Source organism: Dama dama, chromosome 7 (assembly GCF_033118175.1).
Source record: "Dama dama isolate Ldn47 chromosome 7, ASM3311817v1, whole genome shotgun sequence".
Taxonomy (NCBI): Eukaryota; Metazoa; Chordata; class Mammalia; order Artiodactyla; family Cervidae; genus Dama; species Dama dama.
Window position 1 is genome coordinate 29,970,795 of NC_083687.1, and position 67,433 is coordinate 30,038,227.

A 67,433-nucleotide genomic window follows, 5' to 3' on the forward strand; every position below is an offset into this window, starting at 1 on the left:
TAAGACAGTCTTAAAAACAGAAGTGGAAGGTTTATACTACCAGACCTTAAGACTGGCTGCAAAGCTGCAGACATTAAGGACTGTGGCCCTGGAGTAAGAACAGACAGAAGAGAGCCCAGGAATAGACTTGGTCACTTTACTTTCAATAAAGGGACTCACACATTTCAATGGTGGGGAGAGAGGAAGAGTCTTTGTTTTTTTTTTTTTTTAGGAAGAGTCTTTGAAATGAATGGTTCCAGGGCAACTGGTTATCTGTAAGAGGAAAAAAGGGATCTTGACCCCTACCTCACTCCATACACAGAAATTAATCTGAGATATGTCATAGGCTTAAATTTGAAAGCTAAGATTCTTAGATTCAAAGATTCTAAATTTAAAATTAAAGTTTCTGGAAGAATGCATCGGAGAATATTTTCATGACCTTGAAGTAGGCAAAAAAATGTCTTAGGCAGGATATAAAAACACTAACTACAAGAGAAAAAGTTGATAAGTTGAAAAGCAGAAGGGGGTCCTTTGTATAGCTACCAAAGCCAGGACTGCTTCAGTGAGGCTCTGGGAGCTAACGATGTATTCGTGGCTGAGCACAGGAAGCCCCCACCCAGAGCTGCAGGCAAAGCCAAAGAGCTCTTCAGAGACGGACTGAGCAACAGAAATGTCACCTGGCAACGCTGATGCTGCTCCTGATGGGCTCCCAGAAATGGTCGGAGTTAAAGTCTGAGGATTACTGGGCAAAGCCCCAGGTGTTGAAGAAACTGTAGAGAAACTCACAGAGACAGTGGGAAGACCAGCAGAGATATCCCCAGAGACAGTAGAGAGGCCAGCAGAGACAGTGGGGAGACCTGCAGAGACATCCCCAGAGACAGTGGGGAGACCAGCAGAGACAGTAGAGAGACCTGCAGAGACAATAGGGAGACTAGCAGAGACAGTAGGGAGACCTGCAGAGACAGTGGGGAGACCAGCAGAGACATCCCCAGAGACAGTGGGGAGACCAGCAGAGACAGTAGAGAGACCTGCAGAGACAGTGGGGAGACCTGCAGATACAGTGGGGAGACCTGCAGAGACAGTAGGGAGACCTGCAGAGACAATAGGGAGACTAGCAGAGACAGTAGGGAGACCTGCAGAGACAGTGGGGAGACCAGCAGAGACATCCCCAGAGACAGTGGGGAGACCAGCAGAGACAGTAGAGAGACCTGCAGAGACAGTGGGGAGACCTGCAGATACAGTGGGGAGACCTGCAGAGACAGTAGGGAGACCAGCAGAGACATCCCTGGAGACAGTGGGGAGACCAGCAGAGACCGTAGGGAGACCAGCAGAGACATCCCCAGAGACAGTGGGGAGACCAGCAGAGACAGTGGGGAGACCAGCAGAGACATCCCCGGAGACAGTGGGGAGACCAGCAGAGACAGTGGGGAGACCAGCAGAGATGGTAGGGAGACCAGCAGAGACATCCCCAGAGGCAGTGGGGAGACCTGCAGAGACATCCCCAGAGACAGTGGGGAGACCTGCAGAGACGGTGGGGAGACCTCCAGAGTTAGCTGTCCCCGATGGGATCAGCAGAGCTGTTGGCAGAAGAAAGATGAGAAGATGGAGTTAGAAGAGCTGGCCCTCTCCCTGGATCCTGAGTCCACATCTTGCCCCCTACACCCGCCGTGCTCACCGTAGCCAGTGAAGGCCTGCAGGCCCAGAAGCAGCACCAGTGCGGCAGCCATGGTGCCCGCTGAGATGCACTTCCAGGACCGTCTCCCTGGCTCTTTAAAGGCTTTAAGGCCCTATTAGAAGACTCAGGAGAGCCAGGTGTGCCAGGGCCTCCATCAACACCAGGATCTTCATTCCCAGGGAGAGGCCACCCAACTGTCCCCAGGGGATTAACCTGTCCCAACTTGATCCCAGGAAGCACTGGGTGAGGGGGAGAGTGAGTAAGAGCCTGAGGATTCTCCTTCCAGGCTCTCAGGCTCTTTCCGGTTTGGGATCTAACCCCCAGGTCAGAGTCAGTCCCCAGTCCAGACCTTCTCTGAAGGGGAGAGACCCAGGTCTCCTATCCCAAGGTCCTCGTGCTCCTAGAAATATGACCATGGCGGGGGGTGGGGTGAGGTATATGGGTCCCTAGGGGACGCAGTGGGTGGAGAATGACTGATGCTGCCCGGGGACCTCATCTGACTCTTCGGAGAGTCCAGGGCAGGGCAGGAGGGTGAACACCTGAACCATCCCTCCTTCACAGTGGCTGCAGCCCATAGAACTTTCCATTCCTTTGGCAGAGAAGGGGTGAGGAGAGGAGAGGGGCACCAGGCAAGACAACCATCTGTTCAAGGGCAGTGGGATGAGCAAGTTCAGAACCCAGCTCTGAATCCACTGCGCTGGAATCCGCCACTTCCAAGCTGTGCACTCTCGGGCGAGTCATGTAACCTATCAAAGTCTTTGCCCCTAAAACTGGGGTAAGGCAGTGTCTACTTCAGAGGGCCATAATAAGGATTAAAGCAAATAATGTTTCTAAGGTGCCCAGCACACAGCAGCCTTAGCTATGATGACATGGAAAGAGGAGCGCCCGCTGGGAAAGGCAGAGGCACGCTCCCACTCTCCTCTTAGGAGCACTCAGATACCCCGAAGCACCTCTCTGTGTTCCCTGTTCCTCCCTGCCGCTCCTGCCTCCTATGTCTGCTGATCCTTTTGTCCATGAATTCCTCCCTATCTGGGTTCCCTGCGGTCCAGTACACGTCTGAGAGCCCCTGGGTTGCCCGTTATTTACATTTATGGTATAGACAGTGTCTCCTTCCATCTCTCCATCTTACTGGTCCTAGTTTTGGCTTTTCTCCCTGACTCTGCCCTGTACCCTCTCTGTCTCCATCCCTCTGCTCAGGGGCCCACTGGTTTTGGGGGGAAGGGAGATAAGACACATAGGGAGGCAACTAAGATGATAAAAGGGCATGTGCCCGTGTGTATTCTAGAGGGTTTACACGACTAGTTTGTCAGTCTGTTGAGCTTATCCCTGTGTCTGGCTAATGACAGCCTGGTCTGTGTCTAATCTCTCTGCTACTGACTTACTGTGTGACCTTAATAAGTCATTTACCCTCTCTGAGCCTTAGTTTCCTATTTTTTTTTTAAAGAAAGAGGGTAGGGACTTCCCTTGTGGTCCAGGGGCTAAGACCACACCCCCATTGCAGGGGGCCTGGAGTTTGATCCCTAGTCAGGGAACTAGATCCCATATGCCGTGACTAAGACTCGGTGCAGTCAAATAAAATAAATAAAGAAGAAAGAAAGAAGGTAAATTAGACAGGCTCCAAATTCCCTCTACATCCTGTCCTTGTGTTTGCCATTCTGAGTGACGTGGGAAAGGGCTTTGGCTGGGAGAATGAAGGGATTTGTTTTGCGTGAGCACATGAGGCAGGACGTGGTGGGGATATTTGATGAAACTGCGTCTCCACCCAAGTAGCTAGGATATGTTAGACTAAAACAAAAATATTCAAAGGTGAAAGTTCCCCCTCACCCAGAAAGTCACTGCGGCTGAGGGAGCAGGACACTTGGGTTTGGGGAGAACTCCGTGTAATCTGCCCCTCCCTTTCGGGCCCACATTCCTAAACCCTTGGGTGGCATGGCCGATAGAAATTAATCACAGTTAATAATTAATCCCTAAAGAGCAATGAGAAGCCCAGGCATGGGTGAGGCCCAGACACCAGCACAAAGGGACGCCTCCCCAACTTCCCTCCCTGGGGCACCCACTCCCTCTCAAGCCTTGGGTGGGGGAGAAGTGGGACACGGGATTGAGGAAAGGGGACCGCCCTCCCTTTCCCCAACAGCCCAGTGAATGGCCCTCTCCTGGGTCCTCAGAGCCTTATTGAAAGAACTGGAAAATCCAGTTGCCCAGCCCCCCTCCCATCGCCCCACGCGCACCATTGCTGGGACTGAGTAGGGAGCAGGAAGGCAGGCCCAGTGAGGAGAGGCCAGCAGGCCTGCAGACATCTCTTCCACCATCTGAGAAGCGAGGGGATAGAGCCGTGATGGGGACTGGGCTGCCCCTCGTCCTCCTCCTGACCCTCGTCGGCAGCTCACAGGGGGCAGGTGAGTCTGGAGCGCTACACACCTGGTTCCCCAAGACAAGAAGAGGCCGAGGAGGTGAGAGAGAGATGGAGGTACCCTAGTCCTGAGGTCCTGAGGGCTCAGGGCTGAACTGCAGCAAGAGGGTCTGGAAGGGCATCGTCTGGAAGGGCCGAAAGACCTCGGGTTGGGGGTGGGGCAGGAGGGGCACCCGCACCCCTGAGGGAGCCTGTTCCTGGCAACTGGGTCCTCAGCTGTGCATCTGGATCCCTAGGGCCGGGAATGACTTTGCAACTGAAGTTGAAGAACTCCCTTCTGGCAAATTCCTCCTACAATTCCAGCTTCCTGGACTTTCTCCAGAAGGTAGTCCTTTGGGAGGGAAACAGAGGGGGCTGTGTGAACTTGGAGTGCGTTTCTGAGTCGGTTTGGGCAGCTGGCCGCCCTCAGGTGCGAGTGACAGCCATCTTACACCTCACCCTCTGGCCCTCTGCCTCCCTCAGTTCTGCCTCCTCCTCCACCTCCCCCTGGGGACCAACGTCACCCTGCATCAAGCAGGGTCCTCACAGCACGTCACCTGCAGAGTCTGAGAGCAGTCGAAGCCTGTGCCCTTCTCAGCTGGGGCATCCGGTCCCCGGGGAGCAGGCACCACGCCCCGACCCTGCCTTCTAGCAGGCCCTCACCCTGTTAAGTGGCAGTAAATATGCTGAATTCAGTGACCTGACTTTGTGGGTTCATGAGCAGAGGGGCTGGCAGGAAAAGGGAACTGGATACTCAAGTCTCTGACTCTCCCTTGTTAAGCAAAGGGTTTCCCTGGTGGATGCACCAGGAAACTTTGGCATTCTCCTAACACCATGCCAAAGGCCTACTTGGGGACACACACACACACGCGCACGTGCGCACGCACACGTGCACGTGCACTTCAAGTTGAGTTCCTCAGAGCACCTGGGAATAAACCTTTACTGAATTCCTGCTTTGTTCCAGGCAAGAGGCTTTCCCATGTCAACACCTGAAGCAGGTTCCCATATAGCATAATAGATCTCATTATACCATTTTACCGATGAGGAAATCGAGGCTTAAAAGACCGTAAGTCACTTACTTGAGGTCCATTAGCAATGGAGACATCTGACACCAGGCAAATGCCTTGGCTTAAGCAAGATTTTAATTTCCTCTCCCTTTGCTTATGCTTTGGGGCTGGGGGCTCAGGAACCTCAGGCAGGGATGTGGGCAGAACACGCCCAGTCAGGGTAGCAGGTGGGGTGGGGGACTTTTGACGTGAGAGACGAGGGGTTCAGCCTGTGAGAGGATGGCCAGCCTGGCAGAATAGGAGGGGAGACAGCATGGGTGCCTATGGGAACATGTAATCCCACAGGCCCACGCTTATGTCCTAGATGAGTTCCTTATTCTCCTAGAACTGCCTTTTTTTTTTTCCTGCTCTGGGTATTAGGTGAGGCATGTGGGATCTAGTTCCCTGGTCAGGGATCAAACCCAGGCCCCCAGATCAGAAGCTCGAAGTCTGGTGCTTGCTTTGGCAGCACATATACTAAAATTGGAACAATACAGAGAACATTAGCATGGCCCCTGTGCAAGGATGACACGCAAATTCGTGAAGCTTTCCTTATTTTTATTCATGTTGAGGTTTGACAGAAAACAACAAAATTCTGTAAAGTAATTATCCTTCAATTAAAAAAAGATTTTAAGAGCCATTAAAAAAAAGAAGCTCAAAGTCTGTTAAGACTGGACCACCAGCAAAGTCCCAATCTCCATTGCTTTACCAGCAAAATGAGGATAATGGTAGTACCTGCTTCCTTGAATTGTCCTGAGGATTCCATGGATAGGCTACTGAGGACACTTGCCATGGTACCTGTCAGATAAGTGGGTCTGGATGGTAGGAACTTTTATTAGGGTGGAAACCTGGCCCTGTATAAAAGTCTTAGACCCCTGGGGCTCTGCCTTCTCCTGCTTTTCCTTTTTTTTTTTTTGGCTGCATGGCATGTAGGAGCCCAGTCCCCAGATCAGGCGGTCGAACCTGGACCCCTTGCAGTGGAAACACAGAGTCCCAACCACTGGACCACCCGGGAAGTCCCACCTCCTGCTGTTCTTAAGGCAGGTACTCATCTTACTCCACACTCAAGATGCTCTTGACTTCTTACTGGCTGACTCTAAATGCAAGCATGCAGCCCAGACTTGACCATGAAGGGCTATTGGTATGATTGCTTCCTGCTCTCCACAGTACCTGTCCTACCAACCTGCTCCAACCCCGCACAGCACCACCACCACATGAAACTAGAGACTGGCTCCTTTGGAGCAAGGGAAAGGTAACAGCTCCAAATGGAGTATCCCTGAAGATAAGAAAGCATAACAAAACAAAATTTCTTTCGTTTCCTTGACAACTGTCCTGGGACTATTACCACTGGAGGAGGAGAGGTAGCTGGGGGCTCTGTAGGACCCCAGTATTTCATGACTGACCTCTAGGCTGCACCAGTGGGCAGATGGGTCAGGTGAATAGACCCCAAACAAGTTGAGGGATTAAATGTCTGGATCTCCAAAAGGATGGAGGAGCAGACAGTGCACTGTTTTTGTTGCTTAATTTTTATTTATTTTACATGTGTATTTTTCTGACTATCTCTGCTAGAATCAAAGTAAGAAAAAGTGTAAGTGTAGTCACTCAGTCGTGTCAGACTCTTTGCGACCCATGGACTGTAGCCCACCAGGGCTCCTCTGTGCATGGAATTCTCTAGGCAAGAACACTGAAGTGGGTTGCTATCCCCTTCTCCAGGGAATCTTCCCGGCTCAGGGATCGAACCTGGGTCTCCTGCACTGCAGGCAGATTCTTTACCATCTGAGCCACAAGGGAAGCCTAAATCAAAGTACAAAAGAGCAAAGATTTTTGTTTCTCTCATTGATAAACCCAAGGGTTCAGAATAGAGCCCTGCATGTAATAGGTGCTCAAGAAAAAGGAAGGTGCTCACTCCCTCCTTTTCTTTCCCCTCTGGTGGGATGTGGTATACTGGTGGGAGCATTCCTTAGACCCAGAGTTGGGAAGAGTGTATTAAGATGGCAGGAAAGTAAGAACAAAAGGGATATGGACTCCTCCATTGCAGAGTCCTGCACTGCTTCTGCCCAGCAAAAGAAACACCTATCTCATCTAAGCCATTATCTTTGTTGCTTTTTAAAAATAACTCTTATTTTTTATTTTTTAATTGAAGTATAGCTGATTCATAATATTAGTTTCAGATGTACAACATAGTGATTCAATATTTTTATAGATTAGCCACCACTATCTCTGAAGCTTGGTTAGAGCAGGCAGATAACTGGCACCTAACTTACTGGGCTGAACTCCAGTAATTCCAGCTGATACTGTGGGCTAATTCCTTTTATTCCCTGAGCAAGTCTCTTGAAATCTAAAATGGAGCAAACACCCGCCTCATGAGGTTCTCAGGAGGAATAAATGGCACCACAGAGGATCCAGCCAGGCCAAGCACACAGTAGGTTCTCAGGGCTGCTGGACAGAATGTCACTTGGGTGGCAGGCCCCTGAATTCCACCAATGGGACAAGGTGTGTAAGGTGGCTAGGAGGGCGTCTGTGTGTTTCTGTGTACCCCTGTCTGAGGCTGGGCGGCGTGTCCCTAGCACTGTGGTCTCAGGTACACAGAAGCAGGAGGAACTCAATCCCCAGTCCAGCCTGCAGCTCCCCAGGCCTGTGGGAAGTCCCCCATCCCCTCAGCACCCCTGGAGAGAAGGCCAAGAAGCAGGGAAGCTCCCTTTTGGTGAAAAGCAGAGAAAGAGCCTACAGAAGTCGGGCCACTGTCAGTAAGTGCAGGAAATAAGTGGAACCCGGGTCACTGTGCTCAGGCCCTACTCGAGAGCATCTTGTCCATCCAATGAGGGAGGCCCTTCCCAGCACCCACACTCCCCCCATGGCCCAGAGCACTAGGAGGCTGCCCCCTTTTCCCAGACCAGAGTGTCAGGAACAATCAAGAGGCGGGAAAGTCATGGCTAAGGGAAAGGATAAAAGGACCACAGCAGACATGTTTGGGATTTTAAGTTTATCTGAGTGTCCTCCTTCCCAAACTTCCAGGTGGGACTTCAGAGGAGGGGGGCTAGGGCAAAAATGTGAGCATCTCAAGGTCACCCAGTCATCTGACAAGCCAGTATGTTTCCTCACTGACAAAACGAAGGGGCTGGACCACATAACACCCCGATGCTGCCCGGTCTGTCCTCAGAGGTCTCAAAGGTGGGTCTGGGAGGGAGGAAAGTCACGGGGATGGTGAGCCCCCAGGGCTTGGAGACGCATCCATCAGCTGCCGGAGGTGAGAGGCCGCCTTGTCCAGTTTTGACAATTCCAACTGGAGGGAAGAAAGCTGAGCGAGGAGAGAAGTGGGTGAGAATGGAGGTGGGGGGTCACCCCGCCCTGCATGCCCCTAGCCCTCATTCCTTCAGGGAGTCCGGCGCCCTGAGTGGCCTCCCCCAGCCTCACCCTCTGCTGCCTCTGAGTCTCTGCCTCTCCCTCTGACGGGGGCCGGGCTAGGAGGCCATCAAGCTGCTTCTGCAACTTGTGTCTTCGGGCAGCCAGCCGAGGTAGGTGGGTCTGGGGGTCCACCAGGCCCTGTGCAAGAACAGAGGAAGAAGGCTCAGCCCTCTGCCATTCACCCAACACCCCCTCCCACTCACCCACCACCATTCCAAGACCCCTCCTCACTTTTAGAGAACCCACCCCTTGCCCGCCTCCCGACATCCTTTCAGCCCCTCCCTGCCCCTTCCAGTCTCCTTTGCTTACCTGCAGCTCCATATACGCCTGACTGGTGTCACTGAGGGGGGCCTGGACCCAGCCCGAGGGGGCTGCTGCACCAGGGGGTAGAAGGCCCACCGCCCCACAGTGGCCCAGGGTGCCCAGCGGCTCCAGGAAGGCCTCAAAGAGGCCCTGCTCGCCCGGCTCTGAGCTCTGCAGCAGCACTGGGGAGGAACGGGAGTTTGTCAGGTGGAGGGCCCAGGTCCTCCTCCCACACCTCCTAACTCGGGGCCCTGCCCTCCAAGCTCCCCCTCTTCCCCATCAGACCCTCCTGTCTGCAGGGACTCAGGAGCCTGGGGCCCGCCTCACCTCGGGGCCGGGCCTTGGTCAGCTGGTAGGTGGCGCGCAGAGCCCTGAGCGCCTGCACGGACTCCTGAACCCGGGAGAAGCGCCGCTCCAGCTCAGGCTGGTGCCAGTGCTCCTGGAGGTGTGCAACCAGGGTGGGTAAGCGGGCCCCCCCGAGACTCGGTCTCAACTCTCCCGGCTCTGACCTCCATCCGCCCACCCACCCCCATCTGCTTAGAGCAATGACCTGCTCTCCACCACACACACAATTCACCACCTCAAGGAACGGAACATGGCAAAAACTAGGGCATCATCTAAGAAGGTCTTAGATGATCCATAGACAATGTTTAGATCCATGGACAATGACAAACAACCAAAAATACATAGTAATTTAAAAGGTATTATTCAAAGCTCACAGAACCAAGAAAGCAAAAAAGAAACTTGGTTAAACTTGAAAATGATTTTTGGGTGAGTTTGTGGCATTTGAAAGCTTAAAACTACACTAAGATTTTTGGGATATCCTATTACTAAGATCTAATCCTCATCACAACCGTGACACGTACTATTACTGTCCTCAGTTTAAAGATGGAGGAAACTGACACATGGTCACACAGCTAGTGTCAGTCTGGTGACAGTATCCTGCTCTTAACCACTTGCTAACACTGCCCCTGACACCCTAGAGTTATTCCAGCCCTGCAGGAACAATCCATCTTCCTCAAGACTCCATGGCGAAGTACAGACCAGCACTGTCAATGACCCCACAGCAGCAAGCCCTTCTAGAAGACTTGCCCCCGAGTCTTTACCAGTAATCCCACCCCAAGACTCCATGGGCATGACTCACCAAGCTGCGGGCACTCGGGTAGGGGACAACACAGACGCTGGGGGCAGGAGGACCACCAGGCCTCAAGGGCAGCCTCTGCCAGAGTTCTTCAGCCAGGAAGGGCATCAACGGGGCGAGGAGGCGGAGACCGACATCAGCGCAGAAGAACAGGACCTGAGGCGGCTCCGGGGGGCGGGGAGAATGTGATAGCACAGGCTTCACGGCCTCCTAGGGAGGAAGCCAATGGTCAGGGGGCAGCCACGGCCACCTCCCTCTTCCACACACTCGCCGCCCTGCCAGTGGGGATGCTGTGGGTAAACGGGAACACCCAGCATCTCTGAGACCATGAGCTGTCCCCAGACACAGTAGGGAGCATGTGACAAGGGGAAATCTAGGGCAGAGATTCAGGGGTGGGTGAGGAATAAAACTGTCAGGGATGTTTGTAGTTAGAATGAAAAGCATTGAGTTTTGTGTTTTTTTTAACCACAGAGACAGAAATTTTTTTTTTTAAGTTGAGAAACAGAAATCTAGGAAGGGGTCCTCAGCCAACAGTGTCAGGATCACCTGGGACAAGAAATGAACACTTTTGCCACCTACCCCCCGGCCTGCCTGACTGAGCCGCTCTAGAGGTGGGACCTGACACTCCACGGTAAACAAGCCCTCCTTTTGAGAGAACCCCTGGGTCTAAAGACCGGTACTCTTGCTCCCTGTCTGCTCCCAGCCTGCCTAGGGTCCAAACGCAGCAATTACAGGAACTGAAAACAATCTCCATCTACAATGCGAAGAGCTGACTCACTAGAAAAGACCCTGATGCTGGGAAAGATTGAAGACGAAAGGAGAAGTGAAGGAAAGTCAGTCGAAGGGGGCGGCAAAGGATGAGACGGTTAGATAGCATCACCAACTCAATGGACATGAACTTGAGCACACTCTGGGAGATAGTGAAGGACAGGGTAGCCTGACTGCTGCAGTCCATGGGATCACAAAGAGATGGATACAACTTAGCATGTGAACAACAAGCCTCCCAACCCTGTGTTGTCAGACTCAGTCTTCTAGAAGTGTCCCCTCCTCCTCCCCGCTCCTCAGCTGACAGGCAAGGAACAGTGCCCAGGCCAGTCCCAGGGAAGAGGGGAACTGGGATTTCTCAATCTCACCTCTCTTCCTATCCTGAAGGAGGAGTTAAAAATCCAGTTCAGAGCTCTCTGCCAGGGGACAGGAAACAGGGCTGCAGGGGGACTACCCCCGGCTCACTCACCAAGTAGACATCGCAGAGGTTGTGCAGCCAGAAGTGGTGCAGGGCGTGGGTGACGAGCGAGAGCTCACGGGTGAGGAAGCCCCGCTCACAGTCCTGGGCCGTGCGGGCCAGGCAGCTGAGGATCCAGGCGTCCATGCGGGAGGCAGGGGACAGCTGCAGCAGAAGGGGCTTCAGGGTGGGACGGCTCAATTCCCACCCCTCTGCCTCCTTTCCTTCCAGATGCCTCCTCCAAGACTCAGATGTCGGACTACCCAGCTCCCAAGCATCTCCTCTTTATCTCTTACCTCCTCTGCAGGTTGGGGTATGAATTCCTCCCCAAGAGCATTCAGGATAAAGCGCAGAGCATTCCAGATCTTATTGCAGAAGTGTCGGAAGCTCAGGACCTCAGAGACGGACAGGTGCAAGTCGCCCCCTGGGAGGGAGTGGAGGAAAGGAGTGTGCTCCATTCCCCGGTGGCAGCTACAGGGGAGCCCTTGGCCCACACAGAGGCTGCTGCCCGCTGCCCTCGCCCAGGCTTACCCAGGGCCCCGTGGGAGCACAGGGTGAATCTCAGAGCGTCTGTCCCGCACTCGGGGATCCCATGAGGGAAGTCCTTTCTCTGCAGCAAGAGAGAGAAGAGGGGTAGCAGCTGCCTATGAGGCTGCAGGGCCAGAAGGCAGGTTGCAGAGGGAACTGGTGGCCATGAGCTAGAGGCTGGAACAGGTCAGACTCACCTGCGCCGTGGCCGCAATCGCCAGCTCTGCGGGGTCCAAGTTTCCATCCCTCAGCTTTTCCTGCAGTACCTGGGGTGGGTGAGTAATTCACTGGGCTCAGTGGAAGCCCCTTCCCCTACCAGGGCCCCTCCCACTGGCCCTCCCAGCTCCAGCCCTCCACCAGCCCCTCCCTTCAGCTCCCCTTCCTTTATCTGGAAAACCCCATCCTGACCTGCAGCTCCACCCCACTGATGATGTCCCGTGGGTCCAGCACATTCCCCAGGGACTTGCTCATCTTCCGGCCCTGCCTGTCCCGGACCATAGAGTGAAGCAGGACCTGGGGGCACGGAGAGGGTCAGAAGTGGGGCCTGCAGAACTTTCCTCTGGAGGGCCCCTGGCTGTCCTTCAGGGATTAGGGGTTAGGTTGGAAAGTGAATCAGGATCAAGGAACTGGGAACCCAGAAAACCCCATACAAGGGGTTAGAATGGAAGACAAGGCTTGGAGGAGACTGGAGAAGGAGGAGTCTCAGAGAAGGGCAGGGCACCAAAGGGTCATTACCTTGCTGAAGGGGAGCTGCCCTGTGAGCTGGGTCCCCAACATGACCATGCGGCCCACCCAGAACAGCAGGAGGTCACTGCCCGTTTCCAAAAGTGACAGGGGGTAGAAATGAGCCAGGTCTGGGGTCTAGGAGGAAAGAGATAAACAGTGAGAGGCTCAAGTCTGGGGCCTCCAGCTCTTCATAAGACCCTCTGAGGGGCCCTGGGGGTCATTTCTTCATTCCCACCTTCACTCTCTTCCTCTCAACCCACCTCACCTCTCGGGGCCAGCCCAGGGCAGAAAAGGGGAAGAGAGCCGAGGAGAACCACGTGTCTAGGACATCAGGGTCTGGGAGACAGAATGGGAACAATTGGAACCTCAGCGTCAGGACCTCAGCCCACTGCTGCCAACCTCTCCAGCCCAACCCTCACTCATAGAGACCAGGGCTCTGCCCCATTCCCAGCTTCCCCGACCCCACCTTGTCCACCTCAGTACCTGTTCCCTCCCCTGCCCACCTCTGGTGGAGTACCCACCCCTCTCCAAGGTCAGCTCCACCCCTGGTCTCCCTGTTAATTCTGCAGCTACTTCTCTGGCCTCGGCCTCTGTCCGCCCAACCACCCAGCAGTCCTCTGTATCACCCTGCGGAAGTAAGGAGTAGAGGACAGGTGTGGGACAGGGAGGTGGGGTGTTCATGGTCTCTGCTGGGCTGAGAAAGGCTGGCGCCCTCTGGTGGTGAGATGAAGAAATGCCAGCTCAGAAGCTCAGCTCACACAACAGAGGTTCATAGATCAGAAGCACAGCAGGGGCAGGGAGCTGGGACCTGCGCTGGAGGCCCTCTGACTCCTGCGCTGAGGCTCTTCTGGCCAAATCCAGCCCTCCCTTCCGCTTTCTCCTACCGACCTTTGCGTGCTCCTCTACAACCAGGTAGGCTGGAATCCGATGGCCCCACCACAGCTGCCGGGAGACACACCAGTCCCTGCCAAGAGGATTCGAGTGATTTCTTCCTTTTTCCTATGAGTGATTTCTTAGCATGACCAGTGGGCCCTTGTCCGCCTCCCCTGAGAGCTCCCCTGCTTACCCAATGTGGGAAAACCAGTGCTGCCAGTTCTTCTGGTGGAAGGAGGGACTGAGCTCCAGGGCCCCGGACTCCACGGCCTGGAGGAGGAAGGACCTTTAGAGGGTGGTTCCCTACCTGCACCCCCGATCCCCATGAATGGGACCAGTGGTCTCTGAGGTGGTTCTGAAACTCAGAAAGAACCTTCCAAGCCTCCTGAGAAGAGTCTGGACTTGAGTGAAGATGCAAGCCAGCCCTTTCTGGGCACCCTGCCTCCACCCCCACAGCTCTCCCCTCAACGAGCACAGCTAGAGAGGGGCCCCAGCCTCCCTGTTTCTTCATTCCCACCCAGGCAGGCCCCAGCTTCCCCACACTGCAGCCTCACCTTGGCGGCTTGCTCCCCCATTTCCCGGGAGCGGACAAACCACTGGCTCTTCAGTAGGTATTCTACCACGTCCCCGGAACGGCTGAAAGGGACACAGGACCCGACTCTGTGGCAGGCCCTCAGTGCCCAGGATACGGCAGCCAACAGCACAGACACAGAGCTCGTATTCCAGCATGAGGGGTGCACATTCCATCCTGCAGTCACTCTTAAGCTTCGCCCATCCCCTTCTGGGGGCGGTCAAAGGAAAGGAGTGAAAACGGGCTTACCTGCAAATGGGCAGCACCATGGGGTGGTTCTGGAGGCCCCGGAACAGGCCCCGCTCCCTCAGTGCGGACAGAATCTTTTCCCGGGCCACAAATCGGTGAAGACCCTGCGGAAAAGTAGTAGTAGTAAAACTTAAAGGCTGCTAGAAAAATAAGAGTGTGGGGGAGGGGAGATGGGGCAGAGGGTGCCCTCAAAGGATGGGTTATCACTGGGTATCACCTGCAGCCAGTCCTCACAAAGGGTGGTCATGGTCCCATCCTCTGCAATGACACTCCGGGGGCTCAAGCCGTGTCGGGCCCCCAGCTCAGCATCGGCAGGGCTGTGCGCTGGAGTCACCTTCACCGCCCCTAGGGGAGCAGGACTGCCATTAGCACTGGACCCTGACCAGTGCTTTTCCAGATGTGTCACAATCGCCCACACTACCCCATCCCTCCCTCTCATCCCCCACGATCCACGAGACTACCCTTCCCCTACTTTCTGCCTCTTCCTGGTTCTCTCCCCTCCCCTCACCCCCAGAAGCCCTGACTTCCTGTCTCTCCCCTGCCCCCACTTACCTGTGCCCACGTGTGGCTGAACAGTGCAGTCTGTGATAAGGGGGAGAAGCTGCCCCGTCAAGGGATGACAGAGTTGTCGCCCATGTAGATGCTGAAGGGAAGGGACAGGGATCAAGGACAGACACAAGTGTCAGGTGGAAGGGTCTAGGCTGGGCATGAGAACCCTGGAAATATGAGGGTGAAAACCAGAAGGTAAAGACCTAGAGCAGGGCTCAGTAAACATTTTCTTAAGGGGCCAGAGTGTAAGAATTTTAACCTTTACAGGACAGGAGGTAAATTCAGTCTCTACAACTCCACTCCGCCGCCATGGCAGAGTTAGATAGCATATGATGGAGCTGCAAACGATACATAGAGAATGAGGGTGGCTCACACAGGAACAGGAGATCTGGCCCACGGGCCACTGTCTGCCAGCCCCTGAGCTGAAGTGGAACATCAGGAAGAGAAGGGAGCTGACTCAGAGCAACTGAAGAGCCGAGATGAGGGAAATTTCAGGAAAAGGAAGAGGGAGCAGAGAGGAGGAGCTGTCCTAAAAGGAAGGGAAGAGAAAGTATAGGGGTGGAAGGCCAGGCCGCAGGGAGCACTTATTACCGTGTACCGGGAGTCATCAGGATGGACCGCCACAGCCACGTCTCCAGGCAGCGTCTCTGGCCTCGTGGTTCCCACCACAACCTCTGCACCTGAAGACAAAATTCAAGCACTTTAAGGTGGTCCTCGCCCTCACCTTGTACTCTTGACACAGCTAAAGTCAGGAGAACTGGAAAAGGTGGGAGGCAAGGATGGTCAAGGTAGAGAAGGCCCCCAGGAGTAACTAGAGAAAACTGGGACCAATGTCTATAGGACCCTGGAGTTTCTGCTAAGCTAATGACCAGAGGCCTAAGGGGATGTCTGGTGCTACAGAATTCCTCAACAGTCTACTTGGGAGACAAGAGTAGAATGTTAATAAATACAACTAGAATCTTTGCTAGGTGCCCTGATCATAAATGCTGTACCTTCTTGGAGGCAGCACCAGTCCCTTCTATAAGAAACCTCTGACTATTCCAGCTCATCCATCTTCCCTTCTCCAAACTCCTGGGAATACCTACTGTTCAAACCACACTTCAGAACTGATCCTTTGTCTCTTTTGGGGGTAGCAGCCTGTTGTGGAATTACACTAAGCTCCCTCAGGGCAGTGACTGCATGCACTTTTCTTACATGGCCCAGGATACCCAGGGTGAGTATCACCAGGACGCAATACTTCCAAGGTTCCCTATGCCCCTCCAACCAAGTCACATGGAAGACAGGCTGGTGGGTTGCCTCCATCAGCCCAAAGTGGGCTCAAGAAAACAGGGGAAGCAGAGGTTAAGTGGGTGACCCCTCCGAGGACTACCCTCACCAGGCTCTCCATCCACGGGGAAGGCCACGGAAAAGAGGAGGCCGAAAGACACGGGGGTGGGGCAGCCAGGCAACTGAAGCTCCGTGCGGCCAGGGAGGGGCCGACTTTCCACCTGGGGGCGTGGAAAAGGCAGGGTCAGAGAGCAGCCTCTGCAAGGCTCATAACTGGTTTCCCACCTCCACTCATACACAGCCCCGGCCTCCCTGCCATCCATCAAAAAGCCACTCAGAGGACCTGGGAGCCACTTCCTTCCCCTCACCTAATCCTTGTGCAGTCACAGTTAAAGAACATATTCACTGGACTTCCCGGGGTTAAGGGTTAAGAACCCACCTGCCAGTGCAGGGGACATGTGTTTGATCCCTGGTGCGGGAAGATTCCACACGTTGCAGGGCAACTAAGCCCATGCACCACAACTATGAAGCCCTCACTCTAGAATCTGTGCTCTGCAACAAGAGAAGCCTGTGCACCGCAACTAGAGAGTAGTCCCCACTCGACACAACTAGAGAAAGCCCACACACAGCAATGAAGACCCAGCACAGCAAAAAATAAATAAGAAAATATTCACTGAGTACTTAAACCACACACAGGTATTATGCCAACCTCCTAGGAGTTCTCACAATACCCCCGTGATGCAGGCATTTCCATCACCCCTGAATTTTACAGACTGACAGGCTAACAGCCTGTCAGGAGCCACATCGCTGGGAGGTGGCCAGATTCAGATGTGACTCCAGGCAGTCTGACTCCAGAGTCCAAGCTCTCCCCTGGGCTCAGAGCTCTCGCAAACCCGCCTCTCCTTCTCTGCCTCACCTCAATATCCGAGATGGCGGAGTGCAAGGCACACGACCAGTTGACCAGCTGCCGGCTCCGGTACAACAACCCAGCCTTGTAGAGCCGCACGAAAGCTTCTGTCACGGCCACTGAGGAGCTCTAGAATGACCTGAGTGTCCACATCCAACAGCCTCTTCTCAGCCCACCCCCCAACCAGGGACCCTGGCATCCCCCTGGCCACCCTAACATACACAGCAACCCGCCTCCCCACACAGAACTCTGAACACCTCCCTGACACCTACAGGGACCACAGCATGGAACACTCACGGTATCCATAGTAAAGCACTCTCGGTCCCAGTCCAGGGAGGCCCCCAGCGCTCTGAGCTGCTCACAGATCTCGCCACCTTTCCTGTGCCCAGAGAGATTTGGGTCAGCAAACATGTCCCAGATATCAACTATGTCCTGGGCCCAGTGAAGCCCCAGCAGTGCTGGATGCTGGAGTGAGTTCAACACTGATCTAGCCTCGAGAAGCTAAAGGAGACACACAGACCCAGTAAGGGGCTTTCCATGATATTGAAAGAAACATAACATTTCTAGTAAAAGGGGAAGGGGCAGCCGATTTGTGGGAAACACAAAGAAGCATTACAGAGAAGACAGCATGTGATAACAGACCTGGAAGAAAAAAGGTAATTTCAAGAGGATGCAAAGTGGGAACAGGTGAGGAGAGATGATGAAATCCAAGCAAAGGAAAATGGGATAAATGGAAGAAAAAACATATATATATATGCTGCTGCTGCTGCTAAGTCACTTCAGTCGTGTCCGACTCTGTGCAACCCCACAGACAGCAGCCCACCAGGCTCCGCCGTCGCTGGGATTCTCCAGGCAAGAATACTGGAGTGGGCTGCCATTTCCTTCTCCACACATGCATATAAATATATGGGGGAGCACATGCATACTTAGTTACTCAGTCATGTCCAACTCTTTGACACCCCGTGGACTGCAACCTACAGGGCTCCTCTGCCCATGCAAATTTCCAGGCAAGAATACTGGAGTCGGTTGCCATTTCCTACTCCAGGGGATATTTCCTAACCAGGGACTGAACCCGTGTCTCCTGTGGCTCCTGCATTGGCAGGCAGATTCTTTACCACTGAGCCACCTGGGGAGCCCATATATGTGTGTGTGTGTGTGTGTGTGTGTGTGTGTGTATACACTTACACATAAATATATGCATTTTAACATATACAATACACAACACATGCACACACACCAAACTTGGAGACCCCACCAAATGCTAAGGGACTTCAGAGCTTACACTCCCACAGGAAGTTAGAGCTGAATGGGAAAAGCCCTGGCTACATGTTAGGAGAGAGGAGCTGGGAAGCCAGGATCCAAACCTGCTGTCTCAGCCCCTCCTGGCCTTGCCCTCCATACTCACTCCTCCTTCCACTTCCACACCTCCCTAAGGAAGTCTTCCCTGCTCAGCTCATGTCTCCTCACTCCTCGCTCCTTCCACAGCTGTTTCTCCACCACAGCCTACAGTAAGATGAGGGGACAGAGAATCAGGTCACTTTGGGGGAAGAAATCTCTCACTCAAGAAAAGGGACGACTGGCAAAAGACATACTTGGGTCGCAATCCCTGCATGATCTGAGCCAGGGACCCACAGCACCCGATCCCCACGCATCCGGTGCCTGCGAAAGAAAAACCCTCATGGGAATCCATGGCCTTACATGTTCATTTAGCCTCATCCCTTCCCAATTTCTCTTTCTCCTCCAAGAACTCAAGCAGCCCCATTCCCCTCTCACCAGCGCACGAGAGCATCCTGTATGGCCACGGTCAGCGCATGCCCAATGTGCAGGGAGCCTGTGACATTAGGGGGTGGGATACACATGGAAAAGGTCTCCCCTGTGGCCTGCGGCAGCCTGGCCTAGAAGGAAAGAAAAGTCAAAGGGCAAGAGAGGACTGGATGTTCCCTGGGGAATAGCACCCTCTGGTGTCTCCAAAGCAGAAATAACTATAGGAAAAAGTCCCGCCCTGGAGAAACACCTGAGACACCACGGGGAGAAGACAAGCTCTCCCTGCTTTTTGGCAGGCTCTGCAATGTGGTTGGCTGTGAGCTCCAGACTCATGCCCGCCAATCTTACAGGCCATCCTGTCCTGGGGACCATTTAGCACTCCTCCCTGCCAGGTACTAACCTGATATTCTGGTTTGAAGAAGCCCTCTCGCACCCACCAAGGGTACCAGGCAGCCTCAACGTACTGGGGGCTGTATGCAGGAGGCAGGGGCCGGGAGACATCTATGGAGGCAGAGGAGAGCCCCACTAACTCTTGACTTCTGTTCCCAGGTTGCATTTCAGCAGACCGAATGGGCAACCAAAATGTGAGGGAAAAGGCCTTCAAGTTTCCTAGTTACCTTTCTTTTCTCCATGTTCCGTGGGGATTTCATACAACACTCTCTCCTTAGGGGTCCAGGCCTTACTGGATTCTGCAGGTGACTGCAGAGAGGAGGAACCAGAAGGTGGGCTGCAATTTCAGGATACCCCAGGCATCTGGAATCCAGCCAGTCTCTCCTCCAGCGCTCTCCCAAGATGTCTCAGAGAACCAAGCACCAGCTGTCGGGACTCCTAACCTTGGTCTTGGGGGCTATCCCAGCCTCTAGCGATGCCTGCTTCTCTCGCAGACGCTTCTGTTTGGCTTCACGGTTCCTCCGGGAGATGGCTGATCCATCGGGCTCTGACTGGGTGGAAAGGGGACGGGACCTGCGGAGGCCCCGTGAGGGCCTCAAGCCCCAAAGCGGTGGTCGAAAAGAGGTCAGAGGCAAATGAGGCATCGGGAGTGCTAGGCAAGGGGCCAAAGTCTGTTCCAGCTACAGCACATTGGGAGGGTATGGTGGTGAGGGAGGGTCACACTTCCCAAAGTCACACCCTCCTCCCCCCGCCCCTCCCCGACTCCCTCCAGCACTGGTTGATAAAATATCTAGCCCAACCCTCACAACCCTCCCTCTGTGAGGACTAGAGTAGACAGGGTCTTGTCATTATCAGCGCTCTTCCGGGACAGGGTAAGTCTCAGGCCCTCAACCTATTCAGCTGCGACGTGGGGGGTGACCGTGGACACAGAGGAGGGTAAAGGACTCAGGAATTCTGGCAGATGATGGACATCAGAGCCAGCAAGAAGTCCCACCTGGACCACTACTTGTCCGCCTGCTCAAAGGCCATTTGCACTGTCCCCAGCCCGCGCGCTGATCCGCCTTCCCGCCCGACCCACCGCGTGGGTCCTAAGCCTCCAGCACTTCCCACTCCCCGATCGCCGGCCCGCTGGGCGCTCACCCGGTGAGCCCGCCGCTATCCCAGGGCGCCCCGCGCCGGGGAGCGTAAGGGGGCGGCGGCAGGTGCTGGGGAACCAGCGATCCGGGCCCGAACGTGACCCGTGAGCCGCGCGGCGCTGGGAGGCGGAGCCCCGCCCGGGCGCATGCGCACTAGCTGGCCTCGGCCACACCTCCTCCCTCTCGCGGGCCAATGGCTGTCGACGCGGAGATGAGCGCTCCCGGCGCGGAGAGAGGAGGATTCCCATGGAAGTGGCGGGGGTCGTGTGGTTCACTTTCACAATTTTATTAAACTAGAAGAGTCCCGACGTGTGAATTAAAAAAAAAAAACACCTGAGTTCTGAGGCCGCGCCAGCCCACGCAGCCCGCCTTCCCGGGTGCGCCCCGCCCAGGTCCAGTCCCGCACTCTCAGGAGTTGTGCTTCTGCCGCTTCCAGAAGCGCTTGACGTCGCTGTGCCCGGCCGGGGTCACCACCATGAGCCGCTTGGCCGAGTTCTCAAACACCAGGACGCCCAGCTCCCGCGCGTGGGCCAGCAGCAGCTCAAAGTCCACTTGTGACAGGAACTGGTTATACAGGACTCCTGGGGTCCGCAGGTCAGGGGCAGCGGGGAGAAAGAGAGAAGGTAAGAATGGGAGGCGGGAGCCCCTTGATGGTAGCCTTAGGGAACCAGGGGTCTCGGCTTGCCACCCGCATTTAAATCCTAACACTAGTATGACCCAGCCATATTCAGAGAGGCAGTATAATACAATAAGAAAACCCATTGCTTACCAAAACCAAGGAAATTATCCCTATGAATTATCCCTCAAATCCTAAAAGATGATGCTGTGAAAGCGCTGCACTCAATATGCCAGCAAATCTGGAAAACTCAGCAGTGGCCACAGGACTGGAAAAGGTCAGTTTTCATTCCAATGCCAAAGAATGTTCAAACTACAGCACAATAGCACTCATCTCTCATGCTAGCAAAGTAATGCTCAAAGTCTTCCAAGCCAAGCTTCAACAATACCTGAACTGTGAACTTCCAGATGTTCAAGCTGGATTTAGAAAAGGCAGAGGAATCAGAGATCAAATTGCCAACATCTGTTGGATCATCGATAAAGCAAGAGAGTTCCAGAAAAACATCTACTTCTGCTTTATTGACTATGCCAAAGCCTTTGACTGTGTGAATCACAACAAACTGTGGAAAATTCTGAAAGAGATGGGAATACCAGACCACCTGACCTGCCTCTTGAGATATCTGTATGCAGGTCAAGAAGCAACAGTTGGAACTGGACGTGGAACAACAGACTGGTTCCAGATCGGGAAAGGAGTATGTGAAGGCTGTATATAGTCACCCTGCTTATTTAACATATCAGAGTACATCATGAGAAATGCTGGGCTGGATGAAGCACAAGCTGGAATCAGGATTGCTGGGATAAATAATAACCTCAGATACACAGATGACACCACCCTTATGGCAGAAAACGAAGAACTAAAGAGCCTCTTGATGAAAGTGAAAGAAGAGAGTGAAAACGCTGGTTGGAAACTCAACATTCAGAAAATTAAGATCATGGCATCTGGTCCCATCACTTCATGGCAAATAGATGGGGAAACAATGGAAACAGTGCCAGACTTTACTTTTGGGGGCTCTAAAATCACTGCAGATGGTGACTGCAGCCATGAAATTAAAAGATGCTTGCTCCTTGCAAGAAAAGCTATGACTAACCTAGACAGCATATTAAAAAGCAAAGACATTATTTTGCCAACAAAGGTCCATCTAGTCAAGGCTATTTTTTTTCCAGTAGTCATGTATGGATGTGAGAGTTGGACTATAAAGAAGGCTGAGCGCCGAAGAATTGATGCTTTTGAACTGTGGTATTGGAGAAGACTCTTGAGAGTCCCTTGGACTGCAAGGAGAACAGACCAGTCAATCTTAAAGGAAATAAGTCCTGAATATTCATTGGAAGGACTGATGCTGAAGCTGAAACTCCAATACTTTGGCCACCTGATGGGAAGAACTGACTCATTGGAAAAGACCCTGATGCTGGGAAAGACTGAAGGCGGGAGAAGGGGATGACAGAGGATGAGATGGGTGGATGGCATCACCAACTCGATGGACATGAGTTTGAGTAAGCTCCAGGAGTTGGTGATGGACAGGGAAGCCTGGTGTGCTGCAGTTCATGGGGTGACAAAAAGAGTCGGACACGACTGAGCGACTAAACTGAACTGAATCCCTTCCAATTTCCCTCTTCTAGTTGAATCCAAATCACACTCATTTGAGAATTTATTTACTGCCATCAACTCATCCCGAAATAAAACATGCATGGGTTTACTAGCCCATGCAGAAAACAAAAAATAAAATGTATGAACAGCTTTTTCAGCTCACCAAGACTGAATTGTCCTTCTTCTGGCCAATGACCAAAAACACCCACCAGAAGCCACTCACCTTCGGTGAACCGGAGCCTGTCCCTTTCCAGCTCCCAGAGCCGAATCTGGTCCGTGATGGTGGGAGGCAGCACTGGTGTCTGCAGGGGCAAGGGATGGCCCTTGTAAGATTCAGAAGCACTGCTCTAGGCAGCCCCAGCCCTCCACTCATTCCCCAGATTTGGATGTCCATTTCTCTTTTCCATCACTTCATCACCAGGTACCAAGGGCTCTCAGCCTCCTGCAGCTGTTTGTCCCTCCAGCCTCCTGTTTGTACCTGTTTAAGCATCACCGGGTGGGCCCTTGTCCTTAGGAAATGGATGATCTAGGAAAACAGACAAGAATTGGGATCAATGACAATAAATAAATTCTCAAGTGAGTGCAATTCTCATTGCACAGAATTCTCAAATAAGAAAGCAGGAAAGCTACCTGTCTCCTAATGTCACTGAACATCAACTGATTGTTTAAAAATTCATAGGCATATGCCTATCAATTCAACATATCCCAGATTAGCTGTTGTCCTCAGGTGTTGCTCCCATTGGTGATGTCTGCTGCTCCTTCTTTGGCATATTTGCCCTTTCCATAGTTTTTTGTTTTTTTCTTTAAAGTAATAGCAACTATTATTTTTGAGCACGAACTGCATGGCAGGCTCTGAACTAAATGCTTTACCTGTATTTCATTGACTTCTTTCAACAACCCTATGAAGTGAAGGTCGCTCAGTCATGTCCAACTCTTTGTGACCCCATGGACTGTGCAGTCCATGGAATTCTCTAAACCAGAATACTGGAGTGGGTAGCCTTTCCCTTCTCCAGGGGATCTTCCCAACCCAGGAATCGAACCCAGGTCTCCCACATTGCAGGCGGACTCTTTACCAGCTGAACCACAAGGGAAGTCCAGGAATACTGGAGTAGGTAGCCTATCCCTTTTCCAGTGGATCTTCCCAACCCAGGAATCGCACCGTGGTCTCCTGCATTGTAGGCAAATTCTTTACCAACTGAGCTATCGGAGAAGCGCTGATAGCTGAAGTGAGAACTGTCAGAAGCCCTGAAGCAAGAACTGTCATTATTTCCGTTTTCCAGATGAGGAAACTGAGGCTCAAAGAAGAGAAACAACTAGGCCATCTGTGCAGCTAGGAAGTGGTGGTGCTGAGACACAAATCCAGAGTTATAGCTCCTCCTTACATGTGTCTTTTCTGCAGGAAGGTCTACCTCTCCCCACACTGAGAGCCTTGACTTCTCATGACCTGACACTCACACACAGACAACTCACCACCACCTTCCGTAACAGACCCCATGCTAGATTTCCAGAAGGTGACCACCCCTGACCCCACAACCCAAGTACAGCCTTTCTTTCCACCCACACCTTCCCCAAGCAAGGGATACCTGTTGGGCTGTGATGCCACTGGCAATGGCCTGCTGCACACTCTCCCGGGTCACCTGTGCCACCACCATGTTGGGGAAGCGATAGAGCATCTCAGAGAAAAGGGCAATGAGGGCGATCTGCAGCTCCGACTCTGACCAGAAGATAAGAGGAGAGGATTAGGAGGCTTCCCACATCTAGGCTCCCCTGAGCCTCAGAGAGCTCTGTAAACCACCAAGTCACAAGTGTATGTGACCAGAAACTGGCAGTCCCTCCTGCTGCTTTCCCCTTCTTCCTCCCCTCCCCACCAGCCTGCTCTCCCAGGGGCCCTCTGTCCAGCCTCACCCGTGTAGGCATACAGTCGGTAATTGGTTTCCACAACAATGAAGCCTGGCTGATGTGCGGTGCCCCCGGCCCCAGAAACACCTGATGAGAGATTGATGGCCAGGCGTGTGGGGTAGTAACGCCGAGATTTTCTCTGAAAAGGAGAAGGGAAAGGCCACAGGCCCTCTCTCAGGCATCACTGCCCTACATCTTCCTCCTGAAACATCAGATTCCTCCCAGTGCCCAGGACCTCAGCTCCCAACTTCTCTCCCTCAAGGGAGAGAAGTATTCAGTCCTGGCAACTGCTTCCTGTGACTGCCTCCCGAGACCCCACTCTCCTTTAAAGGCCAAGGCACCATCCCACCCCACCTCTTCGGTAGAGGCCATGTGTCTGGGTGCTCATACCTTCCTCTGGAAAACAAGCCCAAACTCACGCAGATGTTGCAGGAAGTTCAACAGAGAATCACTCATACCTTCCACAGAGTAATCCTGGGGAAAAGGAGTGGCCAGATGGGGTCCAAAACACATCCCATTCTCCCTTTCCCAATCCCATACACTCACTCCCTCTTTTCCCATCTCTGCTTGTTCTTTGTTTATTCTTATCCTCCACTGTATTGCCCCATTACCTCATTTCCCCTTCCCACCTCTTTACTCTCTTCCCATCTCGGCCACTCAAGCCCTCTGCTTACCTTGCCTAGAGTGGAGAAGCTGAGCTGGAAAAGGAAGGAGAGAATCTCCACTAGGTCCATGCCCCGACTCTAGGGAGGAATGGGCAGAGACAAAGGGGGAGGGGTGAGAGGGAGGAAATGACAGAAAATCAGAGAACAGAGTCTGCAGGTAGCCGTCCCTCAGTGGGTCTGGGGAAGAGTAGAGCGTGCTGGTGGGCACCCCTGACCTGCTCACCTGGGCTGTCTGCAGATATTGCAACATAAAGTACCAGAGCTGGGCTGGGGTGTCCAGCAACAGGAACTGGAAGCCAGCAGAGGTAATGCAGGGTGGCTCTCCAGGTTCAGCACTGGAGACAGAGAGGGCTCATGGCAGAGGTGTGCAGAGGAAGGCCACCGTCCCACCTGTGTGCCCACGTTTGTTTTTTTTGGTTTATCTCTTGCCATACTCTGCTCTACTCTCCTTTTGAAAATATTTATTTGGCCATGCCAGGTCCTAGTTGTAGCATGTAGATCTTCCATCTTTGTTGAGGCAAGCAGTATCTTTAGTTGTGACATGCAAACTCTTGGTTGCAGCATGTGGGATCTAGTTCCCTGACCAGGGATCGAACCCGGGCCCCCTGCATTGGGAGCATGGAGACTTAGCCACTGGACCACCGGGGAAGTCCCTCAGCCCTCCTTTTTCAGTCAACCCCCTCCTATCCTGACCCAAGATGGACTCAATTTAGCAGGGACTGAAGAACGTGGCAAAACAGAGCCATTGTACCTCTGGCTTCCTCACCTCTTCATGAGCCCAGCCTGGCTGAGGAGCTGAGCCAAGTCCTGGCTGACGGCTGCGCTGGGGGATCCCACCATGAAGTGAAGGACCACCTAACGAACGGAAGAGAACACAGTCGGATGCCTTAAAGGCTGTGGGAAGCAGGAACACAAGCAGAGACACCCACGGGGTCCCAAGTCCTCACCTCCCATCGCTCCTCGGCGTACTTGTCAAGTGAGGGGACGTCCCGGGCATGCTTGTCTGGTCCCAGCTGACTTGTGTCATCAGACCAGGCCTTGCCCCTATGCCAGGATGGCCAACAGTAAGGAACCCTACCTGTATTCCCCACCCATGCTTCTGCCCTTATTCCTCCCTCATCCCCAGGGACCGTGAGTGGGAGACATTTCCTACAGCATGTAGCTCCATCTGGTCCAACTTACTCATAAAGGAGCTTCCAAAAGTAGAGCTCGCAAGGTTGCAGAAAGGCCCCTCAGGACCTCCCCGGCTAGCAATTCAATCACTATGTCCCCTACCTAATTTAGGAAAAGACGGAAGTGACATACCCACCCAGAAGGGCAATGCGGAGGTTTTGGCGGAAGATGGGGTTGAGGATGAGGCCCTGGAGACCACCAGGGAGCAGCTGGGTGTGCCAGATACGAAGGCCGCTCAGCAACCCTGTGCTTTCCTCCTGAGCTCTGGAACAGAAGCAGAGAGGTAAGGGAGATGACTTGAGAACAGAAAGGAGACTCACAAAGGCATCAGTTTCTGCCTTTTCTAAACTGGTGGTCCTCGGGACGCTGTTTCACAGAGATCAGTGTCTTAAGACAAATGTCTTTACTGTAACACCTACCAGAACCTTGTTACAGACATCACAACTCTCTAAGAGGCAAAATACAGTAATGAGAATTTCCCAAATGTGTTTAATTACAAGTTGTTGGTGTCCCCATTAATATTTCCTAGAAGTGTTCCAAGAACAGCAGTTTGGGAAGCCTGGCTGTTGAGAAATTTGTTTCTGGCTAAAAATGCAGGAGAGACTCACTTGCTGAATTCCTTCTTCACCCACAGGGCTACAGCAGCTTGTGGCAAAGGCTGCTCCAGAAAGAGCATCCGCATCACCCAGTTCTTAGCCAAAGATGGGAGCTCCCTGTAAGCGGGCAGAGGGACAATGTTAATATCAGAAACTGTCTTAGAACTGCATCCCTGCCCTCCATGGCCTCTCAAACATCTCACATTCACCCTCCACCCTTTTACCTGTCTTGCTGCCACCACATCCTCCATCTGGTTTGGCCTGATACCCTTTACTCTCCAAGCCCACCAGGGCTAAGCTTCTACCCACAATAACTTATTTCAGTCTGCAGGCCCCATTACATTTCCCCACCATGGACCCTACCATGAAGGGGGTCCTCACCTGAAGACAGCCAGGCAGGTGGCAGGGTGCCCATACAATCGATCTAATACTCCAGGGCTCAGGCCTCCTAGGAATTCCTGCAAATTCCTGCATTGTAGGTGTACTCGATTCAGTCCACCCCTGGAAGGGGTGCTCTCCATCACCTGAGAGATGCAAGTGTTAGTGTACCCCCACAAGCCATACCAGTGTCGCCCCTCACCTTTCTAATTCTGATTCTCGATCCACTGGCCCCCACGAAAACTCATCTATGGTTTCCTTTTTCATGTCACTCACCTCCTCTTGTTTCTCCCAATCCTGACCAACCTCCCCTCTTTTCCTGCCTTCTCACCTCACTTCTGGCCTAAACGCCAGTCTTCTCTCAATTTCTAGATGACAGAATTGTCAATTGTCCTATATTTGCAAAAACATTTGATATTTCAATGACTTGTCTCATCTTTACCTAAGCAGTGACAAAGATACTTGTTTGAGCCCAACCCTCTTTCCGTTCTGCCTCTCTTGGTCTGATCAGCCTATAAGTTCCAAATTTGCTTGTTCTTCCCATCTACTTCTCGGCCCCACCTCCTGCTGAGCACGGCAGTAACTATTTTTCCCCTCCATGTCTCCCAAATCCAATTCCACTTCCTTCCTCTTCCCTCCCCGAAGACCAACTCACCTCATTCACCCTGATCTACACCGCACGATCTCCCAACTTGTCCCCTACTTTCCTCCCAGTCCTCCCTCTCACTCAACTCTCTCCCTCGTATCTCCGCCACCCCTTCTCTCCTCGCACCCTTACCGTAACTCAGTGTCGATCCCCTCCTCGTGCACTCCGAGTCACAAGCCGTCGCTTAAACGGAGCCAGTGGCTCCCGGGAAGAGGAAAAAGGATGGCGGAAGTTGACAGGGAAAAAATGGGAGAGAGACGAAGAATTTCACCGACTGGAGTCCAGAGTGGGGGATTCAGAAGAGGAGGGAAGGAGTGGAGAAGTGGGGAGGATAAGAATCGGCGCTGCACTCGCCCACGGCAGGGCATGCTGGGAACTGGAGTCTTGTCCTTCCTCATCCGGGAGCAAGCCGAGCTACGTCTGACTACAACTCCCAAAAGGCACCGCGAGGAAGCCTAGCGGAGAGAGGCTGGCTTGTACTTAAGAGAGCCGGGAGCTCCAGAAGTCTGGCTGCTTCGTTCCGCCTCCCTTTACACCCACTCGGCTAACGGCGAGTCTAACTGACTGAACTGGAGTGGGGACTCTGGGAGTAGAAATACCCCGAGGGCTTCCTTGCGGAGGTGCAGAAACTGCTTGGTGGTGAGGCGCTTACTTGTGCAGACGCAGGAAACTGCGTTCCTTGAGCTCAGTTCCTTCCCGTAAAATTGGAATAATGCACTTTGCAGAACATTTTCTCGAATTAGGACTTAATTCAATGCATTGCGCCTTCCTCGGTACCTAAAGTGAAGTCGCTCAGTCGTGTCTGACTCTTTGCAACCCCATGGACTGGGGCCTGCCAGGCTCCACCATCCATGGGATTTTTCCAGTCAAGAATACTGGAGTGGGTTGCTGTTTCCTTCTCCAGGGGATCTTTCCGACCCAAGGATCGAACCTGGGTCTCCCGCACTGCAGGTAAACTCTTTACCGCCTGAGCCACCAGGGAAGCCCAAGTCCTCCACAAATGTTGTCATGGTCTGCATGATTCCACCCACCTACCCAGTTCAGTTCTGTCGCTCAGTCGTATCGACTCTTTGCGACCCCATGGACTGCAGCCAGGCTTCCCTGTCCGTTACCAACTCCTGGAGCTTACTCAAACTCATGTCCATTGAGTCGGTAATGCCATCCAGCCATCCTGTCCTCTGTCGTCCCCTTCTCCTCTCTCCTTAAATCTTTCCCAGCATCAGGGTCTTTTCCAATGAATCAGTTCTTTGCATCAGGTGGCCAAAGTATTGGAGTTTCAGCGCTTCCCGTGTAATTAGAAGATCCTAAAAATAAATGCAGTTTTTAAAAGGAAAAATTGTTTGGCCTGATTTGATTTATGAAACTATTACGGGGTGAGGGAACTCCTTCAGTAAAAGCTAGAGCTACACGTTCCCCCAAATTCCTGTAAGGCAAGTTTTATTGGGAAGATCACCTGGAGAAGGGAACGGCTATCAAGTCCAGTATTGTGGCCTGGAGAATTCCATGGACTGTATAGTTCATGGGGTCGCAAAGAGTCAGACACCACTGAGTGACTTTCACTTTCACGTCCAAGCTTTGTTATTCCCACTTTGCAGACTAGAAAACGGAAACTCACTGAGATTAAGAAATCTGTGATTGCAACCAGACAGCTAGAAAGTGCTGGAACTGGGATCTGAAGTACATTTGCAAGTGACAAGGAATCAAAATGGTAAGACTAAGCCTTTGTTACACTTTGTAGCCAGCCCATGCATGTTCTGTTGTTCCGTTTCCTTAGCAATGTTTAAAATCCTCAAAGAGTGACACAAAACTGGCAAAGCTTCTTTATAACAGATGTTAAGTAAGGTTAAAGGACAAATTATAATCTTTTTGGGGGGCGCTCCATGATCACTGCAGATGGTGACTGCAGCCATGAAATTAAAAGACGTTTGCTCCTTGGAAGGAAATTTACGACCAACCTAGACAGCATATTAAAAAGCAGAGACATAAAAAAAAAAAAAAAAGCAGAGACATTACTTTGCCAACAAAGGTCCGTCTAGTCAAGGCTATGGTTTTTCCAGTAGTCATGTATGGATGTGAGAGTTGGACTATAAAGAAAGCTAAGCACTGAAGAATTGATGCTATTGAACTGTGGTGTTGGAGAAGATTCTTGAGAGCCCCTTGGACTGCAAGGAGATCTAACCAGTCCATCCTAAAGGAGATCAGTCCTGGGTGTTCATTGGATGGACTGATGTTGAGGCTGAAACTCCAATACTTTGGCCACCTGATGCAAAGAACTGACTCATTTGAAAAGACCCTGATGCTGGGAAAGATTGAGGGCAGGAGGAGAAGGGGATGACAGAGGATGAGATGGGTGGATGGCATCACCGATTCAATGGACACGAGTTTGGGTAAACTCTGGGAGTTGGTGATGGACAGGGAGGCCTGGCATGCTGCAGTTCATGGGGCTGCAGAGTCGGACAGACTGAGCGACTGAACTGAATTGAACTGATAATCTGGGAAGAAATGGTTGATTAAATAGCCAAAATACAAGGAGCACTTATCGCTCAAAAGCAGTAAGAAAAAGAAACAATATAATAGAAATACTAAGAAATAACAGGCAGTAAACGGAATAAACACAAGTGCCTTGTAACCAAATGAAGAAACTCTCAAAGTGATTCTTTGCAACCCCATGGACTATATGGTCCATGGAATTCTCCAGGCCAGAATACTGGAGTGGGTAGCCTTCCCTTCTCCAGGGGATCTTCCCAACCCAGGGATCAAACCCAGGTCTCCCACATTGCAGGCGGATTCTTTGCCAGCTGAGCCACAAGTGAAGTCCAAGAAACTCTCACCTTCATTCTTAATTGAAAGTGAAAGTGAAATCATTCAGTCTTAGCAATGCTATGGACTGTAGCCCCTCAGGGTCTTCCGTCCATGGGATTTTCCAGGCAAGAATACTGGAGTAGGTTGCCATTTCCTTTTCCAGGGGATCTTCCCAACCCAGGGATTGAACTCAGGTCTCCCTCATTGCAGGCAGACTCTTTACTGTCTGAGCCACCAGGGAATTCACTCTTAATTAAGGAAAAGTAAATTAAATAAATAATGTCCAGTTAGCAATGACAGTAATAATGACAACCTCATTGTTGGCTTCAGTATACATGAGCACTTGACCATATTCATAATACTTTCGTGGAAAGTTGACATAGGCATGCCCTTCTAAGGGTAATTTGGTGGTATGTACCAATGGTTTTAATGATTACCCTTTGACCTAGCAACTCCCCATTAGGCAGGTAGCATACTGAAATTCTCCCACATGGGTAGAGATATATACATGCAAAGATATTTACTGAACTGTATTTGTTGTTGTAGCCTGAAAACATTGGAGACAGCCCAAATGTTTATCACTGGGAGCTGGTCAGATAAAATGTGGGTCATTGAAATACAGAATACCAGGCAACACTTGCAGAGGAGGTCACTGCCTCCTGGTCTGAACTGTGGACCACTTATCATGATAGGGAGAAAAGGAAATTACAAAGTGGCACACCTAGTCCAATGCCATCTTTTAAGTAAGCATTTATGTTTGTGTAAAACTGAAATAGGCCATATGCTTCATTTTGATCAGAGCAAGCATGGGGAGCTGGGTGGACTAGATCACAGTTCCCTACAATGTAGGGAAAACTAAGTCTGCACTGTCCGTAACAGGAGCTGCTAGTCACCTGTGGCTATTTAAATTAACTAAAATAAAATTTTTAATTCAGTTTCTCAGTCACATTAGCTGCATTTCAAATAATAGCTGTATGTAGCTACTTCTGCTGCTGCTGCTGCTAAGTCGCTTCAGTCATGTCTGACTCTGTGCAACCCCATAGATGGCAGCCCACCAGACTCCCCCGTCCCTGGGATTCTCAAGGCAAGAACACTGGAGTGGGTTGCCATTTCCTTTTCCAATGCATGAAAGTGAAAAGTGAAAGTGAAGTCGCTCAGTCGTGTCTGACCCTTAGTGACCCCATGGACTGCAGCCTACCAGGCTCCTCCATCCACGGGATTTTCCAGGCAAGAGTACTGGAGTGGGTTGCCATTGCCTTCTCTGGCATGTAGCTAGCAACTACCTATTAGATGTTGCGTGTTGTAGACCATGATCACATAGTTCTCTTGGAGAGCCCTGCTTTAAGGGATGCAAGGGGTCTGATGTCTGGCTGAGCACAGGCTGAGTTCCTAGAACTGGCCTTCAGGAAGAAAATCAGCCTGGGCTCCTAGGAGCTGAGATTATGGAAAGAGCTCCCTGACTAGGGCTATCCACCCTGTGTATGAAAACGTCCTGTGATGGGTAATGGAGAGCTCATGTCTTCTCCCCCTCAGGCGTCCTGGAAAGAAGGAAAAGAGCCATGAGCTGACAGGCTGTTCGCCATCAGTTTTTCCATTTCCCAGCTGTGCTGCCCTGGGCATATTGCTAACCTAACAGAGGTTTTTTTTTTCTCTGCAAAATGGCAATAACTACTTCCTATGTTGAATCAACTAAGATATAAAACTCCAGAAAAACATATACTTCTGCTTTATTGACTATGCTAATACCTTTGTGTGGATCACAACAAACTGTGGAAAATTCTTAAAGACATGGGAATACCAGACCGCCTGAATTGCCTCCTGAGAAACCTGTATGCAGCTTAAGAAGCAACAGTTAGAACTGGCCATGGAACAATGGACTGGTTCCCAACAATGGACTGGGAAGGGAGTACGTCAAGGCTGTATATTGTCACCCTGCTTATTTAACTTTTATGCAGAGTACATCATGAGAAATGCTGGGCTGGATGAAGCACAAGCTGAAATCAAGATTGCTGGGAGAAATACCAATAACCTCAGATAGGCAGATGATACCACCCTTATGGCAGAAAACAAAGAACTAAAGAGCCTCTTGATAAAGGTGAAAGAGGAGAGTGAAAAAGCTGGCTTAAAATTCAACACACAAAAAATGAAGATCATGGCATCTGATCCCATTATTTCATGGCAAATAGATGGGGAAATAATGGAAACAGTGACAGACTTTATTTTCTTGGGCTCCAAAATCACTGCAGATGGTGACTGTAGCCATGAAGTTAAAAGACGCTAGTTCCTTGGAAGAAAAGCTATGTGCAACCTAGACAGCATATTAAAAAGCAGAGACATTACTTTGCCAACATAACTATGGTTTTTCCAGTAGTCATGTATGGATGTGAGAGTTGGACCATAAGAAGGCTGAGTGTCCAAGAATTGATGCTTTTGAACTGTGGTGTTGGAGAAGACTCTTGAGAGTCCCTTGGACTGCAAGGGTATCAATCCAGTCAATCCTAAAGGAAATCAGTCCTGAATATTCATTGGAAGGACTGATGCTGAAGCTGAAACTCTAATACTTTGGCCGCCTGATGGGAAGAGTTGACTTATTGGAAAAGACCCTGACTCTGGGAAAGACTGAAGGCAGGAGAAGGGGATGACAGAGGATGAGATGGTTGGGGGTATCTCTACTCAATGGACATGAGTTTGAGCAAACTCCGGGAGATAGTGAAGGACAGAGAAGCCTGGCATGCTGCAATCCATGGGGTGGTAAAGAGCTGGACACGACTGAGCGACTGAAGAACAGCCTGGCACATAGAGGTGCTCAGTAAGTAGCATTGTAATTATTTTCTAAAAAATAACTAAAAACATGTAAATTCATACCTGTAGTAAGTGCTACAAAGAAGAGCCATGTGCTCTGAGAGCATCAAGAGGGAATTTGACCTGCTTGGGCAAGTCAGGGAAGGTTGCTGAAGGACAAACGAGTTAACAAGGCAAAAACAGTAGGGAACTATGTTCCAGGTGGAGGAACAGCAAGCTGCAAATGCCATGTGGCAGGAAGGACTGTGTTCATGGGAGGGATTGAAAGGCGGCCAGTAGTATACAAGGTAGGGGTAGGGGAGCAAACTTGCCCAAGAAGATTTTGTTCTATTTTAAGGTCCATGGAAAGCCAATAATGGGTTTGGAATAAAGGAGTAGGTTTAGATTTGCATGCCTAAAGATCACACTGGCTATAGGACTATAAACAAACCAGAGAGGAACAGAAACAGATCCTGGGAGATTACTGCAGTGGTCCTGGCAAGATGGAGGTAGCATGTGCCCCAATGGGGATGGAGACAGAAATGATGAATTTAAGGGGAACTGGGGAACCAAGGCAAAAGAGCTTCTTGGTAGACTGGACTTGGGAGGTGAGAGTAGGGGAAAAGAGGTGTAAGGATGATCCCCAGGTTTCTGTCTTGTGCAGCTGTCAGAGAACCACAGATGAGCAGCAGGTTTGAACCTGCTGAGACTTAAATTCAAATGAACCCAAGGTGATTGCATAGGTCTAGAGCTTGAGTTATACGGTCAGAGGTTTGGGAGTTCTTTGTCCTGTCAGTGCTTATCTTATATTGTGGGTCATAGTGATCTGACCTGTGTAGTTTCCAGCAGGTCTCAGATCTGTGACCTGGAACCCCAAGGGCCTATTAATACAACCTAAGATTAAATTATCTTTATTGTCACTCTCATTTATCCAGTTGGCTCTTTTGTGAATGTCATCAACTGAGACCCAGGGTCTTTATTTCACATGAACTGCCATCAAGATGGGTCTGCCTTTTCCAATATTTGCAGTGAATTTTTTTGTTTTCATTCCAACCAAATTTGAACTCTTTGTTAAACATTTTCCTGGTGGCTGTGGCTCATCTTTCCAGGCCTCTGAGATCATTTATGCTCTTGGTTTGGCTCTCGAACAATTCACACCTGTTGGGTTATTTGCACACTTGATCAGTCTAATCCAGGGCCTCTCCACCTGTGGCTTCCAGACCCAGGGATCCAGGACGTGGGAGGGTTTCCTAGAATTTTGGCAAGAAAAAAATTACACCTCTATTTTTATTATCCTCTAACTGAAACTTAGCATTTCCTCCAAGTATGACTGAGCAAAAGCCCCAGTATATTAGCAGTACCTGTGACTTGTCACTGATAGACACCATGGCTATTTTCATATCCCACTACAGCTGTAAAAATCTCAGAATATCATTTATGCTCATTACTTTTCTGAAAATGTAATTATTACACCTGCTGCTAGGTCTTCTTATTAAGCATTTTTTAAAGCAGCACACATTACTATATCTTTTATTAACATTTTGGCCAACTTTCTATTGCTTTCCTGTTTTATATACATGTAGTCATAATTGTATATGTGTATATATATTACATGTATGTGAGTACATATATATGTAATGTTTTTTAAACAGGTTTTAAAACATAATTCTGAGGAAGAATCAGTAGACCTCTCCAGACTGCCAAAGGGGTCCATGGGTCAGACAAAGGGGTCCATGGGTCAGGCCTCCCTTTAGGCCTCCTGCAGAGTTCCATATTCATGTGGGACCTTGCCTTAGGTCCCACAGGCAAGGGTCTGGCTTATGCAGAAACAGAACACTCTGCTGGGCAAAACACATTAGGAAATGGAATGGGGAGAAGAAGGAAAAAAGGGGGGAAGGAAGACAGGAGATGGGTTGATGGGGAGCGGGAGGCAGATTTCGACAAAACCCCAAGAAGCCCACTCGCAGCTGTGGAAAACTCAACCTTTATTATTACCTGCCTAGTGCAGGGGATTAAAATAGCATTGAGCTAGATCCATATATTAGTGTAAAAATCTGTGTCTCTCCCCCCCAAAAATGTACAAACCCCAAGTGATTATAGAAAAACCAATGTGGCAGCTACGATAGAGATGTCCAACCCCAGGGCCACAGGCCGTTGCTCTCTGTTTCCCCCCTAATCCCAATACTTATTCCACAGAAACATACAGGCTTGGAGAAGTTCTAGCTACAACACGGCAGGTGGGAGGTGGGGAGGCGGAAGGGTGGGGGTAGGGATCACCCCCAAGTCCAGTGTTTCAGAGGATGGAGGAGGGAAAGGCCAAAGCTGAGGGCAATTCCGGGAGGAGATACAAGGGAACCCCCTTCTCCCTTTCTTGTCCTCCTCACTCCCCAAATTCTCAGCCAGTGGGGTCCAGTGTGTGACGGGGAGAGAGAGGCTGGGGGCAGCAGTCTTCTCTCCAGGTACCAGTGTTGTCCAGTGGGGCCCAGGTGCGCCAGTGGGCCAGGTCCAGTGTCTGCCCTATATCTTCTCCCAGCCTCCCCCAAGGGATGGCTCAAGGAGGTCAGAGAGGATCCCATCCACAGGGCCAGCTGGGTGGGTGGCAGGGGCTTCTAGGGGAGGAGCAGGAAGGAGGCATGAGAGCGTGTCCGGGGAAGGGAGGGCATCAGCTCCCTGGCAGGCCCAGCCCACCTTCGGCCACACTGCCTCTCAGAGGTGAAGGGAGGTCGGGAGGGGGAATGGAGTGGGGGTGCCGTAAGCTCCTCTTGTTTAGTGCCACTGGCCTCCCCTGAATCCTCCCTGAGGGGGGCGGCTGGGTGTCGTGAGTCACACTGTGTTGACTGCATCTTCTGCCAGGAACCGATGCAGCTGGGAAAAGGGTGGTCGCTGCTCAGGCTCCCGGCTCCAGCACCGGAGCATCAGCTCATACAGGCTCAGCGGGCAGGCTGGGGGCCGGGACAGGTACACCTGCATTGTGGCGGCATGGATGAAAGGCAGGCAAATAGTCTTTAGTCCCTAAGAAGACAGGCTCTGGCCCTCCCAGCCCCCCGGGGCCCATCTTCCCTCCCCTCTGCTCTCACCTGCCGGCCCTGGTCCCGGAAGAACTCCCCCGCGTTCTCGATGACTTGCTCATCGGTGAGCTGTCCAAAGGGCTGGGCCCTGCAGAGCATCAGCACCTCCCATAAGGTGACCCCAAAGGCCCACACGTCACTGGCGGTCGTGAACTTCCCCTGGTGCATGGTAAGACAACAGAGGAGAGAAAGCCATCAGACAACAGAGACCCTCCTCCTCTCCCCACTGGGACCCCATGTCCACTCAGCATCACCACCCCCCACACTCACCTGACTCCGTCCCCTCCCCGACACTCCACCCTCCTTAGCTGGCCCTCTTTCCCATTAAGCCCACTCCTCTCCTCTGGCTCTGCCTGCCTTCTCCTGCTCTAGTCCTCACCTCACTTCTTCTTCTTTCTATCCATCTTTCTTTCCATTTTCTGGTCCTGATTCCCAATCTGTCTCTAGCTTCTTTATCTTCCTTTCTCTCTGCTACCCTGACTCCATCTCTCACACTCAATTTTGGCTCCTGGACTGTTTCCCATCACACCATAACTCTCTGCTTCCTCCAGTCCTTTGAGACCTTATAGAGCATTAGCTCAAACTTTCACTTTAGTGATGAGGAAGACTACAGTCCAGGGAAGGCAGGTGACTGAACAAGATCCCAGAGCTCCGAGTGGCAGTCAGTGCTGCCCCAGCCTCCCCTCCCTGCCCGCCTCTCCAGGGGCCTCTCACCATGAGGATGCACTCCCAGGCCATCCACCGGATGGGCAGCACCGCCCGGCCCTGCACGCGGTAATAGTCCCCAGCGTAGAGGTTCCGGCTCATGCCAAAGTCAGCGATTTTGATGGTGAAATTTTCCCCAACCAGGCAGTTCCTCGTGGCCAAGTCCCGATGCACAAAGTTGAGTGTGGCCAGATAGCGCATGCCCGAAGCGATCTGGGCCGCCACGTGCAGCAGCATCGGGTAGCTGGGTACGGGAGCCGACAATAGAGGGTCATGGGGCAGCCCTGGACTCGTGCCCACCTCACAGATCGCTGTGCCCGCCTCACAGATTGCTGGGAGATGAAGGAGAACCCACTTCCCAGGCCTGGGTTCTCCCGCCTCCTGGTGCAGAGATGGAAGGTGGAGGCCCACTCAACCTTTCTTTACACTCACCCGACCCCAAAGAGGTACCGTGTTTGTTATGCTCCCTGGTCTGCACTCGGGGGCAGTGAGGGAGAGAGAGCACAGGGAAGTTCCTGACCTGCACCCCCTCACTGTCGTCATCTCCGGCCTTCCTGCCCCTCAAGCTCTAGATGAACACGGCCACGTGTGTCTCATCCCAGGCCCCCTCCTGGAACCTCTACCTGCCTGCCCACCCCGTGCTTCCCCTTCCCCTCTAAGCTGGAGCGAGGGGAGCAGATGAGGCCCCCTGTGTGTGTACCTGATGGTGGGCCCCTGGGCCGCCTCCCCATCCCCGGCCCCCTCCGTCGCCTTGTCCTCTAGCTGGTGGGCACTGAGGAACTGGTTGAGGTCGCCGTTCTCCATGTAATCGGTTATCATGCAGAGCGGGTCGTCCTGCACACATACGCCCAGCAGCCGGATGATGTTTGGGTCCTTCAGCCTCGACATGATCTTCACCTCCTTGAGGAAGTCATTCCTGGAGAAGCAGGGAGAAGGTGGCAGGACACTGAGGGGCTGCCCTGCGGCTTTTAAACTAGCACCCCTGCTCACGAGTCCCCAGCCACTCTCCCCACTGTTGGTCACCACCAGGTTTCTCTCTCGATCACTTCTCACTCTTCACCTTCCAGACACCATCCCTGGTCCTCACCTGGCGTTCTTGGTGGCATCTGGCCGTAGGATCTTGACCGCTACCAACAAAGGGTGTCCCTTGCGCACATTGAGAGGGAAATCAAGACTGACTAGATCTTGAGGGCTCTCTACCTCACACAGGTGCACCTGGAGGAAGAAGGTTCACCAAGGTGACAGGGTCAACTGGGACAATACAGTCACAGAGGACAGGCTCCTGGCCCAGGGGGAGGCCTGGGTATGCATGGAGCCCCAGAGAGGCAGACACTACAGATGGCTGGAAAGGAATCCTACTTACCTCCCCAAACTGACCCTCGCCAAGCTTCTCCTTGAAGCGGAGCCTCGACCGAGGGAAATCCACTCTGGGGGGCCCATCCCCAGCCGCCCCTGGAGGCAGCGCGGGCACAGCATAGGTGTTGCCCCCGGTGACACCCTGCAGGGTGACAATGTCAGCCTCGGCATAATGGGGGACGCTGTTCTGGGGAGGTGGGGGCAGAAGCGGGGCACCTGGCTTCTCAGGCTCCATATAGTCCCCACTGCAGGCTGGAGGGGTGAGGGAAAGAAGACAGGAAGAGGCATCAAGAACAGCCCCTGAGAGCCAAGGTTCTCCACATCCCCCGCGGCCCAGAGGCCCCACCCCCTGCCTCCCAGGTGGGCGAGAGATGGGGTCTACCCTCCGCCTCCTGGTTTTCCATCCAGCAGCCTCAAAACAGAAGAGGTGTCAGCACAGGATAAGAGCTACTACAGAGCTTTCAAGGCAGTGGAAACGGATAAGCAAAGAAGGTCATAAACTCTTGTTCTCTAGGGATCCTAGCACAGTCCAAGACCATGAAAAAGTCTTGGCTGAAAGTGGAATTCCTCTACCCATCACTAGAAGGATGGTCCCAGCCATCTAGTGACTCTCCAATTTCCAAACCCTTGTCCCAGTCACGGCCGGCCACTGCCATTCACATTGCTGGGATACCCCCTGCTTTCATCCTTTCATCCTCTCTGCCATGGTTACCCAAACCCCCCCTGACCCAGCACACCAAGCTCAGAGACAAGGAAAGACAGGGGCACATGGAGGGAGAGGAGAACAGCGCCTCACAGCCCACACAACATGGGGTCTACAGACAGGAGAGGAAGCAGAGCTGTCCCCGCTTAGCCCTGGGGAAGGGGCGACAAGAAGGCAACACAGGGGAGAGGAGGAGCAGACAGGAAGGGCGGGGGCGTGAGCAGAGAGAGGACACATGGGGAGAGGGCCTCCTTGTGGCTCTAGAGAGAGGGGAGGGTGAAGGAGGGGTTACAGAGAGCTTGGAGCCACCCAGCATCCTCCTCTCTGGCGCTGGGAGCTCAAGAGATGGGTGAGACAGGAGGAGGGGAACTGAGCTGAGAACCAGGGAGCTTTCTACTCCTCAGCTCAAGGGGGTGGCCTTAAAAAGGAGCAAGCAGCAGCAGAAGAGCGCTATGGGCATAAAAGCTTCCTCCTTAGGAGCTCAGGAGAGCGGAAGAGGCCACAGTGGGGAGAGGAGGGAGAGCAAGGTCTGAGGACTTTCCCTGCCCCAGTAGAGGTACCGGGAGCCTGGCAGAGCCTAGGGGTGGAGGGGCTTACCCTGGGTGTTGGTGGGTTTGGCCCAGGCGGGTGTGGGGGGGCCCGGGCCTCGAGGGGGGCGGGCGTAAGTGGCCAGAAGGAGACGGTAGGCCGGATTGGAGAGCAGCAACGCTGTCGGGAGAAGGAGGGGGGGAAACACGGGGAGGGGGTGAGACTCAAGGCTAGACAGAGGGCGGGCGGGGGGAGACAAGGGGAAGGGATGAGACTCAAGACTAGACAGACAGGGAGACACAGAACAGGGCAAGACTAGGGCTGATGAGAATGAATATACTGAGAGACAGAGACGGTGTAAACAAGGATCTGGAGAGTGCTGGATAACTGGATGGATACGTGATGGATGGATGAATGAATAGCTGGGTAGATGGATGGATGAATATATGTGGATAGATGGAGAGTGAGTGCATGGATAGAAAGGACAAATAGATGGTTAATGAATGGATGATAGGTGGCCAAATGGATGCATGAGTATATATGGATGGATGGGCAAACAAATGGAAAAATGATAGAATGGATATATAAATACAGGTAGATGGATAGAATAAACATGGTGAGTCTAGGAGAGGAGAGGAGCCAGAAAGACACAGTGAGAGGACACAACAGAGAAGAGAGTGGGATGTGTGTGGCACACAGTAACAGGATGAGAGCACTGGAAGTGTGGGAAATTCCTGAGGGAAATTATATGGTAGGGACATGAGTAACATAGAGGGCTGGGACCAGGGACACAAAAATAAGAAAATGAGTTGAAACTGGGAAAGACAGTTTGGTAAAGGAAAAGAAAGGAACGGTAAAGGAGAGAGGAAAGGATACACTAGGAAGACAGGCAGAGGATGGAGGTGGGACTGGAAAAAGGCAGGTCTTACCGGAGCTGTTGGGGACACTGGGAGCAGAGTGGGGTGGATTCCCACGAGGCCGTGGCTCCTGATAAGGGGGTGGCTCTTGGGGGCCTGGGCGGTTGTTGATGAGGATGGTATCCCCAGGGACAGAGAGATGAACCGTCAGCTCCTCTTCTAATACCCTACGCTCGGCCTTGTCGTGGGGAACAGGAAACGTTAAGTGCAGCTGCTGCTCAGCTATTTAAAGGCCCTACCTGTGTTCCCTCCTCCAGTCCTCACTACAGCCCTGTAGGCGTGTCTACTATTACTCCGTCTCACTGGTAAAGAAACAGGCTCCAGTGCATTTAAGTCCCACAATGGGATTCCAACCCAAATCCTACCAGTTCATAACTATCAACTTTAACGCGTTATCACCACCACTGGACTCTCGCCCAGAAGACGTGGGCAGTGGGTGGGGGGGGGGGTGCCCCACTTCTTCCAGTCGCCCCTCTAGCTCCACTTGCCACCTTTTCCCACTGGGCTTCTACCCCAAGAGGTTGATGTGTGGGCCACATCAACGGGCTGGGTCTGGTTTGGCCAGAGAGGGCACCCAGCAGGAGTCTGGAGAACAGGCAGGAAGTGAGGTCAGGGTGTTTAGCCTCCCAGCCTCGCCCCGAGGGATGGACCCAGGTGAGCCGCCTCCTGGAACCCACATCCGTTGGCGGTCTCAGGCACCCTCTCCTTGCTCCTCCTAGATTCCTCCTGGGTTCCGGTCACTGCCACCTCCTCTCACCCACAGGCCCAGGGATGGGGGCAGCGCTGCTGAGCAGGCCCGAGGAACTGCACTACTTCTCCTGATTTGCATACCCCCTGCCCACGTCTCTCGATGTGGGCTCCTTACTAACCCTTCCTCTAATTATTCTCATCCGACTGCGCTCTCTGGTCCCTGCTGAACCCGAACTAACACCGGAGCCCCGCTCTCCGCCCCCGCGTCCCACCCGTCCCCCATCGCCCACCTTGCTGAGGAGCCGGCGCCAGTGCAGCCGCCATAACATGAGGGCAATGATGAGCAGCAGCAGCAGGATGATGGCCACCAGGCAGCCGATGAGGATGGCGGTCGGGCTCCCCTCGGCCTTGGCCACAGGCTGCTGGCCCCTGGGCTCCAGCTCTGGCAGGGGGGAGCACAAGGGTCAGGACCACGGGAGACCCCCCACCCATGCTGTGGGGGCCCCAGGGAGGACTGGTGGCACAGGACCCACACGCCTTTGAGGGGCCCGAGCTCACCCAAGCTGCTGAAGTTGGTGGGAGGGGGGCCGGGTGGCCACCAGGGGGCTGGTGGGAAGGTGCCTCCCAAAGCCAGGGAGGAGTCATTCACAACATCTGGGGAGAAGGGAGTAAAAAGAGGGAGTCAGATAACGGGGCAACCAAAGGGAGGCACACATGCACGAGAGCCCAGGACTTATCTGTTATTTGGTTAGAAGTAGGAGCAGGGCTTCCCTGGTGGCTCAGCAGTAAAGAATCTGCCTGCAATGCAGGAGACCAGGGTTTGATCCCTGGGGCAGGAAGATCCACTGGAGAAGGGAATGGCAACCCACTCCAGTATTCTTGCCTGGGAAATCCCATGGACAGAGGAGCCTGGTGGGCTACAGTTCATGAGGTCTCAAAAGAGTCAGACACGACTGAACAACTAAACAACAGGCAGCAGGGCTGACACTCAGTGTATGCAGCAACCCACTGGGATGGGTGGTAGAATAGGATCTTGGAGGGTTGTGGCTGTGGTCGGTGTTAACCTTTAAGTTGCTGGATTGTGGGGAGAAGCTGGACTCAGGGGGAGCCCAGGGTGGGGCTCAGGAGGCTCAGAGAAGAGGCTGCTTCTCAACCAGCACAGAATATTTCAATATTTTAACAACCACACAGTCATACTGCTCACCATCAGTCAAGAGTGAGGAGCTCATAAAGGAAAGACCAAGACAGGCAGGGAGAAATGGGGAAGAGGGGTTCAAATTAGTTAGGACCCCCTTCTGGGTTCAATCCCTGGGTTGGGACGATCCCCTAGAGAAGGAAATGGCAGCCCACTCCAGTGTTCTTGCCTGGAGAATCCCATGGACAGAGGAGCCTGGTGGGCTACAGTCCAAGGGGTTGCAAGGAGTCAGACCCGACTGGGTGACTAAGCACAGCCCTCCTTGGAAAGGCTTGTCAGTGCCAAGAGTTGCTATTTGGGGTCACTATGGGTTAGCAATCCCAGGGGCCTGGAACTGGGCAGAGAGCAGGGGCTTACCGGAGATGAAGGAGATTTCGCTGAAGAGTAGCCAGGGCCCAGCAAAGAGGAAGCGGCATTGCAGGAAGCGGCCCATGCGGCCGCCCAGGGGCACTGACACAGTCCGGGCTCTGGGGTCCCCCAGGCTGCCCCCCAGAGCATGGCGCACGGGCTCCCCTTCCCAGGCCATGGCCGGGCCCCTCTTGAAGCGACACTCCACCCCACCGGGCAGGCGGGCTCCCAGCGTGTGCATGTTGTTACAGTGGACCTGGGGGAAAGGGAGGAGGGACACAGGGTCAAGGCCAGGAGAGCCCGAGCGAGCGCCCCGGGCACCCAGCCTGGTCTCAGAGCCCTTCCTGGGAGCTGGCCGCACCCACCTGCATGGCCTGGAAGGCCCTCATGCCAGGAGAGCCCGAGCGAGCACCCCGGGCACCCAGCCTGGTCTCAGAGCCCTTCCTGGGAGCTGGCCGCACCCACCTGCATGGCCTGGAAGGCCCTCAGGCCAGGAGAGCCCAAGCAGGCACCCCAGGGAACCCAGCCTGGTCTCAGAGCCCTTCCTGGGAGCCGGCCACACCCACCTGCATGGCCTGGAAGGCCCTCAGGCCAGGAGAGCCCAAGCAGGCACCCCAGGGAACCCAGCCTGATCTCAGAGCCTGCCCTGGGAGCTGGCCACACCCACCTGCATGGCCTGGAAGGCCCTCAGCCGGTCAAACTCAAACTCCATCTCCACGTAGCCACTGGGGAAGCTGTGGTTGCTCCAGCCCACATAGTCATAGCCCGGCCAAACCCGTAGCTCCTGGCTCTTCCTAAAGTCATCCAGCCCCACCACACCATCTGCCAGTTGGCCCAGCCCTCCGTACTGCAGCCTGGCAAGCAGGGGGCCGAGGAAGAAGAGGTTGGAAGAGAAGAAAGTGTCACCTGTCTGGGTGCTCTACAACCCTGCCTCCCAGTGGTCTGGCCAGCCTGGCCCAGCAACCCCCCCACCCCTGTCCCAACCTCACACAGCTCTCTCTTCTCCACCCCCAAGGAGGAGAATGGGATGGAGCACCTTGCAGTCACATGCTACACAAAGGCACCGCCTCTAAGGGACACCGCTCAACCCACAATGTGTATTTACTGTGACAATTTACAATGGATCTAAGTGTCTTCGCAGAGGCAGGCCTTTTCCTAATTCACACCAAGTATCACATGAGCTAGTGGGCACCCTGCTACCCCTCAATCCTGGTCCAGTCCCTGGAGGCCCCACCCAAGCCATCCCTCTCTGCAGTTCCGCTCTCTCCCTGCCCAGACAGCTAACCAACCCCCTCCCCCACCCACCCCGTCCACTCTCCCACCCCAGGCTCCATGTCCTATGGGGCCCGCTTCTTTCACCCGCCAACAGCGTGCGTGGTATATCCATCGTAGGTGGAGTCATTGAGGTGCACGGCCTCAGATAAGTACATCGTCTGCCCCACAGGGGCCGTGTAAGACAGGAGTCCATCTGGGGTGGGGGTAGGAGGGGTGTTAGGGGCACAGAGCTTCCAGCCTCCCTCCCCCACCCCTCTCAGAGGGTGGGTTTCAGGCCCCTCTCTCAAGTGTTGCCATATGCCATTGGCATGGCGGAGGCAATGCTTGCCTGTCCCCTCCTCACCCATAGGGACAGCTTCCCAGCAGGAGAGAGGATCCTGGACGCCCCTCTCCCCCCTCCCTGCTCCCCCCTCCCCAGGACAGGAATGAATCCTCGGGGGTCTGAACACTCACCCTTCCAGAGGCAGCCATACAGCTCCACCCGCAGACACACGCTCATGACCCGGTCCGCCCGGGGATAGAAGCGAACCAGTCGGGCCACCATGGGAGGCCCAAGGTCCTTCAGCACCACTCCTCCAGGGTCTTCATTACCTAAGATCACCTGTGGGCCAGGACACAGGATGGATGGGAGAAGAAGGCTCCAGATCAGATCTAACTTCCCAGCCCCAGCGGCTTCCTGGCCCAGCCCACAGTGGCCACAGAGAGACCCACAAAGGATGGCACTGAGCACCCGGGGCCGTGGAGTACAGCCGGGCCTTCAGCAAGACAAGGGGCTGCAGCAGAGCCCTCTGACACCCTCCCAGCCTGAAGGTCTGTCCTGACCTCCAGCGTCAGCTCTCCCATCCCTTCCTTGCCTGGCTCCGCTCATCCTGTTGTGCCTGGATTCTACCCAGTCCCTCGCAGCTCTGCACCCCTGCTCTGGCTTCCCTCTTCCTTCACCCCAATCCCTCTGTTCACGCAGCAGCCACTGGCTCAGCACCCCACTCTGCACCAGCCAGGCACAGCCTCCAAGGGGTGAGCATCCCTCCCTCCCCTGTAGGACTGAGAGTCCAGGAGGAGAGACAGTTGTACAAGCAAGAGGCAGCAGGAGGTGGGGAGTCCAAAAAGGCTCTGAGGAGCTGATATCTTGGGGGAGAACTGAATGGAGGGAGGAGAGCCTGGGCACAGCCGGGGAGGGAGAGCTTTCCAGGCACAGAGACCAGCAAGTGAAGGTGTCCTGAGACTGTGGGGTGAGCCCTAGGGTGTTTCAGGAATAGCAAGAAAACCAGCAGGGCCTGCATGAACAGGGAGAGGACTAAGGGGTGCGGACAAGAGCCAGGCATGAGGCATCTTCTCATGGACCCTGGATATAGCCTCCAGGTGAAGATGACTTCAGGAGAGAAAGAAGCAAGGAGAGCCGTTTGGAGACTACTGCATTCGTCTAAGCAGGAGATGGTGGGGCCTGGCCTGGGGCAGTAGAGATGGAGGTGCTAAGAAGTGAGCAGATTTCAGGAAACATCATGGAGGCAGAACAGACTTGCCTTGCTGATGCTTTAAAGTAGGAGGTGGGAAGAAAAGCGGAATCGGGGATAGCATCTTAGCTTACAGTGGTACCATTTCCTGAGTTGGAGAATGCTGGGGGCGGAGCAGGTTTGGGGTGGGAATGGGGATCAAGTTCAGCCTGAGAAGTTTATGGTTAAGTGTGAGAAGCCTATTACACATCTAGGTGGGAAGTGGTCAGGTTTGCAACACTTGATGGAGCTCAGGGGAGATGCCCAGGCTAGAGAGGGCACACACTGCAGACTCATCAGTGTACAGCCCACAGCTGGGGCAGAGGGGACCCAGCCTTCTGGGGCTATCCCCTTCAGCCTCACCTCCTGGCCCCAGCGATCCCTCCAGTCCATCCAGCGGTGGCCGTCCCGGGAGTAACGCAGTCGATAGCTGGGAGAGAACTCCTTGCCCAGGCCCCCCGCGTGCCGTCCCTGGGTGCCCACCAGGGCCACCAGGTGCAGCCGCCGCAGGTCCACCTGGAGGTACTCCTCCTCCTTGGGGAACACTGGCCCTGCAGGGCACCAGGCGCCATCTCCATCGCTGCTTTCAAGCCTGAGAGGGGGCAGGAGATCACAAGGGATACCTGGCCCTAGGTCTGCCTCTGTCTCCAGTATTTAATCCCCACCCCGACACTTGAAACTGGGGGGGGAGGGTGGTTGCCATTGGCATTGGCCCTCTCAGAAGCCTCTTAACTTGGTCAGAGGGCTGGAAGCGCAAGCAGCAGCCCCAGGGGTTTCCCTCCGGGACAGCCCCAGGTGTGCCAGCTACCTGCTATGGCGAGCAGCAGTGGAGTCTGACCAGGAGCTGGAGGCAGAGATGTCACCATCTGGGATGGTCCGGTCCTGCATGCCCAGGGCATAGCGGCACTTGGCTGGGTGAACACAGGCGTATGGAGGGTCAAGGCCACTGACTCAGTCTCCCAAGCCCCATCCATCAGGGACCCAACAGCCAGTCTCCTCACCAGGGTCAAAATGTCCCTTCATGTCAGCATCTCCAGTTGCCACCAAGAGCAGCAGCAGTAGAAATGAAAGGGCCCCTGGTCCCATTGCTCCAGATTCCTTGGGCCTATGGGGGTGGGGGCAGCATCTCTGCAAGGGACATAATGGGGTGGGGGGGGGAGGTTAGTGTAAGGGCAATCAGGGAGACTGGCTCACGGCCAGCAACATGAGAGACACAGAATGGACTGCTCTGGGGATAACAGCAGTAAAATGACCACAACAGTCACTGTTTAACAGCATCAGCAGTATTTTTAGAATGCTCCCCATGTGCCAGACACAGAGCTAAACCCTGGTTTCCCTCCCCACTTAGGAGACCAGAATTCTCAAACAAGTGGGGGACCCCAGCACCTTCCAATCTCAGTGCCCTCCAGAGCCCTGCTGGTCCCTGACCCAGCAGCTTCAGCAACACCTGGGCGCTTGGGCGAAACGCAGAATCTCAGACCCACACAATCAGAATCTGCATTTTAACACAATCCCCAGGTGACCTGTGCCTGTTACAGCTCAAGAACCCTGGCTCTTCCTCACTGGGCCCCAGGCAGGTTGCCCCACCCCACCCCTGAAAACCATTTCAACTACAACTCCTTATGAACCCAGGTACCTACCCTCCCCAGCCTCAGTCCCAGGCCCAGAGCCAGACCAAACTATCTTGACCTGTCTTCTTCCCAGCAGAGGTCAGCACTCAGTTCTCCAGGCCGTGGGATTCTTTGGGACCCCTAGCGCCACCCCTCCGACCTTTACCCTCTCTGCCATCAGGTCCCAAGCCTCCTATCCCCTCTGCCTGCTCTGCCTTCCCTTCCTAAGATCTTGACATCCTATTCCCCCAGTTCCCAGTTTCTGAAGAGGGCTGCCTCAGAAGAAGAGCCCAGGGCAGAGGGAAAGGCTGAGTTGCCTTGGAGATGAGGGCGGTTCTAAAGACAGGGAAGCCAGGTCACCCCAGGAGGTAGGAGGAGTGGGGGGACACTCCCCCATCCCTTTGTCCTCCTCCAGCTGCTCCCACAATGCTCTAGGGCAGGAATGTAAGAGGCAGCTGAGACCCCACAGCTCCGCTGCAGCAGCAGCTGAGGGGCTACTGAGTTGTGGGGGGACCCGGTTATCAAAGGAGAGCAGGAACCAGAAGCATCACACCTGGTCCCTTGGGGGTCGGGGAGCCGACACCCGAAGCAGACTGCCGGAGCCCCAGGCAGGCAGCCTGGCGTTCCTGGGTGCTGCTCTCCAACACCCCCCCCCCACCTCCCCAGGGAACAGCGGGGCCCTTGTTCCCCTGAGTAACCTTCATGCCTACCCCAGATGAGTCATCGGAGCCAGACAGAGCAAGCAAGAGGAGCCTGGGGCAGAGATACAAAGACAGGCAGAGGAAAGAAGGCAGGGGGAGACAGGGTGAGAAACACAAAGCAAGAGGTAAACAGAGCAGGCTTCGAAGTGTGCAGGGCACAGAGCCAAGCAGAGAAATGCACAGAGACACGTCTGGGGCAATCTGTTCTCTGACACCCTGTCACCCCACTTCTCTCCACTGGGTCAGAAGCACCAAGGACAGGCCCAGAAGACCTTTCCCATCCCCATCACAACCAATTACACTCTGCTGCAAGCCCATCACCCTCTTCTCCCAACCCCAACCCCCGCTCCAGACAACACCCACAGAGCTCTGTACACACACACACACACACACACAACACACACGTGGTCACTCAAACTTACAGAGCCAGATGTAAACACTGGGGTTAGATGTAGGGTGCACGCACACACATACACAAAACTGTCTCACAGACTTTCAGAGACAGTCTCATAAATCCATTACACACATAGACACCCCCCAACCCCAGGGCAAACAGAGACACTTGTGTACACATCAACTCCATCCACACCTCTGCATTCTTTCAAGTCCACTTAGTGAATAGCCATCCTCTGACACCTGTGAACCTGACATGATAGACATGTTCTTATGATCAGAGGACAGTGTAACAGACACACACACTCAGGTCCTCGGGCACAGGATCCCAAGAGAACTGGAGCCCACCCCCTAATACTCAAGGTGACCAGGTCAGAAGGAAGTCAAGAGAGTGGGGAACCGAAGGAAACTTGGGTGGCTGGAGTGACAATAAGAAAAAAGCCATTTCTCTGCTTTCCCGTAGGCTCAGCCTTCACCTGACTCCACAGTACCACTCAATTCTGGGCATACCTATGTGCCATCAGCAACAATGAGTCTGGCAGGGGGTGGAGGTGCTGGAAAGGACTGTCCACCCAGCAGGGGACCTGTAGGGGAAGGCTGGAGAGGAGGGAGTAGGGAGGGACACTGAGGATGGTGCTCACTGGGCAATGACCATATCTCCTGGCAGAACCAACTGACCATCCAGCGTGAATGAGCGCCGGTGGCTCAGGTTAGGGTGTCAGGCCCTCTCTCTGCTGGGCTGAGGCCAGGCTGCCCAACTGGGAGCTGGTGGGGTGAACAGGCTTAACAGTGAGTAGATGCCCGCAGAGACTGGGCCAGTGGGAGGACAGGCCCCCTTCTCCAGGAAGCTGGGAGATGATTGGGGGGGCGGGGGTACACATATGAACACCTGTTTTCCTGGGGTGCAGTTCCTTCCAGACTGAGTTAGGGGGTCCTCCCTCAAGGCTAGACACACACTTTCTCGGAGGTCAGGGGGCCCCCCGCCCGCATTTTCAGGCAGTAAGCCAGAAGGCTGGGGAGGCGGACAGGGACTGACTGAGCAACGCTGGACAACCAAGTCCAGCCCAGGAACGTCCTGCCTCCCGGCCAGGCCCTCATCCTTGGGCCACCGCGCGCCCCCGGAGCCCCGGGCCGCCGCCCTCGCCCCTCCACCCCGCCGGGGTCCTCCCGCCGCTCTCCCTACCTCTCATCGCTCTTCGCCACAGACCCGGGCGTCCGACCCCGAAGCGGGGCCTCCTCGGCGGCGGCGGCGGCGGCGGGGCGCGGGGAGGGGGAGGCAGAGGGAGCCAAGAGCCGGGAGCGCGAGGCGCCGGCGGGGCTCGGGTGTCGGGAGGCGGCTCCCGCGAGCAGCTGTCGGGGGCCTGTTCCGGGGAGAGGAGCCAGGGCTGGGGCGGCTCGAGCCCAGGCGCCGCCTCCCCCTCCCCGCTCCCCCGCTCCGCCGGCTCTCCGCGCGCCCGGGCCGCGGCCCTCCCTTCCCCCGCCCGGGCCGGGCCGTCCCCGCCCGCCGCTCCCACGCCCGGCGCCGCCCTCCGGGCCCCGCGCTCCCCTCCGCCCCGCCACGCCCACCCGCATTCCCCCGCGCGCCGCGGCCTCCCCCAGGTAACCGGCTCGGCGCGCCCAGCCCCCTCCACCCGCCCACGGCCCACCCCCCGGAGCCCCACAAAGGAGGATCGCCGCAGCGAGGGCCAGCTGTGGACCGCTCAGGGCCTCCCACACTCCCTGCCCCCACGACGGGATGGCCCCCCCCTTCCCACCCCACCCCCCTTTTCTGGGCTCGGTTCCTAGAGAGGGAGGTGAAGGGGAGCAGCCCCAGGGCACAGGGAAGGAGCGCGTTCCCACAGGCCCGGCGCTGCGCCGGAGTTTGAATGGGGGAAGGGAGCGGGGCTCACCTGTCCAACCTGGCCTCCTAGACCTACTCTTTTCACATCACCAGCCTCGGCTTCTTTCTGACCGCTCTGAGTCTCCGGTCCTCCACACCCCAGCCCAGCCTGGGGGCCAGCTCCCCCTCTCCCAGCCCCTTCCTCGACTTCCACCCTCCAGTTCCTCCCCATAACGCCCGCAAGGCCCTTCCCAGTCTCTCTCATGGACCCTAGCGTCCAGACTCCGAGGCCCTGGTTCCCCTGGCTACCTGCTCAAAGCTTCGGCGTCCTCCTCAGGGCAGGGCCCCCTCAGGCCCAGGCAGCTCTGACCCTGGTGGGGTCGGAGGGTGTGATGGCTGGCAAGGACAGGCCTGGACAGGTGAGCGGCAGGGGTGAGGAGGAGGACAGAGAGGCAAAGAGAAAATCACACAGTCAAAAAGGAGGGGTACAGACAAATTGGGTGCCAAGAGACTGCGTAAACAGACCCAGTGTGAGAGAAAGAGCGGAGAGCTGCTGGGTGAGGTGGGCAGGACAGAAGAGCTGTGCGGGGAGGCGTTCCACCCCGCTCAGGGGCTACCGGGGGGCCCCGCCACCTCTCTCCACACCCACACCTGCCAATCACCTGCAGGGTAGGGTAGGGCCTCACGCCGCTGCAGATCTCTGCCCCATTGCACCTCACAGCAGGTAGATAGAAACTCACCCTACGTGCAGACCCAGACAACAGTCCCAAGAAAGAAACACGACGTCCCGAATAAGAACAAGGGCACTACCAGGAAGAGACGGGCCCTCGGGAGAGGCGAAGGCACATATGGGCACGTACTGCAACCCCGGGTCAGCCCACAAACCTTGGGGAACCCCAACTGCTAAGGGACTCACGAACAGACAGCCCCGTGGCCATCCGGAGAATTGCCTCTCCGTCCCCTCCCACCAAAGCCCCAGGGCGCCCCGGCGCACCTTCCCCCTCCGGAGTCGGCCGCAGGGGAATCTGGGCCCGGAGAGGCCGGGCCGGGGGTGGGGCCCGCCGGGGGTGGGGCCAAGGTTTCCAGAGTAACCTCACCTGGGTGGACTCTCGGCCCCTCCTTCCCGGGGCTGTGGCTCCCGGGAAGCCCCGGGCGGGCAGCCGGGCTGAGCTGCCGCCAGATCCCTCAGGGAAGGAGCCACAGCCCCTCACACCCCAGTGGGACATTCCACACCCCAGGCGCACGCTGACCCTGGCCAGGGGGCATGGCGGTGCCAGCCCGAGGAGTCCACTGCAGAGAGTCAAAGAAACCATAGACTCCTGAAACCCTTGCTCCCTCTTGTCCCCCAGGAGACATTCCTAGTCGGTGATGCCCACCTCATCCCAGCCCAGAGCTAGAGGAGTGGGAGGGATGCGGGACTGGGGCCCAGTGGAGTCAAGTGACAGCAGAGAGGGGGCTGGAGCCGGCTGGAATGCGAGGCTCTGAGCTGAGACTGTCAGGGGCCAGAGAGGGAAGTCCCAGCCATCCAGGCCCCCAGAGTAGTACCCAAGACCCAGTGTATCCACAGACCTAGTGTATCCACACGCCTGTCGGTGGTCCCCAGAGCCCGCCCACATCTCCCGAATCACTCCCAACTCCAGTAGGCCCCCATGTCCTCCTGAGTCCCCAGAGGACCCTCTACCCCTCCTCCCTCCATGTCCTCCCATTCCCAGCTTCCCTCCCCTCCAAGCCAATGGCCTTCTACTGCCCAGGAAAAAGGAGGAACAGCTGGGGAAAATGTGAGGAGAGGCATGTAGGAGAGAGCAGGTCCGGTCTGGCCCGCAGACCGCCGGGCCACTACAGGGAAGCCCAGCAGGACCAGTGAGAGAGAGGATGGGCCCTCCACACAAGTCGCTGTCCCCTTCCTGGGAGAAGCAGCTGCCTTTGGGACAAGCAGGCTGGGTCAGCAGCTGGGGAGAGTGAGAATCCTCTGGGGGGTGGGGGGCAGGGTGAGGGGGTGGAGAAGGCCCCGGGTGTGAGACAGGCCTTGATGCCAGCAAGTCCACTTGGGAAACTGAGGTCTGAGAGGAGGAGGAAAAGATGATGTAGCACAGGGACAAAGATGAGACAGCTCAGCTGTGGGCAGCCTGGGGGATGGAGAGAGATGAGGCCCGGCGAGAGAACTCAGCAGGGTATAAACTAGAATGCGGTAGAGGGGAACTGGGGATCAGAGAGCGGAAAGGGAGAATGAAGACAGAGGGCGCACAGCAGAAGATGGGAAGACCGGAGTTTGGGGAGAAGGGCTGGGCAAGCGAGAGAACTGGAGTGGAGGCAGGAAAGGGTGGGAGGGATGCTCAGAGAGGAGGACAGAGAAGAGAGGGGCCTCAAAAGGGGAGCAGATACATCAAGGGGAAAAGAGGCAGTTGGAACCCAGAGATGGGAGAAGAGGAAGGTGGAAGCATAGGGATTGAAAGGAAGGGACCTGGGAGAAGAGAAGAGTAGGGGCTGAAATGGGAAGGGAAAACTAAGGGACAGGCTAGGGGCACAGGGGCCCCAATTCCAAAGGTTGAAGCGAATCTGCCTCTGGGTGTCAGGGCAGGAGGGTCCCAGAACTCCCCTTAGAAACAGCCTAGCCCTAGCCCATCTGCCACACCTCGGCCCCAACTCTCTTCCCCACCTTTTCCCTCTTCCCCACCCCGCGGGCTCCACCGTACTCCCCTCCTCCCACCACACCTCCAGCCTGGACCTCCTGGTCCCTCCCTGAGAGGGGAGGGCCCAGCGCCAGTCCCCACTCCTGCCCTCCCAGTTGGGCTCTGGCTTCCTCCCTCTCACCTCCAGCTCAGGGTTCTCCTGGGTCGCAGTCCCCCCCTGTCTCAGGGCTTTGGGGTTCCGGCTCTGGGGCTGCCAAGGCCGCCTGGCTTTGTCCGCCCATCCGGAGCCCCAGGAGCAGCTGCCCGGGCCAGCTGCGGCCGGCTTCAGTTGTGACCATGGCAACCCAGCCCGCTCCCCTCGCCGAGCCTCCCGGCCCCCGCAGAGAGGGAGGGAGCAGCCAGGCCGGGGAGAAAGGGAGGGGAGGCCGAGGACTGTGGACCGCAGGGACCACAGACAAAGACCCCAGACAAAGGGAGGCGAAGGGAGGCCGCGAGGCAGCGAGGGAGAAAGCAGCGGCGGCAGCCTGAGGCCGAGAGCTTAGGCCACAGGCATTAGGTCCTGCTGAGGGGGAGAATCCAGGCAAGAGGGACCGACAGACAGGAGGTGGGAGAAGAGATTAACAGTGGTCCCTCCAAGGCCGCCTCCTGGGTCCCTAGCAATTCATTTCCTTCCCTCAGGAATTCTCTCTTCCCTTCTGGGGAGAACAGAATACCAGCATCCTAGTTGGCTACCCCCAAAGTATTATACGGTGAGTGCCCCTCACCGGTTACACCAAAGCATAAGAAGCACTCAGGCCCTATAGTCACACTCAGTTTTCAAGAACAATCTGACTTTCAGACATATTCTGACCGGTCATCTCTGAAGTACAAACATCAACATCAGACAACATGTACTCCGATTCTCGACTTGTAAAATATGCTCCCCAAAGCCGAAGGGGCCTGATTATGCCTGGAGGGAGTTGAGCCAGGAGGGAGCAGTGACGAGGTCTCACGTGAGATGAAGCAAAGTACCAAAAGGCAAGGAGAGAGAGCCAGGCTTTGCTGCTGAGAAGCAAGGATCGAAACTGCCATCCACCATCTAGCTCCTCTGGCTGAGTCCTACAGCCTCCCAGTCTCCTCATCAGAAGGAGGGCACTAAGTACCCGCTCCCAGGGTCTGCTGGGATGATAATGTGGGATGGCATACAGGCCCCAGTGATGGAGACAACTATCGAAACCCCACTAACAGGATCTCCATCTGTGGCTTTTCTCATGGGTCACTTGGGTCCCTGAGTTCCACCTCCCAATTCATCCCACAGTTATGAAAGGTTTGTGTGGGGCAGGGTTCTAACAGAGCTGCAAAGGATACATTGAGGAATACAACCCGCTCCACATCCTCTGGGCATTTACAGTCTAGAGGGGGAGCCAAGCAAGTATATGCATGTGTAAAATAGGTATTTATATATGTATAAGTATGTGTGCTTATATATGTACAGAATCACAGAAGACACCCTGACCAGTGCTATAGTCAGAGCTGGAAGGGGCTGTGGGAAACCAGGAGAGGACCAGGCCAGGTCCTCCTGAGTTCTGGAGGAGGCAAGATCAAGGACAACGTCATGGATGAGCTGGAGCTTGAAGTGGTTTTTAAATCAGACAAAGATCTGCAGAAACCAGTCCAAGCCATCCCCAGCCAAAGAGACTGAGGGAACAATAGCAGAGAGACCTCAAAGTGGGTTATGTGAAAATGCAGCTGTGACTGGAAGACAGAATCTGCCCATGTAAATCCAGAGAGGCAGAGTGAGGTGGGTAATCTCAGTAGCAGCTTGGTTTACTCTGAAGGTGAGGAGGCAGGGCGTTGGGCTTTTGAGCTGGAACATAGCATGGCATGATTAGATGTGAGGTATGTGGTTTCTGGCAGCAACATGTCGGATACACAGGGCAGAGTAACAGGCTGCGGAGGAGGAGGAAGGAGTTAACACCTTTCTCCTGTCCACCTCCATTTGGGATCCGCGCCCCCACCAGGCCCCCAGCCGGAATGCCATGCGCAAATGGTGAGATCCTACAGAAAAGCGCATGCTAGCCCCCAGCCAGGAATGCCATGCGCGAATGGTGAGATCCTACATTAAAGCACATGCTAGACACTCTCCCGGCGTCTTCACCGATCACCTGTTGTCTCCTTGGGGTCTCAGAGGTGCATGGGGCAGAGCACTTCATAAAAAGGCAACCAGGCCCGGAGAGGTTGTCACTTGCCTTAGATATGTGGCGAGTGGCTGCTTCTCACCCAGGATTTCTAGATTCCTCCGCCTCTCTCTTCCAAGAGCCGGCGGGGCGGGGGCCAGGAGGGAGGTGCAGAATGGCTCCCGGAGTGGCCCAGCTAGGCAAAGGCCGGAGCCGGTGGAGTTCTGCCCGGCCTTGGAAACCCCACCTTCCTTCAGTCTTCTGTGGACCCCACGGTCCCGGCAATGAACAGGAAGACCACGGGAGGGCGCTCGCCGCACAGGTGACCAACACTAGAATACTTGGGAAGGCCTGGAGAGAAGGAGTTTCAAGCCCGGGCGCGGAACCGGGCGGGGCAGAGCTCTGGAGAGACAGCCAAGGAGGAGAAAAGACAGAGGCTGAGCGGAAGCTCAGGGTAGCTGCGGGGCTCATTAGGGCGAAATATCTTGACAGTCACATAGCAGAAATATTGTTATAGACAGAATCTTAGAATCTTCACTTACTCTTTGATATCATCCTTTGCCAAAGCCTGTGGCGTTCTCAGCAACCCCTGGCCTCTTTCTGATTAGAGCTGATTCCTGAGCCTTGCCAGGTAGGTGCCAGGCTCTGCCCTCGGCACCTGCCAGAATCATCTCTCTTGGCCCTCACCGCAGCTCTGTGATGTGGCATTTTGAGATACTTCCACTTTTACAGGGGCTGAAACAGGATCAGAGAAGTCAGGAACTTGCCCGCAGACACATACATTGCAACTGGCAGATCTGGAGTTCAAACCCAAGTCCTTTTGATTGCAAAGTCAAAGTTGGATTGGAGTGTCTCAGCTATCATTATTGGTTCAACTCTAGGGATCTGTCGTAAACCCTCACCCCTTCCTTTATCGCCCTTGAAGACCCTGGGACATTGTCCTTAATTCCTCTATAACTTCTTCATCTGCCAAGAATGTTTCTGTTCTTGGGGCCCAAATTACTCTCGTTTGTGCACGAACAGCATGCAGAGATTGAACAATGGTTAGATTTGCGCAAGGTCATACTGGAAGTCAAGGTCAGCCATAGGAGAGTGTTTCTCAAACTGAGGTCCCATGAATTGTCTGTGAAGATTATTAAATCCCATGTTTTCGTCTCATTAGTAATTTTTGGGAAAGTGTTTTAGGCATGTTCTGGATACTATGTAACTGATCTAGGGTCCTGCGTGCTAGTATCTGCATTCCTGTTGTGTGTTTACCTGCTGATGGTCAAGTTAGCACTTTTTTAATTGTCTGGGTTGCGTTTGTACTAAATGAAGTCCAGGGGGCATATACTGACAAAAATGTCTTAGTTATTTGAATAGACACAAGTCGGGGGAGAACTGAGTCATGCTGGGCACACAGTGGAATATCGTGTCAGCCGCAAAAGAACCAGTTAGGCAGTACCTGTACGTGTTCATGTTGCCAACAGCAACTTCATTTCAGAAAAACACTGTTCATCACATCAAATCGCTATGCTGTGCTTAGTTGCTCAGTTGCGTCTGACTCTTTGTGACCCCATAGACTGTAGTCCACCAGGCTCCTCTGTCCATGGAGTTCTCCAGGCAAGATACTGGAGTGGGTAGCGGTTCCCATCTCCAGGGGATCTTCCCAATCCAGGGATTGAACCCAGGTCTCCCACATTGCAGGCGGATTCTTTACCATCTGAGCTACCAGGGAAGTCCCCATCACATCAAATTACTTTTATTTTAATTTATCTTTCTACTTGTGTTTGTATTTATTGCAGCTTTGTTTTGGGTTTATGACTATTTAAGTCCTGAAGCACGAAGAGTTCATAGCTGGCTGCATTTGCACATAATTGTAAAAAAAAAAAAAAAACTTAAGTTCATGAGAATTATATTTCTTCCCAAAAGGTCCCTCAGAGCAGGGCTAAACTTGACTTGGCCCTTCAGGAGTCTCCAAAGGAAAGCTATAGCTTTGGAATCTCTGTTAAAGTCCAAACTCTCCCCTCCCCTGAAGATCCAGAGCAAGGAAGTTAGAGCCTGGGACGTCTGGACTTCTGAGAATTGAGGGGAGAACATGAAGGTGTGAGAGAGACCACCACAGACCTCCACTTTCTTTAAGTAGAAGGAAAGATAAATTGTGAAAGATGATGCTGGGTAAACAAAAAAACCAAAAGAAAAAAAGGTTCTGAGTTAAAAAGTTCCCCAGAAAAAAGAGCTCTCAGTTGATGTAGTGGCTTTATAGTATCATCAGGACCAGCTTTTTTCCAGCTGTCTGCTTTCCCATCCGTAGTGTGTCAGGACTCAGCATCGTAGACTTTGGTTGCCCACCTCAAATGTAGATACTGCATCCTCAGCAGTGTCCAGAGGGCTTCCCTGGTGGTCCAATGGTTAAGAATCCACATGCCAATGCAGGGGACATGGGTTCGATCCCTGGTCTGGGAAGATCCCCCATGCTGAGGAACAACCAAGTCCTCGAGTCGCAACTACTGAGCCCGCTTCCTTAGAGCCTGTGCTCCACAAGAGAAGCCACTGCAGTGAGAAACCCATCCACTTCAGTGAAGCGTAGTTCCTGCTTGCGGCAGCTAGAGAAACCTTGCTTGCAGCAACAAAGACCTAGCGCAGCCAAAAAAATTTAACAATTAAAATTAAAAAAAAAAAAAATAACGTCAAGAGGAATAAAATCTTTGCTGGAAGTGTCCCAGCCAACTCCCCACTGAATACCCACCATGTCACACTGGGTCCAGAACCCTGCACCTAAATCCACTGTGGCAAGAGAAATGACATGGCTGGCTTACAGCCATCGTAGTAATGTAGCTCTTTTGGCTGTGAAGAGACCACCTTCTCTGAATATATGAAAGGATAATATTGAATCAGTAAATAAATAAAATTTCTAAAAGGTTTGCCAGCAAGAAATTAGGGAGGTCATTTTGTGAGTGCCAAAACTGTCCTCTGCAAAACGTGTTCATGAGATTGAACAGGCTTTCTTGAAAGGACTTGCCCACCACACCTAGAGATGTGGATCTTATCCAGTAGGTTCTGGAAAGCGTTTTTAAGAGTTGAGTCTGGACATGATCAGATTTGCATAATGATAAGTTGCTTCAGTCGTGTCTGACTCTTTGTGACCCTAAGAGCTGTAGACCCCCAAGTTGCTCTGTCCATGGGATTCTCCAGGCAAGAATACTGGAGTGGTTTGCCATACCCTCCTCCAGGGGATCTTTCTGACCCAGGGATCAAACCCGTGTCTCTTATGTCTCCTGCATTGGCACACAGGTTCTTTACCACTAGTGCCAGCTGGGAAGCCCCCATTGCATAATGTTATAAAGAATAAAGGGGCTTCCCAGGTGGTACAATTGGTAAAGAACTTGCCTGATGATGTAAGAGATGAAGTTTTGATCCCTGGGTCAGGAGAAGGAAATGGCAGCCCACTCCAGTATTCTTGCCTGGGAAATCCTATGGACAGAAAAGCTGGGCGGGCTACAATCCACAGAGTCAAAAAGAGTCGGATATGACTGAAGCAACTTAGCATGCATGCATAAAGAATAAGATAAAGGCAAAGTGGAATTAGAGGCAGAGTTGCCTCTAAGGCTATTTTTTTATGTGCTTCTAATTCTAAATTATACACATACCAGGAAATGGGAACTGGCAGATGGATGGATAGCTCATCATGCCCTCTGGATCACAAGGGCAGCAAAAACTGCCCCTGTTGGAGACCTTTCACCGTGAACTTCACAACTCTTCAGCCATGGGAGGGGCTAAGCTGAGTGCAAACAGCGGACTCTCAGTGCCTGACTAGGACCCAGAACCACCCTCTGTGTGTGTGGAGTCAATCAGAGGTTGGGGTGGGAGGGAGCCTGTAATGTTTTAATCAAAGGAGGCTCCCACAAGTGCTAAATTGTGCCACTATGCTCCTGAAACAGACCACTGTGTCCCATTGAGGGTGCTAAATGTGATACCCTGAGACTCCTAACTGCCTAATTTTAAGCATCATGCCATAAACTACATTCCCATCTATGACATATTCATGGGTAGGGGGAAGCAGTGTTCAAGGGGCATCTCATGCCCCTATCACCTAGATTCCAGAGAACCCACTGGCAAGGGCTGCATAATGAACTGTGTCCTGAATGGAGGGCAAATAGTGGTATAGACAAAGCGGCTTATGTCATCCTCTGGGCTAGCTGACTCCCTCCGTTCATCAGATAAATAGTCTGCCTCCACCACACAACCACGTGACCATCAGCTGAGGCTTGACGTTCACATAACTCTGGAAAATAACATTCAAACTTCGCCTGTCCACTTGCCACTGCCCACAACTGGTGGCCAGATGCAGTGTATTAGTCACCTTCTGGAGGTTTCCGCCAGCCTCAGCAAGCCTCCTACCTGGAATGATGCTTGTGCTTCCTGAAAACCCCAGTCTGAGGAGTAGGGATTGGAGGTGGAGGAAGAAACTTTTCTGCAGAGATCTGTCCTCCCCATCATGGAATCAGCCTTTTAATTTGTTGAACTGACATTATAACATCAGTTCCAGAACATTCTACCTGCCAACACAGTGAAAACGTTCAAAATGTGAAAGAATCTCACACTTGATAAAAGAATCACAGGATCCCATTAAGCAGTACCTTCTCTTAATGTTTCCATAGTGTGTGTTTCCACATCCATAAACACTTCACAGAGGGAGGGACTGATCGTTTCTGTATTCCAAGCAACAGAACAATTAGAAAGTAAGCAAATGAAAATGAAAATCTGAAATTCTAATTGTTAAAAAAAACCAAACAATTTATGTAGCTGGTTTTCCTGGACAGGAAGCTAAATTCCTGGGCTGGAATTCGACCCTGGTTGACCTTCAAATGGGGCAGGAACCTCAGCTGGGTGTCTCTGGGATGCACAGCGGGAGGGGGCTGAGCAATGGGGAAGGCCCAGGAGAGGGTGAGAGACAGGCCAGGGGCTGGATCTTGCTGTGTGCTTGCTGAGTCCTTTCCTCACCTGGGCAGGTGGGGCAAGAACACATTTCCTTTAGGTGTCATTTGGGAGCTGAGGAGACTCTTCACCTTCACAGAAAACCCCGAGGAAGGATGGTTCTGAAGGTTTTTCAAGACCAGATCCAAAGAGTACCAAGTCTCTGGGGTTTGCACCCGCTGCCCAGGCCTTGGGGCTATCTCTGTTCTAAGTGACAGATGATATTTTGATATGGTTTTCTCACCATCAAGATACAGACAAATCCCTTTCTTTCTTTTTTTCCAAATCCCTTTCTTCGTCTTAAAATTCCTAAAATGGGCCTCCTAATCCTATTTAGTCCTGGATTTTTCTTCCCTGTTTGTGTGTAGAAAGCTCCAGGAGTAAGAATTGGAAATGGGTTGATAATACCTGCATCTGACATTTACTTCCTTTTGCTATGAACTCCTCACTAGTGAGCCATTAAATCTCCGAGTGGGTGAAGAGATCAATGAGGAATTAGTGCTAATCTTAACATTATTGGACTAAAACATGAATCCCACCTGTGAAGAGAAGTCTTGAGAGTCCTGCAGGCGTCTGAGGATGAGTACAGTTGATCCCTGCGTGTTAAGCTGTCCCTTCTGGTTGCATCTGGGTGTGACCTGGTGCTTGTGAAGTTTGGAGTCCGAGGTAAGGGGTGCCCGAAAGTCTGCTGTGGGTCTTTGAGGAGGTGGGAGGAGGAGGGGGCATGAGAGTGGTTATGACAAGAGGGAACTGAAAAAGTAAAAACATGCAGAGCTTGTTTTGTGCTTCTGTACACTTTTGACCCTGGGGAATCTTCGAGGACTTTTTCTAATGTTTATTTTAGATGGATGGAGTCACTCATTCAATAAATATCCCAAACACTGTGTAGGGGTTGGGAATAAACAGTAAATGAGACGAAGCTCCAGCCTTCAAGGGGCTTTCTAAGTTTGTTTTTTAGCCCCCCAAGGACAAGAGTGAAATCCCAGGAGAGGTTTCATTGAGGCCCCAGGGACCACCCAATGTGCAGATGTCTGAATGGAGACACAGCTCCAGCCAAAGCAGAATTCCTTTAAAACTCTGCTGATTGTGAGTAGTAAGTCAAAATAGGAAACCTGCAGGATAACATCTTAACTCATTTCTTTCTTCTTTCTTTCATTTCATTTTTGCCTTGATGCACGGCTTGCAGGATCTCAATTCCCCAACCAGGGATTGAACCCAGCCACGGCAGTAAAAGTGCAGAATCCTAACCACCAGGAAACTCCCACTGGATTATTTCTTATACAAAGGAAATCATTGAGTGTTTGCTGAAGAAAGGAGACAGTAACACAATGGGTACCATGTGGCAAAAATGTAAATTGCTCCCTAGTGATAGCTAATATCTTGATGATCTGATAAAATGGTGTATAAGGCAGAGCAAACACACCCTTGCAATAAAGCCGGAAATTTTATCCACAGTGAAAGATGCTAGAGGCGTGCCAGGGTGGGTTGGAGAAAATCAAGACTGGTGTCTGGAAAAATAGTTGAGAGGCTATTGAAACTGTCTCAGTGAGCAGTGTTGAACGCTTGAGTAAAGACAGCCGCCAAAGGCAGGTGGGGACAGATGGGAGACAGACTTCCAGGCAGGAAGGACCTATGTGGGGGAGACTGAGGAAGAGGACTACAGAGAATACCTAAGGCCCATGTTATTTCCTCACATATCATGTTGTCTTGTCATGGAATGAGGACCCGACTTCAGTCCAACTTTTCCACTTTATAACAAAAGGAGGACAGTAAAACCCAGGAAATGGAAACTGTCATCTATGGCTGAACTGCAGGTTGAGGGAGGGGTCCCAGTGGTAGCCCGGTCTCCTTTCCTGATCCCACCCCTTCTGCAGGTGCCCTTTAGAGCAAGCCGGGCCCTCTTCCCACACCCCTCCAGCAAATCGGAATCCCAGGGCTGGGACCACAGACTATCCCAGGGCAGTGCACAAGCTTCTACTGCTGTGACCTTGATACTGCATTCTGCTTGGCCCACACTGTTTCATAACTGCAATACATGATTGCAATACATTACATGTTCCTGCTGATAATTAGAAAGGCGCTGAGTGTTTGGATGAAGAACTGTATGCAAACAAAATCCTTCTTTGTAAGCCCATTAGTGGTAGTAAACTGGAATTAATTTGCAAACATCTCATTGAAACTGCAGGAGAGGGAGGACTTTGGAGGCCGCCCTCCAGTAAGAGAGGGTTAATGGACAATCCTTGTTCAGTCAGCAGTTACTCTGGTAAAATTTGTAATCTTTTATGAGCTTATTTTAGTAAAAATAAAGAATGCTTTTTAAACATAAAAAAACAAAATCTTAAAAAATTTTAACTGTGGTAAAATACACATAACATGAAATTTACCACCTTTACCATTTTTAAATGTACAGTTCAGTAGTGTTAGGTTTGTTCACATTGCTGTAGACTGTCACCACACCCTTCTCCAGAACTCTTTTCATCTTTCATGACAGATTCTGTACCCATGAAACAACCCCTCATTCCCCACTTCCCCTAGTACCCACCATCCTACTTTCTGTCTCTACAAATTTGACTACTTCTTATAAGTGGAATCTTAAGTATTCGTCTTTTAGAGGCAGCTTATTTCACTGCAAAGAATCGGACACAACTGAGAGACTTCACTTCACTATTTCACTGAACATAATATCCTCAAGGTTCATCCATGTTGTAACATGTGTATTAGAATTATTTCCTTTCCTTTTAAGGTTGAATAATATTCTACTTTATGTACAGACCACATTCTGATTATTCATTCATTCACTGATGGACTCAGGTTGCTTTCATCTTTTGGCTATTGTGAATAATACTGCTATGAATATGGGTGTGTAAATATCTCTCTGAGATTCTGCTTTCAGTTATTTTGGGTATGTCCCCAGAAGTGGAATTGCGGGATCATATGGTAATTCTGTATTAATTTCTTAAGGAAGCACTACTGTTTTCCACAGCGGCTCCACGATTTTACATTCCCACCAACAGTGCACGAAGGTTCTGATTGCTTCATATGCTCGTTAACACTTGTTATTTCTGTTTTAATAGTAGCCATCCCAATGGTGAAGTGGCATAAAACCTTTTCAGAACTAAAGATTTTGATCTCGCCTCTCCCAACTTTGCATAAAATCCTACATTCTTTAATCACGATGTTTTCATTCAAGGAGACTTTTAGGAACAGAACCCCCATGGTTAGAGAAGGAATACTATATTGTCATCTTAAAGTCTTTATCAACTAGAAAGTAAAATTTGAACTCTATTTTAATTTTCTTTCATTATTAGTGAAGTTGAACTTTTCACTAAATTGTTAGTTATGGTTTCTCTGTTGCACGTTGTTTGTGTCTGAATTTCTTACATGGTACAAAATAAAATGGAAATAGCTATTGGATGCTGTGCGATAGTTACTGTTCTAAGAGCTTCACAGGTAGTAACTGAGTAGTTACTGGGTCAGTTAATCTGACCCACCATGAGGCTGGTGCAATTGTTACTTTATGGAGGAAACAGAAGCATGGAGAAGTCAATGAACTTGCCCAAGGTACTACCCAGAAAGTCTGGAATCGGAGACTGTGTCCTTACTTATAATATGGCCAATATTTTCTCTCTCTCTTTTTTTTAAATAATATGGCCAGTATTTTCTTAAGTTATTTGTTTGCTTTTAATTTTTTTCCATCAACTATAAAAATGAAAACAAAATTGTGGTTAAATTTATCACTATACTCCTTTTTTTTTAAAAAAACTGGACCATTTAATTCTTTTAGCCAGCTTAGAACATCCTCTCCTTTTCAGATAATAGAAAATATTTGGATTTTTGGTATATTAGATGTTTCACATATGTATGTATTTTCCCAAATAATCATTTCTCCCCAAATAGTTATTGAATTATATTTTTTTCTTCTACTGTTTTGTGATGGTACTTTTCTGCTAGTCTTTATTTCCTAATTGCTGTGGTTTTTTTTTTCCTAATGAACATTATATGTTCAATCATTTCCTTGAGGATCCTGAAGTCTCTTTCTGGTGTTTCTATTCTTTTCATCTGGCATGAATCTGTCTCTGGAGTGTTGATGTTGCTGCTGCCTTCCTCAGTGTTAGTTTTCATGTATTCTGGAATTTTAGTTTATAAGTTCATTTCTAGGTTTTCTCTCTCCCTTCTCTGATTCCCTCGACCAGCAGAAAATAGGCCTCCAAGACTGCCCTCAGTTTCTCCCATACCTCCTTCTTCAACCTGACCCCTCTCTCTGTACAAATTCCCCTTCATTTACCTTCTCTCAAGGTCTTACACCTCCCCGTGCCTGGTCTGTGCTGGCCTGACCCCTCTTACCCCAGGACTAGAAAATCTCTGGCCTCCTTTTATATTTTTGAAGTTATCACAGTGGCCTGGCCAGTCTCTTAAGCAGTTTTACTGCAGGGAGTGGAGAGTTTCAGACACTTTCAGCACAGTAATGGTTAACCTCCAGCGCTGGGCCCCAGGGGTGAGGAGGAGTGCCGCCTTAGGTAAGGCGCTGTCAGCGTCTATTTGCCTGAGGGTTGACAGGCTTCATGCACAGAACTCACCCAAGCAGAAGCAACAGCCAAGTACAATGAACTTGACCCAATAATAACAAAGTCTTGAACGTTACATTTTAAGTGCTTTCTTTTGAGGGGTGGGGGGGTGGGGGTGTTTGGTTTTCAGTTTTGCATCAGGCTGAAAGCTCCTTGGTTTCAGAGACCACATTTATCTTGTTCACCATGTGACTAGCTCGGACGAGGAATTCAGGAAATTTCTGGTGATTAAGAGAGTCAGTGGATGTTTGTCAGCATCCCTGGTCCAGTCCTGCCTGCATCCCAGGCAGAAAGAAGGCTGAATGGCAACCTGGAAGCTGTAGTCCTAGAGGCTCTGCAAGATCCCGGAGCCTACAGGCATTGCAGAGACATTGCACTAATGAAGTGGATCACGAAAGAGAGGAAAAGCATCTCCCCTCTCGGCATAGACACCCCCACCTCCTGCAGATTTGGCATCTTAAGGGCTCCACTTCAGTGAGTGATGCTCAGCGGGAGATGGAGACAGTTACCATATACTGGATGACTAGATTTGTGAGACATATGAGACCTCACTCAGATCCCCAGAAATACTTAGAGAAGGGGACTTTGCAAGAGTTGAAAAGAGAAGCTAAAACTTGGCTTATTATCTTAAGATGACTCTATTTGCATATCCCAGGTGGCTCAGTGGTAAAGAATCCATCTGCCAATGCAGGAGATATAGGTTTGGTCCCTGGGTCAGGAAGATCCTCTGGATGAGGAAATGGTAGCCCACTCTAGTATTCTTGCCTGGACAATCCCATGGACAGAGGAGCCTGGTGGGCTACAGTTCATGGGGTCACAAAGAGTCAAACACGAACGACTAAGTGACTGAACACACACCCCATCCATAGGCTAGTGAGACCCAGGGACACTCAGGCTACATGTTTTAACTCAACCTTGAAATACTGCTTGTGCCACAGACTAGTGACTACCGCTGGGGTAAGAGAGGCCCTTGTTCTGCCGGGGACAGTGGCAGTGACAGAGGCCCAGGCGGAGTCCTGCTGCAGTGGCCTTGGGTAAGGTGGGCTGGAAGTTCAAACAGAGGGAGAAGAGAATGCAGTTTCACTAGAGCTTCTGGACGTGTTCATTTCTCCATGATGCCCTGGAAGATAAGAGGTAAGTGGGTGGGGTTGGTGTTTGGAAAGCAAAGAAACAAGACAAACGAGCTCTTATTCAAGACAAATGAGCTTCAAAACAAACAAAAAAATTTGAATCTCTTCCTCAATAAGAAGGGAATCTTGAGGAAGGGGCCAGACCCCCTTTACAGTGCCGCGCCGGGATTGTCTCCATAAAGCTGGGACCATAGGTAGGAGAAGAAAGAGGGCAGCCCTTCAGTCTCTTGAGGAAATCTGAGACAGGCCTTTCCTTCCCTTCAAGCCCAGGGAAAGGGGCTTCATAGTATCCTCCAGAGAGTTTACTTTGTGTTCCCTGCAGTATGGAGGACAGGGTGAACTGGTGGCTGACTCAATCTGAAAATCATAAAAAACAGACTGGCTAGTTGCCCTGATGGTGGAACAAGAGAGGTTGCTGGGCTGAAAGGCTGCCAGCCTTCCCAGATTCCAGCACTGAATTTATGACATTTCCTGTGGACCAGATGTGAAACCTGATGCAGTATGATGTTAGATCCTGTCCAAAAGCGTTACCCGGAGGGATTTGGTGAGCCTGATGGAGTCCTGCCCAACTCCTAGAGACTGGAGAAAGTATAGTTTACTAGCCTGAGCAGGGCACTAGCCCACATTGAACGATCAGGGAGTGAGAAACCCTAGCAAAGGGAAGGTGTTGTCTCCAAAAGAATCCACAGAAGTGCCTGATGAAAGGAAGGATCAGCTCTGCCTAAAAACTTAGGCCATCTCACAGGAGTTCTAGTCAAATAAGTCCTCTCCTGGTCCCTTTCAGCCTCTCCTTCTCACCACTCAACCCTGTTGGGGCCCAAGGGAAGCTAGCAAGATGATGCAGGAAAGACAGAAGCATGCATACAGGATGAACTGAATAGTTAGTATACAAGTGCAGCTGCTGGGGGCAAAAGCTTCTGTTAAAAAGAGACAAAAGTTGAAGTATTTTTCATGGAATGTTTCTGACATAAGGATTCCTGGGCAGCATATGTTAATTCCACCAGGTTGGGGACAGTGGATCTTTCTATCTGGCTGTTCTGCCATTCACTAGAATGCTGTTCTCACCCGAAAGGTTGAAATGACCCATCACCACATCTGCTGGGTCCTTGTTCCAGCCAGTGGGAAGAGGGAAAGGGGAAGGGGAGCACCACCCCCACTGCAGTCCAAAGCATTACCAAAAAGTTCCTCATGCACTTTATGTGCTTATGTGCTTAATCACTCAGTCGTGTCTGACTCTGCGACCCCATGCACTGTAGCCCACCAGGCTCCTCTGTCCATGGGGATTCCCCAGGCAAGAATACTGGAGTGGGTTGTCATGCCCTCCTCCAGGGGTTCTTCCCATCACTCACTTTACTCAGACCCTTTGGCCCAGAAGTTAGTCACGTGGTCACACCTAGCTTCAAGGGATGCTGGGAAATGTAGTCTTTATTCAGGGTGGCTACAAGTCCACCAAAAATTTGGGAGTCTTAGTAGTAAGGAAGAAGAAGTGAATGCACAATGAGGGACAATAGCAGTTTCTGCCACAAAGCAAGAAACAGGAAACGAGATATCACCACACACTTCAGTTCCTGGTGACAGCAGCTGGTCCGTTTGTGGCACAAAGAGAGGAAGAAGCCTTGAATTTAAACAAAGTTTGAAGTTTTTACTGTTACATGAAACCAGACCGTTTAATTACTGAATTTTGGAAGAAATTAAACCAAGTGACCTTTGATTACATGTGTGGAATCTGTTTGTTTCTTTTTTAAGATTTTCCTTTTTTTTTGGCTGTGCTGGGTGTTTGTTGCTATCCACAGGCTTTCTCCAGTTGCAGCGAGTAGGGGCTACTCTCTCGTTAAAAGGCGCAGGCTTCTCACTGTGGTGGCTTCTCTTGTTGCAAAGCACAGGCTCTAGGCACTCAGGCTTCAGTAGTTGTGGCGCATGGGCTTAGTTACTCCACAGC

At 52.6% G+C, this 67,433-nt stretch overlaps 4 protein-coding genes, 1 long non-coding RNA gene and 1 other non-coding gene across 23 annotated transcripts; 2 read left to right on the top strand and 4 right to left on the bottom strand.

The window, feature by feature from the left end:
- Positions 1–3,664: 3,664 nt before the first annotated feature.
- On the top strand, positions 3,665–4,732 carry SFTA2 (surfactant associated 2). Of its 2 annotated transcripts, none has more exons than XM_061146131.1 (3): positions 3,665–4,104; positions 4,301–4,389; positions 4,527–4,732. In XM_061146131.1, the coding sequence occupies exons 1-3, from the start codon at positions 3,990–3,992 to the stop codon at positions 4,611–4,613; spliced, it is 291 nt and encodes a 96-aa protein (XP_061002114.1). In that variant the 5' UTR covers positions 3,665–3,989; the 3' UTR covers positions 4,614–4,732. The 2 variants fall into 2 exon arrangements, with proteins under 2 accessions (XP_061002114.1, XP_061002115.1); XM_061146132.1 differs by having other exon boundaries at positions 3,665–4,050.
- An 810-nt stretch (positions 4,733–5,542) lies between these two features.
- Positions 5,543–5,649, top strand: LOC133060081 (U6 spliceosomal RNA). The gene has a single exon (XR_009693743.1). It is a non-coding gene; the product is annotated as a U6 spliceosomal RNA (small nuclear RNA).
- VARS2 (valyl-tRNA synthetase 2, mitochondrial) lies at positions 5,627–20,276 on the bottom strand. 6 transcript variants are annotated; one of them, XM_061147148.1, is made up of 30 exons: positions 20,124–20,276; positions 19,427–19,663; positions 19,211–19,292; positions 18,994–19,094; positions 18,603–18,724; positions 18,422–18,488; positions 18,235–18,332; positions 17,127–17,208; positions 16,839–16,958; positions 16,032–16,143; positions 15,248–15,336; positions 14,660–14,750; positions 14,325–14,452; positions 14,108–14,211; positions 13,842–13,923; positions 13,481–13,557; positions 13,303–13,378; positions 12,936–13,128; positions 12,680–12,750; positions 12,424–12,549; positions 12,097–12,201; positions 11,886–11,954; positions 11,692–11,770; positions 11,457–11,584; positions 11,173–11,340; positions 9,942–10,148; positions 9,125–9,236; positions 8,804–8,979; positions 8,504–8,632; positions 5,627–8,387 (listed from the first exon to the last, which is right to left on the bottom strand). In XM_061147148.1, the coding sequence occupies exons 2-30, from the start codon at positions 19,625–19,627 to the stop codon at positions 8,283–8,285; spliced, it is 3,300 nt and encodes a 1,099-aa protein (XP_061003131.1). In that variant the 5' UTR covers positions 19,628–19,663; positions 20,124–20,276; the 3' UTR covers positions 5,627–8,282. The 6 variants fall into 6 exon arrangements, with proteins under 6 accessions (XP_061003131.1, XP_061003134.1, XP_061003133.1 ...); XM_061147151.1 differs by having other exon boundaries at positions 11,173–11,325; positions 12,936–13,041; positions 19,427–20,256; XM_061147150.1 differs by having other exon boundaries at positions 12,936–13,041; positions 19,427–20,256.
- A 113-nt stretch (positions 20,277–20,389) lies between these two features.
- On the bottom strand, positions 20,390–28,034 carry GTF2H4 (general transcription factor IIH subunit 4). The gene is made up of 14 exons (XM_061147154.1): positions 27,809–28,034; positions 27,034–27,176; positions 26,665–26,769; positions 26,189–26,320; positions 25,831–25,927; positions 25,650–25,738; positions 25,107–25,218; positions 24,893–24,961; positions 24,609–24,692; positions 24,225–24,357; positions 23,903–24,033; positions 22,798–22,845; positions 22,543–22,621; positions 20,390–20,700 (listed from the first exon to the last, which is right to left on the bottom strand). The coding sequence occupies exons 2-14, from the start codon at positions 27,171–27,173 to the stop codon at positions 20,528–20,530; spliced, it is 1,392 nt and encodes a 463-aa protein (XP_061003137.1). The 5' UTR covers positions 27,174–27,176; positions 27,809–28,034; the 3' UTR covers positions 20,390–20,527.
- Positions 28,035–35,227: 7,193 nt separating this feature from the next.
- Positions 35,228–51,067, bottom strand: DDR1 (discoidin domain receptor tyrosine kinase 1). Of its 12 annotated transcripts, none has more exons than XM_061147161.1 (20): positions 51,052–51,067; positions 50,367–50,468; positions 49,422–49,599; positions 46,536–46,662; positions 46,343–46,445; positions 45,898–46,126; positions 44,498–44,645; positions 44,129–44,237; positions 43,437–43,623; positions 42,779–43,025; positions 41,785–41,880; positions 41,517–41,668; positions 40,549–40,714; positions 39,689–39,799; positions 38,396–38,640; positions 38,120–38,247; positions 37,733–37,948; positions 37,042–37,276; positions 36,337–36,486; positions 35,228–36,223 (listed from the first exon to the last, which is right to left on the bottom strand). In XM_061147161.1, exons 4-20 carry the CDS (start codon positions 46,618–46,620, stop codon positions 36,083–36,085), a joined length of 2,748 nt encoding a protein of 915 aa, XP_061003144.1. In that variant the 5' UTR covers positions 46,621–46,662; positions 49,422–49,599; positions 50,367–50,468; positions 51,052–51,067; the 3' UTR covers positions 35,228–36,082. The 12 variants fall into 12 exon arrangements, with proteins under 12 accessions (XP_061003144.1, XP_061003143.1, XP_061003141.1 ...); XM_061147160.1 differs by lacking the exon at positions 51,052–51,067 and adding an exon at positions 50,868–51,036; XM_061147158.1 differs by lacking the exon at positions 51,052–51,067 and adding an exon at positions 50,798–51,036.
- A 6,339-nt stretch (positions 51,068–57,406) lies between these two features.
- LOC133059097 (uncharacterized) lies at positions 57,407–60,473 on the bottom strand. The gene is made up of 4 exons (XR_009693483.1): positions 60,339–60,473; positions 59,463–59,534; positions 59,224–59,381; positions 57,407–57,459 (listed from the first exon to the last, which is right to left on the bottom strand). It is a non-coding gene; the product is annotated as an uncharacterized LOC133059097 (long non-coding RNA).
- Between the last annotated feature and the right edge of the window lie 6,960 nt (positions 60,474–67,433).

What these genes read in the sequence shown, in the direction of transcription:
- DDR1 (XM_061147161.1), bottom strand. Translation starts at nt 46,620, where the DNA reads ATGGGACCAGGGGCCCTTTCATTTCTACTGCTGCTGCTCTTGGTGGCA. An exon ending in ACTGCTGCTCGCCATAGCAG is followed by an intron (nt 46,127 to 46,342) that starts GTAGCTGGCACA and finishes GCCCCCTCTCAG; the next exon opens with GCTTGAAAGCAGCGATGGAG. An exon ending in CAGTGTCCCCAACAGCTCCG is followed by an intron (nt 39,800 to 40,548) that starts GTAAGACCTGCC and finishes TTCTCCCGACAG; the next exon opens with CGTTGCTGCTCTCCAATCCG.
- GTF2H4 (XM_061147154.1), bottom strand. Translation starts at nt 27,173, where the DNA reads ATGGAGAGCACCCCTTCCAGGGGTGGACTGAATCGAGTACACCTACAA. An exon ending in CGCATTGCCCTTCTGGGTGG is followed by an intron (nt 25,928 to 26,188) that starts GTATGTCACTTC and finishes ATCCTGGCATAG; the next exon opens with GGGCAAGGCCTGGTCTGATG. An exon ending in GCTTCTCCACTCTAGGCAAG is followed by an intron (nt 24,693 to 24,892) that starts GTAAGCAGAGGG and finishes CCTTTTCCCCAG; the next exon opens with GATTACTCTGTGGAAGGTAT.
- SFTA2 (XM_061146131.1), top strand. Translation starts at nt 3,990, where the DNA reads ATGGGGACTGGGCTGCCCCTCGTCCTCCTCCTGACCCTCGTCGGCAGC. An exon ending in GACAAGAAGAGGCCGAGGAG is followed by an intron (nt 4,105 to 4,300) that starts GTGAGAGAGAGA and finishes CTGGATCCCTAG; the next exon opens with GGCCGGGAATGACTTTGCAA. An exon ending in TCCTGGACTTTCTCCAGAAG is followed by an intron (nt 4,390 to 4,526) that starts GTAGTCCTTTGG and finishes TGCCTCCCTCAG; the next exon opens with TTCTGCCTCCTCCTCCACCT.
- VARS2 (XM_061147148.1), bottom strand. Translation starts at nt 19,627, where the DNA reads ATGCCTCATTTGCCTCTGACCTCTTTTCGACCACCGCTTTGGGGCTTG. An exon ending in GTGTGGAAGTGGAAGGAGGA is followed by an intron (nt 17,209 to 18,234) that starts GTGAGTATGGAG and finishes CTCTGGGCACAG; the next exon opens with GAAAGGTGGCGAGATCTGTG. An exon ending in GGCAGCTCCCCTTCAGCAAG is followed by an intron (nt 12,202 to 12,423) that starts GTAATGACCCTT and finishes CCGTGCCCCCAG; the next exon opens with GTCCTGCTTCACTCTATGGT.